Source organism: Quercus robur, chromosome 12 (assembly GCF_932294415.1).
Source record: "Quercus robur chromosome 12, dhQueRobu3.1, whole genome shotgun sequence".
In the NCBI taxonomy this organism is placed as follows: domain Eukaryota; kingdom Viridiplantae; phylum Streptophyta; class Magnoliopsida; order Fagales; family Fagaceae; genus Quercus; species Quercus robur.
In genome coordinates, this window is record NC_065545.1 from 38,779,665 (window position 1) to 38,851,753 (window position 72,089).

The 72,089-nt window shown below is 33.9% G+C and overlaps 2 protein-coding genes, 1 long non-coding RNA gene and 2 pseudogenes across 3 annotated transcripts; 1 reads left to right on the forward strand and 4 right to left on the reverse strand.

Moving 5' to 3' along the window:
* Positions 1–28,426: 28,426 nt before the first annotated feature.
* LOC126708910 (probable phosphopantothenoylcysteine decarboxylase) lies at positions 28,427–32,886 on the forward strand. The gene is made up of 3 exons (XM_050408908.1): positions 28,427–28,594; positions 30,520–30,867; positions 32,353–32,886. The coding sequence occupies exons 2-3, from the start codon at positions 30,523–30,525 to the stop codon at positions 32,644–32,646; spliced, it is 639 nt and encodes a 212-aa protein (XP_050264865.1). The 5' UTR covers positions 28,427–28,594; positions 30,520–30,522; the 3' UTR covers positions 32,647–32,886.
* A 2,355-nt stretch (positions 32,887–35,241) lies between these two features.
* On the reverse strand, positions 35,242–36,424 carry LOC126708912 (uncharacterized). Its single transcript, XR_007649287.1, has 3 exons — positions 36,362–36,424; positions 36,204–36,266; positions 35,242–35,315 (listed from the first exon to the last, which is right to left on the reverse strand). It is a non-coding gene; the product is annotated as an uncharacterized LOC126708912 (long non-coding RNA).
* Positions 36,425–46,956: 10,532 nt separating this feature from the next.
* On the reverse strand, positions 46,957–48,469 carry LOC126710145 (dehydration-responsive element-binding protein 2A-like). Its single transcript, XM_050410527.1, has 2 exons — positions 48,311–48,469; positions 46,957–47,867 (listed from the first exon to the last, which is right to left on the reverse strand). The coding sequence occupies exon 2, from the start codon at positions 47,832–47,834 to the stop codon at positions 47,166–47,168; it is 669 nt and encodes a 222-aa protein (XP_050266484.1). The 5' UTR covers positions 47,835–47,867; positions 48,311–48,469; the 3' UTR covers positions 46,957–47,165.
* Positions 48,470–65,120: 16,651 nt separating this feature from the next.
* On the reverse strand, positions 65,121–65,212 carry LOC126710671 (small nucleolar RNA snoR118; annotated as a pseudogene).
* A 3,419-nt stretch (positions 65,213–68,631) lies between these two features.
* LOC126710675 (small nucleolar RNA snoR118) lies at positions 68,632–68,709 on the reverse strand (annotated as a pseudogene).
* Positions 68,710–72,089: the final 3,380 nt, after the last annotated feature.

Sequence of the window (72,089 nt, forward strand, 5' to 3'; positions counted from 1 at the left end):
CTAAGCATTAAATTAGACAAATAAATAAAACTAACTATCATGGAAGAAAACCAAAGAGGTAGCCACAGCCGCAGCTCTCCATGCATTCAGCCCTCAGCCCTAGCACTAGCCTCTCTAAATTTTGCCCGAGAGAGCCTTTAAATAGGTCAAGGAATCCTATTACAAGTTGAATTCCTATTTGGAGAAAATCTCAGATTTTTAGGCTTCACTTAACCGACGATTTTGGCCCATTTAAATTCATAATTCTGACTTTTGGTAACTACAAAGTTGTAGCCCTTTAAGTTAAAGTTCCAGCCCAATTTGAATCATCTCAATTGGATATCTGAGCCAAAAGTTATGCCAAAAATACTAACTGATGTGCAGGCTGGAATCCTAATCCGAATTGGACTTGGATTTGGTGCAAATTTCCTTTGATTTCTTGCTCCAATTGGACTTAAATTTAATTAGGTTGGTCTTTTCTTGAATTCATGCCAGTTTGGATGTAAGTTGGCTTGATTCAATTGGCCTAGCCCCACTTTGCATGTAAAGCCCTTGTTGCCTGCAACACAAAGATATTATATAATTAGTCACAAAATAATATAAAAGTAAGGCTAAATATGTAGATATGTGAGTAATTTATTGTATATATTTCATGCAGGCTGGAATCCTAATCCGAATTGGACTTGGATTTGGTGCAAATTTTCTTTGATTTCTTACTCCAATTAGACTTAAATTTAATTGGGTTGGTCTTTTCTTGAATTCATGCCTATCTGGATGTAAGTTGGCTTGATTCAATTGGCCTAGCCCCACTTTGCATGTAATGTAAAGCCCTTGTTACCTGCAACACAAAGATATTGTATAATCAGTCACAAAATAACATAAAAGTAAGGCTAAATATGTAGATATGTGAGTACTTTATTGTATATATTTCATGCACATCAGAAATCAAGATTAGAAGAACAAAAAGGTTGACTTAATTATGTGCACTGCGTTGTCAACTAAAGGTTTGTTGCTTCTTGTCTGTGGCTAGGGACATAGTTAAAGAAGCAAAGAACTTGAACGAACAATGAACAATTTCATGTAATCACAGATCTATGAATGACCATACCCAAAAATCCCATGTTTGGAATCCAACCAAAACCATCATGTCCTAACAACCAAAATAAACCCAATCCCCAAATCCACATAAAATCAAACGAGGAGAGGAGAAAAGATAAATTAAAGGAAAACTAAAGAACAAACAAAGAAAAAGAAGAGGAGGAGGAGGACGATTGGCGGCCACCGCATCATCGGTGTGCTTCCGATGGTTGCAAAGCTTATGGGTTTTAGGCTTTTAGCCTTGGGTCCTAGGCTAGACTTCAGCGAGAAGGGCAAACCCAAAAGAGACTATGAGAGTGGCTAATAGTGGCCTGTTGTGGCCGCCCTTGACAGTAGCCATGGAGATTCAGTGGTGGAGAGATCTTCAAGTTTGAGATGAGAGTGAAATGATGGAGGTATATAGTTAATAGAATTAGAGAAAGAGAGGGTGTTAACACCATTAGCTAAGTTATTTTAATAAGACAGGTGGCTCAATTTTAAAAGGGATACTTAAGGTACTGTATCTAAGTTTTGCCCTTTTACAAAACACCCACATTAGTTTGTCTATTCTACACATTTATTCAATAAAATATTCATTCTTTTACAATTTTTTATTATTTCCTTCACTCTTCACACTTATCTCTTCTCTTGAAATCCACTCACACACAACCCAAGCCACCATCAACGATCAATCCACCATCATCAAGCATAGCCACTGCAGACTGTGCACCATCATCAGGCTCTCCCTTCACCCACTGATCAAACAAAGAATAAAAATCATCAAACCCCAAAAATCATCAAAATCATCAACACCATCAAAACCTTCAAAAATCATCAACAACCAAGATCAAGAACTTGAATTTTTAAGGTTTCTCTAACCGAGATCAACAACCGCGCATGACTTTTTAGTCTTTTACCCTGTGCTCCCTCTGAAGTTGTCAAGTAGGCTATGGTGTTTTTCTGGTTTGGTAAAGTGTACAATGTACCTATACTCACTCAAATTGTCTCTCTGGCTTTGTTATTGGTCATCAAGTCGTCGCTGAATACGTGGCCCACTTCAATGAAACACGATCTGTGATTGTTTATGCTGTCTGGGTTTTGATTTGGGAATTGGGGGATGGAATTGAAAGAAAAAAAATACCAAAGCCCAAGTCTTTAAAACCCTAGGTTGAGAAGGAAAGAGGGGGAGTCAGTGAAGTGAAAGTGTGAAAGAGAAAGACCCACCACAACTGATCTCTGCCACAGTTGATCTCGGTCAGATCTCTCCCTCTCTACGTCTCTATTGTGTGTCCGTGTATGGGTTATTTGATTTTCCTTTGAGTTTTTGGTTGGTTTATTATGTATTGCAATCTTGTAATGGTGATGGTGGTGGTAGGTTACTGGATTGGGTGGTGGTGGGTTGCTGAATTAGGTGGTCGGTGGTCGATCAGTTTTGTTCTGTTCAGAGGAAGAGGGAGAGGGAAAGAGAGAAGTCAAATGGAGAAAGAAGAGAGGTGAGAGAAAAAATATATAAAATAATGATATGCACAGCTACAATATATATGCACGGTTACTGTAGCAATTTTGCATAAATGCACAATTTTACACCCACTGATGTGGGTATTTTTTTTTGTTCAAAATGTGTAAAATGAGTAAATTTTTTCTATTTTGCGAGACTTTGCATCAATTGATGCAGTTGCACTAATAATATTGTACTTATTAGAGTGTCATTTTGGAGTACTTTTGCTAAAGTAGCCACTCATCCCCAAAAACCCATGAAATCCATACTAAAACTCTTATTTTACCATTCAAAAAACAGTCATTCACTGTCAAATCACCCTTCCATAGTCATCATAAACCCCTACCATTAGCAAATTATTACTCTTTGGCTCCATTTGGTGGGGCGTTTTCTAAATGAAAACTTGCGTTTTTGATTTAAAAAAACACTAGAAGCTATGCGTTTGGCATTACGTTTTTTGAAAAATTACGAGGGTGTTTGGTCATTGATTTCAAAACATATTGTTTAGTGTTTAAACACTAAACAATATTGTTCAAAAACAAAAAAAATATGTTTGGTCATTGATTTCAAAAAGTATTGTTTAAAAAATATTGCTCAAAACATATGTTTAAAACAATAGTTTTTGAAATAAGCTTGGGACTGATTTTGAACAACAAAAACCATTGCTGAGTGGCATTTTTGTAATTAAGTTGAACAGTACCGGTCAGCTTTTTCACCCACACAGACACAACCCGGCAGCATTTAAACAATATTTTATATTTTTTTTTGTACTTTGCCGATTTAAAAAATATTTATTTTGTACTTTGTTCAGCTTTTTTTTACCATCTAACACACACATACCAAACACATATTTTATGTTTTTGAACACTGAAACATGTTATTTAAACCATGATACCAAACACATTTTTTTGTTTTATAAACACTAAAAACATGTATTTCAATAACACTTTTTAAACTACAATTTTCACATCTTTTTAAACAATAATTTTTGAACTCTATAACCAAACGGGCCCTACGTTTTTTAAAACTCTGAAAATTCACGTTTGCAAAGCACAACGGTGGATAGCTTTTTAAAAAACCAAGTAAAAAACGCAACTATCATAGTTGGTTGAAGCTTGAAATTCCTAAAATAACCTCAAATAATAATGTCTTGCCTGCTACCTGTGGGCGCAACCTTGCTATCATCTATCTCCTCTAGGCCTTGTCACTATCTAATTTTGCTCGGCTTTGATGAAATTTCTTCTCTCTAGCTTTTTTCATTAACTGAATATTTTGGGCATGCAAAAATTGGAGCGCAAGCAAAAATTACTTTGGTATGGGATGAGGTTGTGGGTGACGCAAAGAAGATGACTCTGGAGAAACTTGGATGCAATTGAACGATTTTTTTAGAAATTACTAAGGTTAGATGCGGACCATGTGATTGGCAGTAGAGGATTTTTGTCCAGCTACCCAACAAGTGAAGGAGAAGAAGCTTGAGGTAGTAGGAGACAGACATTGGGAAAGATAAAAATTAGGTGTCCTTGTGTAATTTTTTATTATTATAATATGGTTCCATTTTATGGGACGTTTTCTTATTATTGAATTATTAAATAAAAAATATATATTACTACTCTTATTATTATCATTATAGCATAGCCTGTCGTGTCCTTTTTTGTAATTTTTTCAAAACAACAATTTTAGAGCAACATGTTTTACCAAATGCTCAAATGTAACTTTAAAAACTGAGTTTTCAAAATGCTCATTTTAAAAACGCTATTTTTTGAAAATGTACCTTTTAAAACAACTTATCCAAACAGGCCATTGAACACTCTTGTGTCATAGGCATAAGACCAAGTACATTTGTTCCTTTTATTTGTATTTTGCATACACCAACTTATTTGTATTTTGCATACACCAACTATTATTGACCACAATTCCCTCCAGGTCCCCCATATGTCATGGCAATTTTCAAATTTCCACCTTGATTTCCCCAAGGTACCAAGTCATATCCTACATTGCTAATGGTCTTATCCATAATAATGGGGTCTATATCCAATAAATTGTATGCTGGACTGACAGATTGCATTTGTACAAAATAACTTGATTCTTTCAAAACCCTGCTTGGAAAATGACCATTCCCCATCGGTGGACACGGCTTATTTATATTCCTATATGCCTCGCCCCCAAATTGAAAAAAGCGAGCCTCATTGGCTAAGAGAGTGAAAATATTTTTGGGCCAATATCCTATTTTTTGATTATCCAGTGTAAACCACCAATGACCGCTTGTTTTATCCTGCATGAAGTATAAGAAACGTCAACAAATGAGAATATTTTGATACTATAAGTCTTAGATGTTATCTTTAAAATTTAGAAGAAAAAATCATTGAAATGTGAAAAATTTAACTAAAATAAAATGAAAATGACTTTGATTAAAATGAAAAGCATTATTAGAAGCAGCAAACAAATTAGCAGTCTTTTTTGCAGCAGAGTGTAGGAAAGCAAATAATACAAATCTTTTGTACCACTTTTTGTGTTCCATTTTATGTTCTACCAATTAAAACTTGCCATGTAAGCTACTATTTAATACATCTACAATGCAACGAAACATGCATTTGATACTTATTTATTAGGTGTGTAACCAAATAATAGTATGTTATGCAAAATGGAAAAGACAATTACACAAAGCATAAAGATTTACAGGGTTCCAAACCCCAAATACACCCATAAAGCTCTCTCACTGAAAGCACTAAACACAAAGGCACTTCCACAAAATCTAAACTCCAAATACACCCAAAGAGTTCTCTCACCAAAATCACATGAAGAGAAATCTAAATTTCTCTAGAACAAAGTCACTGCTTAATCTCATATTATATGAGAGAGAGAGATTTTAGGACAAGGTCTACTAAATTGACCAAATCAAAAGCCAGTGACATAACAATGCGATTTTGTGGGTAGGGATGCAAAGTTGTACAAATAGTAATAGGACAAGGTTTTGTTGCATAAGTGTGCGATTGTGCATGTGAATTGATGTCATAAGCATCGCAAATTGGGTAGCTTCATATATGGATTTTTTTGTGGGTAGGGATGCAAAATTGTACAAATAGTAATAGGACAAGGTTTTGCTACATAAATGTGCAATTATGCATGCGAACTGGGATGTCATAAGCATCGCAGACTGGGTAGCTTCAGATATATATGTTAAGAATGAACAAAGTTTCTCTCCAAACTAGTTTGGAGAGAAACCCTTCAAACTTATCATATATTTTTATATTGAATGTGAATTTTGAAAATCTAACCGTTGGATTGCATGTTCTTATTATATCATTCATGCTTGCAAAATTTTAAGATCAAAAATCAATTGCTACGTCATCAATCAAATGTTAAAATTTCAAGTTTTTATTATCTAAAATTGTGAATAAAAAAATAAGTTTATTGATCGAATAATAAATAACAACTAATTTGAAAGAAATTTGATATGCATGTTAAGAACATAAGGAACACATAAACTGCAGCGGTTAAATTTTCAAAATTCACACCAAAAAAAGAGATATACGATAACCTTGAAGGGTTTCTCTCCAAACTTTGTTCTTTATAGTACTGGCCAAGGTGTGGGTGTATGCATGCTACCGGGCTATAAGTATAAAGTAAGACATGTGTATGCTTGGCCTGGGCAATTACTGTTACCAATCAATGCAAGCATATACATACTAGAGCCAAGATTTGTAACATGTGGGCAACATGGAATTGAACCCAAACTTTAGGGATGAGATTTGAGAGTGTTTAGATTTTACACCTTGAAATTTCAAAATTTAGATTTTACCCATAAAATTTGAGAGTGTTTGGATTTTACATTCTCAAGTTCAGAGTATAAAATCCAAATGCCCCTAAACTTTATGGAATAGAATCCAAACAGCCCTAAAATGTTGGGGGGTAAAATTCAAATTTTGAAACGTCAGGGTATAAAATCCAAATACCATCAAACTTCTGGGTGTAAAATTCAAACACTCTCAAACTTTAAGGGTGTAGTTTGCAATCTAGCCTTTATTTTATTTTTTGTACTTATTATGTGGTAAAGCAAAAAAAGGTTCCAGTGTTTTTTTTGTAACGTTTTGTTTGTTTCGATGGAAAACTTTGTGTAAAGATAATTTTCCGTGTTTTCCAGTATTTGGTCGCATAAAAAAAGATAAGTTAGAGGAAAATTATTTTTGGTCAATATAAAAAGTATGGCTTATTTTTAGAAATTTTTTTCCATTAAATTTTTTTGGAAAACAACTCTATCTCACGGTAAGCTAAATAAGGGAAGTTAGGAGGGTTATTTATTTATTTATTTTTTTTTAACTCATTTAAAGTTACCATCAAACATTGGAAAATGAGATAGTTTTATAGAAAATGCTTCTTGAAAAACGATTAATTTTCTAGAAAACATCATTACTGAAACAAACAGAGCATAAATTGATTCTATCATTTGCGCTTTCACTTTCTACCGTCAAACTCAAAGTCTATGTCTCTGTTTTGGTGAATCGGTTGTGACTATAGAGAGCACACTTAGTGTATCATAAGTAAAAATTTAAGGTAAAAAATAAATGCATCCAAGTTTTGAATCTTTCCTTTATCATACTTTCTTTTATTAAACAAATTCTCATTGAGTGCTACAAAACAAATTCTCATTGAGTGCTTCAATGTCAATCAAAAAGTACAAACATTTTCGCATTTAAGCAAAAAATCTTTGGTTTAGTATTTTTTTTTCAATAATTATAATATACATATAATTTTATGAGAAATTACTATCAATGTGATTGTTTCCACTTTTTTTTTTCTTGGTCCATAGGATTGTCTCTTAGGTATTTGGGCTATTTAATGAGACATAGTATTCTCTTTTCCCTTCAACCATTGTCTAATGATATAGGTGTGATTCGTTATGTTTTAAAAAAATATATTGGCTTTATTAGTAAAGTAAAATGACATCTATGAGTTTATGTTAGCTCAATTGGTAAAATATCTTGTTAGTAAATATAAATTCGGAGTTCAAACTCCGTCAACACCAAAAACAATTTGTTGTCTTGGCTTGATGATAAAAAACAATCATTATGAAGTAACCGTCATAAGTTGAAATTCTATCCTATATAGAAAAAAAATGACACTTACAATTTTGTTGAAGTTCTATTAGTAAATATTTTAAATGAAAAATAATATCATAAATGATTTATATAATAAAAGAATGATGTATCATAGCATGATTTCTCACTTTAATGGACAATGTATTACCTGAGCTATCAAAATATCAGTAACGAATTGTTGTCCTTGAAATACAGAAATATTGGCGAAAGGCGAACCAGGGTGAAGACGAGGATGCACTTGTACAAACCCAGGGCATTCAGAATTGAAACAACCAGTTTTCCCAAAGTTGTCTACCTGTAAACATATAAGCGAAAGTAGGGATATATTCATGAAAGTACTTATAAACACTATAGGTAAGAATGAAAATGATTTGGTTCTTACTGTCCAATATGTTGTTATTCGTGTACGACTATCACCGTATAACACTGGATCCACCTATGAATGTCAATACCATGATATAAAAATCCTTTCTAACAGTGTAATATGGAATATAAAGAAAGGTTATATTATTAATGACATCAATCTATGTATATATATTGAACTGATTATTCAAGAGACACAGAAATACATTTTGTCACTTACTGCCCAACCGGCTTGTATGCTTTCAAGTCCATTGAATTGTCCCTTTTGAACCTAAATTTGAGCCATACTGTATTGGCCCATTTCCACACTTGGATTTTCCAAAGAGATGATCGCCCGAGCACCATGATTAATTCTATTATTCGATTTTGTGTGATATGTAGCAAACTAGAAACCAAAAAAAGAAAAGAAAAAATAATTAGCTTATGAACTACATCTAGTTTAACATAATTGTGCCATCAATAGCCACCATTTAAATACTGTGAATTAGAAAATTATATTTTATTAATGTTAAAGTTCCCCTATAAAATTCAGTGTTTTTATCATTTTATGTCAATACATGACATACCAAAAAAATTCATTTAAAGATTTGACAATGTTAACTAGGAGGTGATACTGGTAGGTATAGATTGATATCCAGAGAGTGGAGGGTGGTTACAAAAATTTAAAGAAACAAATAAATAAGAGAACATTGCATTCGAATCGTAGAATGCATGTTAAATTTTGAAGATTATAATTATTGAGAAAAAAATATACCTACAAAAAATTTAATTATTTTTTATTTTAGACTAATGATGTTCTACATTATAAAGCATTTGTAATGCCAACTGTTAAGAGTTTTATAATTCCACTAACACCTTTTGGCCTTATAATATTAGCTAATGATATATATTATCTGTAAAATTTATTGTATGCTATAGAGTTTTAGCATACAATTTACCCAATTATTATATTCACAAACTCAAACGTTGTTGATTGTATAAGAAACAAATGATGCTTTTAGGACAGCCTCGTTTATTCATAGTCAAAATCCAAGTTTTGTCTTTAAATTGGATTTTTGCCATTATAGACAGGTGGTCATTCATATCATATGACAGGCAAGTGATATAGGTTAGGTGAAAAAAGTGCCACTAAACCACAAGGTCATTGAAATAGAAAAGAAAAAAATAAATAAAACATAAGAATTTGAGCACGTACGGAATATTCCATTTAAATATATTTGTGTTTTATAGTAATAAAAAGTGAATATAAATAGTTAACTTACTTGTTGGCTCGGGTTATCGTCTGTAAAATTTTTAGAATGATATTTTGAGTGAGAATACTCATTTCTTAGGTGATTGGATTTAATCTTCATAATAGGTACCGTTCCTGGTGGACAACCTTCATCTTGAAGGCCAATTTTGGAAAATTTACCAATTTTGGTGTCGTAATTATTCAGCACATTTCCAGAAAAACTTGGAGCCATCTGTAAAGTTAAACTAATTGCATGTTAGTTTAGTAAACAATAAAAGTTAAATCTAAATTGGTAAATACAAAATACACACCCAAAAAAAAATAAAAGTAAAGAGGGAAAATAAAAATGTTTACTTAGTACAAGTCACAGGTATCTAAGCAATATGTGCAGAACAACCTTAACTGTGGAGACAAAGACCATAGAAAACTAGAAATCACAATAAGATACTGTTCTCAAGCAAATAATTAACTTGAATCTTTTTGGCTATCTGAATATTTCCAACATTTGCTATTGGCATTTTGGGCTGTGAGAGCGAAGGCCGAACCAACACAACCCAAATTGGCAACTTTGTAAGCTGTCCATTTGAGGTTCAAAGTAATAACTCTTAAGTCTTTTTCTTTTTTTTTTTTTCTTTTTTTTATTTTTTTTTTATTTTTTAAATTTTCTGAGACAAAAAAAAGGGGACTCGCATGTAGCAGTCATTGTCCCACGCCCCACGGTACAGTTGGGTAAGCCCATGGGTAACTCTAAGTCTTCAATTGAATTATTTGTACATTAAAATAATAAGAAAATGGGAAAACTGGATCCAAATAATTTTATGAACTAAGTTGGAGGGAATTTTATTTTTGTGAAAGTTAATTTTAAATGAAGTTTGGTAAATTAATATGTTAATTTAAATGAACTAAAATTCTATATAATTAGAATAAAATAAAACTACTCAGCACGAATTAAAAATTAAATAAGAATAAAGTAATTGTAATTAAAAAATTATGAATAACGGAGAAGTAATATAGTTCTTTTGAGTGAGTAGAAGATCTAAATTTGATCGAGAGGACGCTAATGATATTAAATAATTAGATTCTAACAACTATAAAAAGTAATGACATTAATTTAAAAATTAATTGCTTTTATTAACAATTAATAAGATACTATTTTGTGGGTTTTAGTTAACTCAACTGGTAAAGTCTTTGATGGTTTTATAAGAGATCTGGGGTTCAATCTCCGCCTACATCAAAAACTGATTAGTGTTTTGGTCTGATGATAGATGGTAAAGAATGTTGTAGGGGTGTTTGCGGTGTGGTTTTGGGCCATTTTAGCATAGCCTTTTGCGATGCAGTTTAGCTAAAACTATAATTACATTGTATCTTATTTTTGTAGTCACATGTGTGGTGCGATGTATAAGATGCGGTATGAACGGTTTGAACTCGGCATATTTTTCAAATTTTGGGCTTTTCCTACCTAGCTCAAAACTAATTTTTCCCTTTATTTTGAACCAAATTTTAAACTATTGAGCTACTTTTTCTTCATTTTGGGCTGGCTTTCTTTAGTCAACACTTGCTAGAGTTATCAAACCTTTTTTTTTTGAAAGTTAAGGTTATTAAACTATTAATAATATATTTAATATTAAAAATAAATAAATATATTAATATATAGAGAGGGTGCGGTGCGGTTTGTGTGATTTTCTTATTATAAAATTGCAAACTGCACTGCATCATGCGATGCGGTGCATTGTTACTTGCAGTGTGGTGCGGTTATTTCATTTTATGAGTAGTTTTTGTGCGATTTTTGTGGTTTGTACGTTTTGGTGAACATCCCTATTTTAGAGTGTGATCGCTAATTGTTGAGACTTGATTGATAAAATGAATTTTAAATTTATTTTAATTATATGGTAATAGAATTTTATATTTGTAGTAGAATTTGGAGACACATAATTTTAAGAACATAAGTTGTATCATAAAGTATATGATTTGAAAAATGAAACATCAAATAAATTTATTGCCTTATACATACAAAAAATACATTAAAAAAATGACAAACTATGATTTTTTTTTCTATAAAATAAGGCACTCACGAATGATAAATTTGCATAGTCTACCAATAATCTATACAATTGCTACCATTAGGAAAATTATCACTCTTTGCTATCCACTATTTAGGTGTTCCAAATTATAAATTAATTAAAAACTTTAAGTAATACGGTCAAATACATAAAATTAATCATTTTTGAAATTCTAACTTAACCCTAAGGAGTCAATTTAGCGATTTCTAAGGTCTCATGATATCCAAAACTCCCTGTAATAACTTAGTGTGCGTGGGATGGGGGGACTGCATATTCTCAAAGAAATATATAGATACTTGAAGAGGTTTGAATACTCTCATTTGTCAAAAAAAAAAAAAAAAAATCCTAACTTTAGGGCTTTATTTGCAAGAAGTTTGTTAAGCAGATATTGTGGAATCCTAATTATTTAGAACATTATTTTAATTTTTAGAAAAATAAAAAAATAAAGGAAAACAAAATACGAGGGATCAAGTGGTGCCTGAATTTTGTGATTCTTAAGTAAAGGATGATCAAAAGCCGGTTGCTTGTATATATCCACACAATCAAATTCACGGTCATCTCTTTGCTGTACAAGTGAAAGAAAAAAAATCAGTCTTGGATCTTTGAAATAAAAATGGTTAATATAACAATAGATTTTAATATATCTGAAGCAAGTAGATGAGAAAAATAGAAAATTGACTTTAGTAATCTAATTTATTATATTTTCCTGCTAAATTTGTAAACAAATTCTTATCAAGAAATGCATGCCTGGGTTTTCCTAGTGTCAATTATAAATATGCTTATTACCATTAAAACTATATCTGTCATATATGCCATTGATGGTTTGACATCTCAAATTTTATTTCTATTTATATATCAAGGCAATCTTACATTTGGATAATTATTCACTCTCTTATCCAAATAGCTTGTGTTAATTGTTAGATCAATAAAAATAAATACTAATGATCCGTTTGAGTAAAATATTATTTGTATTTGACAGTATCTGTTTATTCCTATATACTTAAAACAAAAGACAAATTTCACTACCTTTTTCTACACACATATGATTTAGTAAAAAAATAAAATTTTAAAATTATAAATAAAAATATAAATGAATAATATTGTTTGTTATTTTTCTTGAAAAAAACCTTCATATATAAGAACTTCAATCAAAACAACATAATTATGAACTAAATTGAATTATTTATCGAAATTTGTAATTTACTTATACATACCACTATGTACTTTTTTTTCAATTATTCTTTATATCAACGCTTTTAGATATTTTAAAAAAAATCTTCAACGAAACGAAACATATACATATTTTAAGGAGAAAATGGGCTTTTGTCCTTTCTTTTTAAAATATCCAGCAAAATGCCCCATGTCTGAAACTAATTAGGGAAATGCCCTTAATTAGTTTCAAATATATAACTCAGTTTTTGGAACATCAAGTTATAGTGAACATGGACTTAGAAAAAAAAATTTGGAAATCGAGTTCCATGAACTCGAGTTCCATGTAAAGTACTCAAGTTCATGGAACTCGAGTTTCAGAAAAAAAAAATAATAATAATAATTTTTTTACTGGATATTTTTTAAAAAAAGGGCAAAAGCCCATTTTCTCCCATATTTTAAGCATGATTTTTTGCTTGTAAACATATAAAGGTCTCACCAGGAATAAAAACATTGTACAGTATTTGAAAACAATCTCTAAATACGATATTAGTTTTTAAAAACTTAAATGTAAGTACCTGAATTGGCTTCACATTGGTTATTCCTTCTCCAACAGCTTTGTAGCACAAACAAAGACTTAGAACTACTAAGAGATGTAAACCCATATTTACTCGTAAGCCAGCACTCAACATACAATATTACCGTCCTTTTGATTCATCTTCCCATGTTCCTAACCTATAAATACGTGTTGTAACCTACTAGACATAAACCGAGCCTTGTTTGGTAACTATTATAAGCAATATATTATTATTAGATTTAATGCTCATCCCTCTCCCCCCCCCCCCCCCCCCCCCCTCCAAAAATAAAAAATCATTAGGAGAAAATATTAGTTGTTTTAGTTATTATAGATTTAATGGTCATTACAAATATAAGGTCACTTCTTTTGTTATTACCCGTTTTAAATACATTATAATGGGTAATTATTGATTACTCCCGGATTACCATAAATGCGTACTCCCCCTCTTACATGAATTATGGGTTAGGAATACGGAAAATTATTGTGTAGTCCCGGAGTACAATGTCAGCATGCTGACCTTGTAGTCCCAGCCAATAAGAGCATGCCAGCACATTAAAACTTGTTTATTTCAGCAGGACTACCAGCTCTTGTTAACGTTTGGAAATTTTTAACAGGGGCACTCCTTCAATAAATTCACGCATGCCCTCATGAACTCTCAGTTAAAAGGTTTGGGCCCACATCAATAAAATAAATAGGGTTCTCAGTAGAAGACAAAGGCTTAAAAGCCATAAAGAATATTGACAGCAACATAAGCTCTCAATTGAAGACAATGGCGGACAAAAAGGAACAAGTTACGATTTTTTTTTTTAGTTTCAAGTAAAACCATGGTAGAAATACTGGACTTAGAAAGTTATAAAGGTATATTTTGTTTTGTCTTGTTTTGATTTAATTTATGTTTTGGAAGAATGTTTAATTATTTGTGGTGATATATTTGCTCTCAAATAAAACTCTATAAATCCTTGGAAACAAAGTTTTTAATAGGTATTTTCACAAACATCATCTGTGCATTTAAAAAACAACATTAAAATCAAATCAAATATAAATCAGCCACATTTGGGCTAGAGAGAGAGATGAGAAAGCTTTAAGATAGGAGGTCACATGGACAAGCATAGCTGGTGGTGGTGGTGTGGGACTTGGTGGCTGATGCAACCATGGAGATTCGGCCATGGGTGTCCCACAGAAAAGTATGGTAGAAACAGGGATTTTAAAGTTTGGTGAAGCTGAAGAAAAAATCAAGAAAATGAACAAAGAAAGTGAGCTAAAGAGAAGAGAAAAGGGAGAAAATGGAGAGAGATATGGATTCTGAAATTTGCAGCACATTAATTAAACCCAAATTTGAGCCCACCATTCACGTTCCCAAATTTTGAATTTGCTTTCACCGTTTCATGGTTAAACAGATGTTAGGATCATCAACACGGGCTAATGTGGCAATTCAACTGAGATAAGCAAGTTTTAATGTGCTGGCATGCTCCTATTGACTGGGACTACAAGGTCAGCATGCTGATCTTGTAGTCCGGGACTAGGCAATAATTTCCCCAGGAGTACGCATTAGTATTCTATAATTTTTCCAACCTACTATCCATTTTGGATTAACTTTTCAGCTGTTCCAAAATTCCCTTAAATACATTTTTTTTTTTTTTTGGCAAAAGGGAAGATATGTTAAGTAAACTACGTGGCTATGTGTGAGCACACCTTCTCGCGCCTGACTCACGCTGCGTGGTTTGTCCCCCTTTGGGAAGTATGCCTCATCTGAATGGATTGGTGGTGGAGGAATTGGGAGTCGCCACCTAGTTTAGGTCTAGGAACCAAATTGGGCCTTTTAGTATTTACATGCATAGATCTGTATATCAGATTTTTTGGTATGACTTGAGAAGGTGTTAGGCACCCAAGACTGTCCCGCTTGTAGGCCGGCCTCCATTATGTGTTGCTAGGAGCCTAGGACATGTTTAAATAAAGAGTTTATTAAGAGAACTCTAATCCTTAACCTAAACATACATCATTCACTTAAAAGAATAACACACACAACATGGTAAAGATTGCATCACAACATTATAGGAAACAAATAAAAACAGAAAAGGAAACACATTAGAACAGAATTAAAAAGATATATACTAAAAAAGAAAAAGATCACTATTAAATTACACACATAAGGAAAGACTACAAAATAAACCTAACATGGAAAAAAGACTAAAACAAACATGGAAAACAATTAAACATAAATAATCTATATATAATATAAAAGCGAAACTTTTGACTTTTTGTTGACTACTCTTCATTGTGTCACGTAGTTACATAAATTAATGTCATATATACATTTAAAAATAACGAACAGTTGTGCATTTTCATTTTTCAATAAGCACCTTTGCACCTAATAGGAATTTTTTCAGTCAATAGACACATTTTCAGTCAATAGATACATTTTCATTCAATAGGAATCTTTTCAGTCAATAGACATATTTTTATTCAATAGACACATTTTCATTCAATAGGCATTTTTTGGATCAATAGACACCTTTTGGTATAACCAATATTAAATGTTATGACCTTTCAATAGACACCTTTTGGTATATCAAATTTGAAGGTTTATGACCTTTCAATAGGCACATTTTGGTAAATATATTACAACATATTATATATATATATATATGGGTTAGGTTCAAGTTACACTTGGTGTAACTCTAAGCAATGTTACACCATCTAATAACTTGTTATTAAATTAATATTTTGAAAATCCATCCGTTAAATTACATGTTCTACATGTTCTTAACATGCATGCCAATTTTCATATCAATTGGATGCTATTTACCGTTTATTCTATAAAGTCATCTTTTATGCATTATTTTAAACTATAAAAAATTGAATCTTAACAATTGATTGATGACATGACTATTAATCTTTGATCACCTTGAAATTTTGCAAGCATGAAGAATATACGAAAATAATGTAATCTAACGGTGGATTTATCAATATTCGCATCCAATTAAAAAATATTGAGTGGTGTAACATTGTTTAGAGTTACACCAAGTGTAACTTGAACCTAACCCTATATATATATATATATATATATATATATATATAACACAAACTAAACTAGAGATGCAACATTTTGTCTCTTATTCCTTCATACAGAAATCCGAAAAATCACGTTTTTGCAAATTTAAACAAACAAAGGTATTAAAAAAAAAATGTATAACTCACTCCTCCCTCCCTTAAAAGTTATCATGGCTTTTGAGTGGAGTTGTGGTGTTCCTTTGTGTTAGAACCCCTTTCTCTCTCCCTTGTGTGTGTGTGTGTGTTTGTTTCTTAAAAAAAAAAAAAAAGTCTTAAAAAATAAGCATGTTAGAAACCCTAAGTACTAAACTAAGAACCACATAAAACTAACCTATAATCATGTTAACACAACAAACAAGAATCATAATCATTAAACAAAACAAATATTAATATTCAAGCTAACATCACTTAAATAACATGTTAATATAACATAAGAATAAAATAAAGACACAAGAACAAATAGAACCGATTATATCAACCCAAAATCATATTAATATATATATCAAAATAAATAAATAACATCAAGCATATCAAATATAGAAAAGACTATATTAATAAAGGCAAAAACACTATTTTGGTCCCTACATTCTAGGGTCACAATCAATTTGGTCCCTATATTTTTGTAGCAGTCAATTTGGTCCCTGTTATTTTTAACTTGTAGTCAATTTGGTCCATATCGTTAACTCACTAACAGAAATTCCTATGTGGCAAATGGTGTGCATATGTGGCTTCTAAAATAATATTAAAAATTTTAGTTAACATAAAAAATGCCAAATTAGCTTTAAAAAAGCAACAAAAAAAAAAATCCAAATCTTTCTCTCTCTAACCTCTCCCTCTCTTTCCTCTAATATCTCATTCTCTCTTCCCAACCGCCATCGCAACCCCACCAACACCACCAGTCTAGCCACCGCAATAGGAAAACACGGCACCACCTTCACCACTTGTAAAACCCTTCTATCCCTTGTTCAGAAATGGGTCCATGGTGGCCGACCCACCCACATCCACCCCTTTCAAACCCAGCAACTTATATGGGTTTTGATTGTTGTTGTTGTTTTGGCTGGATCTCTCTATTACTCACTCATTGACATGAGCTTAGATTTATGGTTTTAGCTGGATTTGTGTAAGAAAACTACATAGATCTATGGTGATGTTGGCTCCAAAAATAGGAGTTTCGAAAGCAATTTTTGAAAGTGATGCTTTAACTATGAATCAAGCCATAAACTCTGAAAAGAAGTGAGGTCAATTAATCATATTATTCAAGGCTTTCCAATTTGCCAATTTCCAACACCTAGCTAGAGAATAACAAGGTAGCTCATAAACTAGTATAAATGGCCTAATGAACACCAATACGCAAATTTGGAAGGGTACAAAACAAGGGAGTCAATCTCATATTGGAGGCTGTACTGGTTTGACTAGTGAAACTATATATTTCGGTACCTGTCAATACCGGTATACTATTTAGGTTTACTGCAATTTTATATATATATTATAATAAATATAAAAGTTTACCATAAAACATGACCTCAATTCAAAATAAATTATTCATGGTTTTAGACTTTAGCATCAACAAAAAAACAAAAAAAACAAAAAAAAAATACAAAAGACAGAAAACTTAATTGTTCATTGCATACTAAGAAAACAAATAATACTAATAAGTTAATGCAAGTAAGTTACCATTCTGCCCTTACAAAAACTCAAAAATTACAAAACTAAAAAAAAAAAGGTTTTTTTCTGTACCGAAAGACATTGGCGTTTCGATACCGGTACATGAACCGGTACGGTATCGACCACCTTGGTACAAAACCATTTGGGGGTATTGCATGTTCTACAATCTGTACCTTCTTTGTCTTTCTAATTAATGTACTTTCATCTTTGAATTGAATGAAATTTCAGTTTGGAATAAAAAAAAATTTTGATCTGATCTTTGATTTTTTGAAGAGAGAAATAATCGAAGAGAGATAGAGAGTCAGTTGTTCTTTTTGTTTTTTTTTTGTTTCAAATTTTTAGCTGACATGGCACTTTTTCATCTTTGATTTTTTAAGTCTATGATGTGTACTCTGAATATTCAAAATACACATCATAGACTTTATAGTCGATCCAGATTTAGGGAAAGAACATGTGCTACAGAAAAATTAGAAGGACAAAAAAATAAAAATGCCATAACTTTGTGACTAAGCTGAGGTTGATTTTTTTTTTTTTTTAGAATCAAGCTAAGGTTGATCTTAAAGACTTAAAAGGCAACAACAACAGCCCAAAAAAATAAAAAAGAAGTATACTTCTAAAATGGAGAAAATGGACAAATGCCCCTTTAAAAAAAAAAATCCAGCATTTTACCCCTTTTCCCAAACTAATTAAGAAAATGCCCCTCTTTTGAAACTTGATTTTCTCAAAATCGAGTTATGAAAAAAAAAAAATTTAGGAGCCCTATAGTGGCGTTTTAAGGAGCTTATAATGACGTTTTAAGGACCTATAGTGGCGTTTTTTAACTCGATCTCCATAAAGTCAAGTTACATGCAATTTTTTTTCTTTTTTTTACCTATAACTCGATTTCATGGAGATTAAGTTACAAAACACCACTATAGGTCCTTAAAAAGTCACTATAGGCTCCTTAAAAACGCCACTATAGGGTTTAACTCGATTTTGAGAAAATCGAGTTTCAAAAGAGGGGCATTTCCCTAATTAGTTTGGGAAAGATGACAAAATGCTGGATTGTTTTTTTAAAAAGGGCAAAGGCCAATTTTTTCCCTCCTAAAATTGCTCAGGAGGTACAACGGACAGAAGAGAAGAACAGCTAAAATAAAGAAGCAAGGCAATAACACAGATCAAAGCAAAGGGAAACGAAACAACAAGGTAGCACACACAACTTATTTATCCTTTACATACCTAGATTTTTATATCTGCACTCACCTACTCCCTGTGTTTACATTGACTTCACTTAAGTGCACTCCTTGATAAAAAAAAAAAAAAAAAAAAAAAAAATCACTTGCACTCAATAACTAATGCTCTAAAAAGAGAAAATTGACGTATATCAGTACTATCTTTCTTTTCTTGCGATTTTATTTCAAACGATATTCCAATTCCTTCCAAGCTTACTTTAGTTTTGAGCAGTGCAATTTGATTTTCAGGTAGAACCATGATCACCAATTCACCATGATCACCATAGTCCATTTCCACTACCACCTTTCCCTTAGCCATTTATAGGCCCTCGAATCCCTTCATCACCAACCCCATTGGTTATGATGATGCCGAAAAAATCACCAGTGAGCCACATGGTCCTCACGTGCTCTTGACAAGAACCTGTACAACACAAAAACTGAAGACCTTAAGAGGAGTACCGGTGTGGTACCGGCCAAATACCCTCCAACTGTCAAGTTAGAGAAATATCTTGTTTACAACTCTAGAGTACTAGAGCTGGGGTGAATTATGCGTACCTTGGTTGATGAGGGTATTAGGGCTTTTATACTAGTAGAGGGTTGACCTCTCTTCCTTGGACTAGAAGTCTTTTCCTTATAGGAGTCTTCTTTGGGCGTATTTGGCGGAATCCTTTCCTTATAGGAATCCTTTTAAGTAGCGCCAAACGTGGAGAGCAAGACATTTCCTTATATATGCAATCATGAGCAACAAGTAAACTTGCATCAGGGTTGTTAGCTTACCCTACATCCTTCAGCCTTACTGGTGTCTGCCCTCAAGTGTGTTTTGCGAACTCCCTACACTTTGTTTGTTGACACCTACTAATGGAAGCTGACGGTTTTACATGTAACCGTCAGCTTATGCCTTATATGAGTAAGCATTATTTTTATCCATATTCGCTTCATCCCTTTTCATTGGTGATTCTAATATTGTAAATTTATCCTTATCACTCATTAATACACATATCTCGTGGGATCCTTTCCTACCTTCAGCTTTCTCCCTGTCTAGGCGCAGATGCCAACAGGTCAGAAGATAAAGTCGTCAGCTTAATGGCTTCATCTTTTGTGAAGTCTTTAGCTTAGAGAGTGACGGCTTCAGCTTGCGTGAAGTCTTCAGCTTAGAGACTGACGGCTTCATCTTTTGTGAAGTCTTCAACTTAGAGATTGACGGCTTCATCTTGCGTAAAGTCTTCAGCATAGAGACTGACAGCTTCATCTTGCGTGAAGTCTTCAGTTTAGAGACTGACAACTTCATCTTTTGTGAAGTCTTCAGCTTAGAGACTAACGGCTTCATCTTGCATGAAGTCTTCAGCTTAGAGACTGACAACTTCATCTTTTATGAAGTCTTCAGCTAGAGATTGATGGCTTCATCTTGCATGAAGTCTTCAGCTTAGAGACTGACAACTTCATCTTTTGTGAAGTCTTCAGCTTAGAGATTGATGGCTTCATCTTGCGTGAAGTCGTCAGTATGCATAATAGAGCTAACGGGTCTTTGGAGATCAACAACAACTTTTATTTTCTCAAAAAATTCCCCTTATCAGGTTACATATAGTTTGCAAAAATGAGTCTTTGTCCCTTTAATTACAATCCATCAATCATAGCTTCTACCAAAATTAACAATGTCAAGTTTGCACCTTATACTACATAATCAACTTCCCCATTTTCTTTCTCCACCATTTCGTCAATTAAAACTATTTTCATCCACTCTCATCTCAGCTATCAACTTTAACACTTGCCACAAATCAGCTTTGACCATAGATAAATCTACTTCAACTATGCTTAGCACTATGCCATGCATTGGTTGGCTATTCATTTTCCCAATTGGGTTTTTGTGTGTGTGTGTGTGTGTGCACAAATTGTAACAAAACTTGGACCTAACTCTTCCCTAATGTTGCATAAATATTTCCAAATTACAGTAGAGAGGCACAATTTTTTGTTACCATATGGTCAAGTTGTTTTTCATTGACTTAGAAACAGAACGTGTCCAATTTGAAGTTATATGGAGTTAGCCTTCGATTCCCCAATGTGTCCACACTTTGAATGGATGAATTGATAAATAAATTAAATAAAAAAGATGAAGAAGACATTAGAGAGAAAGAGAGGAAGGGACCTGCTAGCCACTAGTGGTGGTGACACCAGTAATAAACACCACCAGTAATGGTGGTGTGGTGCACATGGTTTTGAAATGGTTTGACCGGGAAAATCTCAAACTATTAACTCTTGCGGTCTGTTTAACATCAAGAACTGTCTTATGCAAAAAAAAGTAAGGACCCGTACGAACCGTGGTCCGACCTAGCAGCTCTCACAAGTCCATTTTTTTAAGCCTTAAACGGCACCATTTTGGAGTTAAATCACTACGTCTTTTGTTTTTTTCCCTGTACGACATCATTTTGGTTCCTCAAAGGGTTAAAATAGAAACCAAACCCTCAGTCTTTCCTTAAGCTCACTCTCTCAAATTCACCTCACTACTTCAGTTGCCTCACTCTCACCTTTGCCCTTTTTAGGGGTGTGCATAGGTCGGGCCGGGTCGAGTTGAGGGGATTTTTTGACCCAACCCACTATGGTGGGTTAAAAAAAATTCAACCCATCACATAAGTCCAACCTAACCCAACCCACATAGGTCGGGTTGGGTTGGGTTGAACCCATGGGTTGGATAACTTTTTTTTATTACTATTATTATTAAATTGAGCAAAAAAAAAAAAATATATATATATATATATCACACATGCGACCTGAGTTGATAAACAAAATATACATTAATATATGAATTAATATTCCAACTCAATTATACATTAATATATGAACTAATATACATTATTATTGGCTTTTATATAGAATAGGAGGAAGAGCTGGTTATTTAAAAAAAATTATTAATTATATAATATATTTTAAATATATGGGTGGATCGAGTCCGGTTTGGAATTTTATGATCCAAACCCAACCTGACCTGCTATCAAAACAAATGTTATAACCCAACCCAACCCACCAAGCCCTAAAAACCGACCCATCCCGGTAGGTTAGGTTGGGACGAGTCGGTTTTGGCGGATCGGTGGGTTGGCTGCACACCCCTAGCCCTTCTCCATCGTTAACCACCGTAGTACTCAACTCAAATCGCAGCTCACCTCACTCTCATCTCTGCCTTTCTCCCTCGTCGGCCACCGCACTCCTCTGTTCTAGCTTGATTTCATTAATTAGGTAAAATAAATCTTTTACATGTGAAAGTTGTGATTTATTCTTGTTTGTTCTGGTTGAATCTTGAGAGTACATATATGTATGTGTTTGTGAATATATATAGCTATATGTGGACTTTCAAATGTGTATTTGGATATTTGGGGTCATGGTTGTCAAAATCACGATCTGAATCGTAAGATTGCACGATTTTATGATCCCACCTCACCAAAGCATTTAGGATCGCACTAGGATTGTAAAAATGGTAGAATCGTATGTAGGATCGTGTAGGATCATATAGGATCGTAGTAGGATCATATGGGATCCTACCGATCCTACCAAAAACAAAATATTTTGGTTTTTTTTTTTTTTTTTTTTTTTTTTTTTTTTTTTTATGGGATAAATTTTTTGTTTGGATGAAACTTTAAGGGTTTTTATATTTTCATGTTGTGATGGTATAACTTTTTTTTTTTTTTATAAAAATATGTAAAACCTAAACAAATGTTTTCTAGATTCTAGTTCACTTGTAATTAAAATGAATGAATGCTTCATCATTTCTAAATAAAGAATTTGATGTTGGCTTTGCTGCCTTTTAAGCTATAATGTTGTTAAATTTGTTTGATCAATATACTAATTTATGTTCTAATATTACTAAAATATATTTTTATATATAATTTTATTAGTTATGCTTGTATTTGTATATTGATTGATTGATTTTTTTGAGCATGTTCTTTAATTGTTACTGAGTGGTATAACTTGAATAGTTGAGTGTGAAATTGTATCTTGATGTCTTTTGCAACTCTAGTATACAAATATATAATGTCTACATAGATGATGAAATGGATGATGATGATTAGGAATTTAGGATGGTGGTTATAAGAATCTTAGAATGGGAATAATTAAATGTTCACTTCACCTTAATATTCATCTTGCTTTTGGATTTCATATTGTAATTAGCTAGTTTCCATTTGCTAACTTATTTTGGATTTCAAACTTGGAACTTAGAACTTGGAAAATATTTTCCATATGTTTTGATAAATATTTTGGTATTTGATTGCTAATTAAACATTTATTGAACTTTATAGATACATTGGGTCAAAACTTAATTATATTTGTTTCGTTAGTATAGACTTAGCAATGCATGATCTGCAAATTACGTCATATGATGCAAATCTTAGTTTTTTTATGGATGAATTTAAAATTTACGTGATTTTTCAACATACAAAGTCATTATTAATATGTTTTTTGCTTTAAATCTGAAAATATATAGGATCTTACGATTCGCAATTCGATCCTACGATCTACGATCTCACATACCTTCAACAATCTTACGTAGGATCCCAATTTTAACAACCTTGTTTGGGGTAATCGTTCTTTTGTAAAAAATTGGTGAATTTCAGAAATTGTATGAAGTTGTGATTCTTTTAAGTTTAAACAATTAAGCTTGATCAGTTTGTTCCTTGATGGGTCTGTGACTCTGTATATTAGTTTCTTTGGTGTCAATTGGTAGTTCAAGCATACGATCATATCATATAAACAAGTTTTAAAGAAATTTTAATATTCCTTTTGCAGATTTTGACATGGATGATGTCATTCCTTTTGAGTTTGAGCGCAGCGAACTCAGTGTCTGGCGTCATTATTGCAGTCCGCTTGTTGTCGCGGTCAGCTTTTTTGCCATCATTATGTTGATGGTCTACATGGTGTACAAGTTTCGAATCAAGAAGCTTCAACAACGAGGACCTGCGGATGCGAATGTCGAGACCACCAACACTGATTGGAGTTTACTCTTGCATTCGAGAGAGCATCTCTCTGATTGGATGCCACCTTGATAATTAGGAGGAAGAAGATGGTGATGTTCAGCATTCTATGACTTACAATCACAATACTTGTATTTATTTTCTTTGTTATCTTCACTAGACTAGATATTTTTGTTTTGGACTCTGTCATTTGGAACATAGCATTAAATATCACTAATTTGCCAATTGCAATCAAGAAGTAAATATTATAGCAGAGCATTTGAGGCATAAGCTTAAGCTTGGATTTTGAGTTTCTAGGTCCTTTGCTCATCCAAGATTTAGTTCCTCTCTCTCTCTTGAGTTTATTTATGCTCTTAGTCTTAGATATTTATCTTTGATTTCCGCCATTTTTATGCTTCTTTTACTTTTTTCTTATCTGTGGGGGCTTTTCTTGCCATCTTAGTAAATTAAACTATAAAATGCCAAGTATGAATTATTATCTTACACTAGGCATTTTATAGTCTTTCATGTATTTTGGCTTTCCAAATATTTGTCATCACAAGATTCACGACAGTGGAACTGCCAACATTTGAGGCTGTTAAATCCCAGTAGGCTGATTTTATTGATTGTTTTCCATTTGCAGCCTTTGTCCAAATCCACTATCCTAACCACTCCCCCTTCATGCTGGCAACTTCTTGATTGCATCTACTGTTTGGTAATCAAACAAAATATGAAGTTTTGCTTACTCCCATTCTGATCCATCCGCCTTTAATAATTGGGAAACCACTAAACACTTATCTCTATAATCTGGAGATTTTGGGACAGGTTTGAAAGTAGGTAAGTTTGGGATCCATGGATCGTCTCAAGTGAGAGTACTCTCTCCATTACTGATTAATCTGTAGGCTCCCTAGGTCAGTAAAGATTTGGCTTTCTCCGCACTCCTCCATGACCATGAGGCTTTTTTAGGTGGTTCTCTTTCTAGCCAGTTCCTTCCCACTTTGTATTTAGCAATTATATTCTGGATACACGGGCATTCTTTTCTTTCAACAATCCACTACGCTAGCTTTGTAAGTTAAGCTAAGTTGAAATTATAAAATTGTCTGAGCCCCACTCTTCTCTCTCTCTTTGCTTGGCGTAGTTGGTCCCAATGGTTGCCCTTCTTTTTTGGTTTCCACTAGAATTTTCTCACCATAGCATCCATCTCCTCACATAGGTTTTTTAGGACTAAGAAACTTGACATGGTATAGGTTGGAGTGGCAAGGCCTACCGATTTGATTAAAGTTGCTCTCCCCATCCATGACAAAAGTCTTGCTTTCAGCCTCCAATTCTGTTATCAAGATTTTCTTTAGATAATTGAAGTCTTATTTCTGCATCAAGTAAAAAACAGTGGAACCCCGAGGTATTTTGCATTCTGATTGAGTTTCTTTAGTCCCTATTGATTGCGCACATGTTTTAAGAATTGGACATGAACCCCTTTTGATGAAAACAACCCAGACTTATCCATACTGATGCTCTGCCCAAACCTGACACAATATTTACTCAAATTGCCCATTAAAGTTCTCACTTACTCTTGCTTGGCGCCCTGGTTTCTTTCTTCGTTAATCAATCTTGCCAAAACTTAACTTGCCAAAAATAAAGAGGTAGGGAGATAATGGATCTCACTACCTTAGCCCCCTAGCAGGTTCAAGCCCTTTCCCACCATTAATCAAGATTGTGTATTTCACTATAGACACACATTAATATATTAAGTTTATAAAGTAAATTGACTGAAACCAATCTTGATTCCTGTTGTATCTAGATTCATCTCACTTCCAAAATGTGTGTCTCACTTCCAAAAAGTGTGCACCACTTCTAGCCCAAGTGTGCACCACTTCTTGTGCACTCACAGGTTATCTAGATATATCAACCTGTGTCTTACTTCCAAAAACCATTTTTCTAGGCTTGTGTATTTCACAGTTTCAAGCCTAGATAACCATTTTTCCTTTTAGAAGATGAGAAAGTGTGCACCACTCTTCTTGGGCTAGAAGAATATTCTCTGCTATATTCCTGTTTGGAATGAAGGCCACTCGAGTTTCACTTTCATCTATCATTCTTGATATTGAGAAACGGAAGAAAGGCCGTGGATCCCTGATAGCCTAGTTGCTTCGAGCGCGAAAACGAACATAGGATCATATTCGTGGCCCTTTTCTTGTTTCTTTTGTTTGTGCCCGGTCCGTTGTGTGTGTGTGTTTTTAAGGCTTATCCGGGGGCTGCTGCTCTGGGGCATCCAATTCCTCTTCTTTCTTTTGCTGCTGATCTCACATCGAGAGCAGCTCCTTCTTGTTCAGGGTCATCAGATGAGAGATTTTCCTCTGATTTCCGAGAAGAGGGGAAACTGAAGGGCGAGCTCCGCAGTAGGCTTGGCGCAGTGACCAATCTTGTAGCACTTGTAACAACGCCTTTCCTTGCCACCCTTGCTTGGGCGACGGCTGCTATGCTTCTCGCTGCACTTTTTCTTCTCACTAGACCACTACTTCTCGTGTTGCTCTTTATACCGCTTCCGACGATACTTTGAACGTCGATAGCTCTTCGAAGGCTTCCATTCTTTCTAGTAGTGGTCTAATTCTAGCAACTACAATTCTAGATATGACCTTATAGCAGAAGTTACAAAGGCTTATTGGCCTGAACTGGCCAAACTTGCAAGCCCCCTGAACTTCAGGGATTAATGTAATAAATGTCTGGTTGTGCTCTTTGAGTAGCCACCCCTAAATTGCCTCCACCAATTGTTGTCCCACTATCTGCTAATATTTTCCAAAGAAAAGGCCAGGCATTCCATTTTTTTTTTTTTCGTAGTAGGAACCCAGATTAAGTCTTCATTCTCTTCCTCCAATATACAAGGCTCAATAAGGTTCTCAAGATTATCAGGAAAGGAAGGGTTAGATGAGTGTACAATCTCCCTCTTTTAACCACAATTCATGTGAATCTTGTTTCCATTTGAGCTCTTTCCTAATCTATCATTCTTCCTATTCCAAGGCCAGGCTTTCCTCTTTCTCTAGGCTCTCACAAGAGGTGATACTATTGTAATCACCCACCAATAACCCAGGTCGGTCAAAGGCTGAGATGATCTCTATCATTAAGCTCAAAAATCAGTCTCTATTGGCAACTTGAGTAATAACATCCAAACTTCAGTCGAAGGTTCCGAGTACACAAGACATACTATAACATTTTTATTGTTGAAAATCACTTCAAGTTCAAGTTCTACCCAATGTTTCCAAAATAAAGCAAGATCCCCAGAATCTTCCTATAGCTTCTACACAGAAACTACCCTATAATTTTAGTTTATTTTTTAGTTTCTCCATCTTCAGCATAATGACTTTTGTTTCAAAGATAAACTCTTTGTGCACAACTAAAAATGCACAAAGTGGCCGCATTATCTGGTTAGCCACATAACCAATAGGTATAACCAAACGAAGTGAATTTGGTCTTTCACTTCTTGCCGCCCTAAGCTGCAACTGTTGCTTCACAGTTAGTAGTTGCTGCTTTAGCAATTTTTTCTAGGGTGGTCACTAAAAAACCTAAAATGAAGAGATAACTTAAATTAAATATATCAACATCACAAAAAAAAAAAAAAAAAAAAAACACAAGAGAAAAAAAAAATATTGATTGATAAGATATAAAATAGGAACTGAAAATGCTGAAATGAGAGTAATAAAGTGAGAGTCTAAAATGATAATAGAGAGAGAGTGAGAGAAAGAAAAATATGATACTTGCTACAACTGCAAGCTAAGTCTCTGAAAAGAGCAAAATTGTTACGATTACAAAGCCAAAAAAAGCATGGGTTAATAACTGTTGTTGTTTAAGTTTATTTTTTATTTTTTATTTTTTTTATTTAAGGGGTTAATGATTATATTTGGAGGGTCATAATTATTTTTGGGGTAATTCTACATTCACAACATTTTTACAACAAGTTTTATGGAACATGCTAAATGCCTTGTAGCTGAATTGGCACCTCCTCATGCATAGAGTGTTTGGGGAACTGGGGGGAAAATGTTTGAGCTGTGGGTTAGCAGCATATTGTAATAATCTCTCCAAAAAAAAAAAAAAAAAATCTTATATAAGCCCGATTCAGTAACATCTTACCATATATGATTTATTATAAAATTATTGTAAGAATGTTGCGAACGTTACATTAGTCTTTTTTTTCTTTCTTTTTCTTTTTAACCCAAATTCTTGTAATTATCAAATTAGAATGTTAAACATTTTTTTCGAATATTCAAAATATGTTAATTTAGTGTATAATTATTGCTTTAACATATGTCCGTCTTAATGCTTAAGTGGTTAACGTAGAAAAATGGCAAAATTTGGTTGCGGTGGCATCAATTTTGAAATTAAAAAATTAAAACTTGTTGTTGGCTCATTAGGAAAAAAAAAAAATGGATATAGGATCTTCAACAGTATAAATCAATAGTAATTTTGAGTTTGATTTGGGAATACTTTTTTTTTTTCCTAATGAATCAGTTTATCTTTGATAAAATAATAAAACTATAAAAATAATAACCTCAGGGGATTCAAATGTTGAATAGACGGTAGCTTTTGGAGAAACAGAGCAGCAGAGTGAGGAGACAAATGGAAAGCATTCCTCGTTGAGCGAAACTCAATCGCGTCTGCCTCGTTTCAGTTTCGGACCAAAAACCTTAAAATATACTCGCTTTACTATTAAGGTAAGTCATTATTATTGTCTTCTTCAACTATAATCACACTCTTTTTTTCTTTCTTTTTTTTACACTTCAAATTCCAATCCATGTTCTTCTTTAGAAAAGGTTCACTACGTTTTCCGGGATTATTGTTTGTGTTTGCCAATGAGCTCAGGCTCAAATGAGTCTTCTTTATGACCAACAATACAAAATTCATTCCTTTCTTTTTGGTAAATAGTGGGGGAACCCCAATCGTGAAGGTCTCTGTGGAAACGCAAATACTTGTCACGGTCTTATTTTCCTCAAAGCTGGTCCCAAGAAAGTGGCTTTGTATCATGTAGATGACAGTACTGTCTATGATTAGCTTCAACTTGAATCCATTATTTTGCAACTTGTGATGAGGTGTTCTCATTAGTAGTTCCTCAATAATATGGAGATGGAAAAAGGAATCCATCTGTCAGTTGCAAGTAGCTGCCTTTCTTGAGTATAAGAGTTTTTTCTTTTGGTGGGGTGGGGTGTTTTTATTTTTTGGGTCCGGTGTCCAATTGCGCTCAATTGAGATAATGACACATGTTCACTTTAGGACATGTGTCCCCATTTTAACGGGTCCAGTGCATTACATGCACTAGACCTAAGCCTTACCCTTTCTTTTTTGGCTTGGGATGGGAGGGGGGTGTTGTTGCATGAGCTGTGATAATGCACTTAAAATTGTACTCTTGCAGGTGCAAGTATGTGTAGCTTGAAAAGGTGCATATGTGATCAATTCAATTTCAAATATATAGGGTTATAATGAGCCGAGCTATTTATAAATAAGTGAGGCTCAGTTTGACGACAATCTTATTTTTGTCCGTTCATTTAGTGATCAACCTAAGCTTAGGCTCACTTTTGTGCTTGATTCTTAAACAAGTCAACCTCATACATTATTATATTATTCGTGAACTAGCCTATAAGCATGAAGTTTGTCTATGTATGTATGAACATGCTTATGTAGAATTCATACTGCATTGTCTAAATTTGTAGATAATATCATAAGATATAAAATCTTTTAATTCATTGATAATGTATATAGTTGATTTCATCGTTAAACGTAGGTTAGTTGAAATTTATAAGATCATAAATGAAAATTAGTCTATCTAATTAATTCAAACAATAAAATCATAACTTTAATCTAGTAACTAATAATTAAAACAGATTTCTGAAAGGATAAAAAAGAAAATACAGCCTTGATATTTTTATGAAGAAAGAATAATGTGATTAAGAATCTCATGAATAAGTTTGAGCTTGTTTTACAAAAAAAGGAAAAAAAAAAAAAAATCAAGATTGAACATGTGCTTGAACTTGGTCATGAGCCTGAGATTGGCACACATACAAAATACGAACATGAACTGTTTATCCTTGGCTTGGCTTGACTCACTTACAGCTCTACTTATACATTTAAAATCTTAAGCTATCCCAAACTATTTATATGGACAAATAGCTTTTTGAGCTTATACATCCATATAACTTTGCACCTATGGCTCCTCCTAGAGCAACTATGTTTCAGTTTCATATATTTTGGTTAGAGATGCTTTCAGCATACTGACTCTACAACATTTGGTTTCCTCTTACTTTTTATTGTTGTTGTGAAGAGTGTTTATTCTCCATGGAGCAATGAAATGGAACAATCAATAATTGCTTTCATGCATTATTAATGAACCTTTAATTCACACATGTACCCCTGAGCACACACACACATGCACAAGTGTTGTTGCTCTTTATTTTCAATTGATTTGTGCATGTATCTCTTGATAAAGTGTAAACCTTTTCAGATTTTGGCTCTACTTTCTTAAGAATCTTTGTAAAGCATTTCTTGTTAATTACTTTTGCAAAGGTATTATGAATTCTAGTCAAAGGTTTGTTACAAGTTGATTTGCTTGTGGGCTCTATGTTGCTTGTTGGCACCCCTTGAATAGGTTATGTCATCCTCAGAACCTGTAAGTGAAGAAACGGAGCCAATGCACGTCAATGCTGCTCCCAGGAAGCCACAGATTCTACTTGCTGCTAGTGGAAGTGTTGCTGGGATAAAGTTTGGAAATCTCTGCCATTGTTTTTCAGAATGGGCAGAGGTAAGAGCAGTTGCCACAACAGCGTCTTTACATTTCATAGATAGGGCATCTCTTCCTAAAGATGTAGTTCTTTATACGGATGATGATGAATGGTCTAGTTGGAAGAAAATTGGTGATAATGTGCTTCACATTGAGCTACGCCGATGGGCTGATATTATGGTCATTGCTCCATTGTCAGCCAACACACTTGGCAAGGTAATACGCTTGAGAAATTTCAGAAAAATTGTCCCTCTTGCTGTTAACTTTTAGAAACTGGAAATGGTATGATATAGGTGAGTGCATGTTACTGGCAACAGCACACACTCATTAAAACTGTTGATTACTGCGACAACTTGGAAATTTAGTGCCTCTAGTCCCCAAATTGGTTCTTGAAAATGATGAGTTAAAAGGAAAAGAGAATGCATAAAAGTGGTTTCTTAGTTTAAGGACGTATTATTTGTGGGAGCCAATTGTACTAGCAATATGTCTGGTTCATTATGCAACTAGGTCAAGTTATTTGTCTGGTTCATCATTGAAAATTAGTTATTTCATTGATTTGATACACACATGCATTATTTTGTAGATCTCTCACAATACTAAATAGGAAAAAAAAATTGTAAAGGTATGCATTGAAGATCTGAAATTCATTCTGAATAAGCTTATTAAAAGATATTTCATGCTATATACAAAAGAATACTACTTCATTTCCTTGTTCTTGCTCCCATTCTTTAGGGAATACATTTGTTTGTGACCTTTCCTTGCTGTTTTGGGTGTAAAGGATCCATTTTTTGCATTGTGAACTACCAAGCCACCTTGCTCCTGTTGTGCCTTTTCTTGTAGACTTGCGAAGGTACTATTGTTAAATAATGCTCATTTCAGTCTTTGCTTATTTTTTTTGGTCTAAGAACCCTGTGAATGACACAGACAGACTCATGGTTATTGGGAGTAAGTTATTTTCCATGTTCATCTAAGCAATGATTGGGACCATGTATTTATGTTGTGAATTTGTTTCGGCTCCTGTTTTTAAGGTTATAAATAGGGGGAACCATACTTGTACGGTGTTGGAGCCATAATTTGTTTTTAGGGGGACCAAACTAAAATGTCATAAATATGGTACAATTTGCTAAAATCTGGGGGTTGGGGGAGGGGGGCATTGGTAAAATTATATGTATACATATGTGTGTGTGTACATATAGAGAGAGAGAGAGAGAGCGAGCGACACACACACACACACACAAATTATAAGAGGGAGGAGGGACTTTTTAGAATCCAGGGGGCCATAGCCCCTCCCTCTGCCAGTGCTTGTATTCGGTTAGTGTATGTTTCATATAAAGGATTAGAAATCTTTAAAAAAAAAAAAGGTGAAAGCATGGATTTATTGGTTGCATTTAAACAAATGTCAAGGTGGGGATTGTCCTTTTGTTTATAGTTTGGGGGAGTGTCATTTCGTGAAATCTCAAGGTTGGTGTAATTTACCTTTTTATTTTGTGCATCAAACAAACTTATGTCTATGTGTGCATGTTAATTGAAGTGGTAGAGACTGTGAGTCTAAGGTACATCCACTGTCTAGAATGACATCATCTGGCTCCTATGGGCTTTTTCTCTACACCTATTTCTGAATTTTGTTTTTCAAGAGTTTTGCAATAATCACATGTTTAATCCCTGCTTATTTCTTAAATATTTGCTGTGATGTAATTGTAGATCGCGGGGGGATTGTGTGACAATTTACTGACATGCATTGTGCGAGCATGGGATTACAGCAAGCCACTTTTTGTTGCACCTGCTATGAACACATTCATGTGGAACAATCCTTTCACAGAACGACATCTCATGCTAATTGATGAGCTTGGTATTTCTCTCATCCCTCCTGTCACAAAGAGGCTGGCTTGTGGGGATTATGGCAATGGTGCAATGGCTGAACCTTCTGTAATATACTCAACAGTAAGGCTTTTCTTAGAGTCAAAGATTCAACAAGGTGGCAGTAATATTCAGTAACTAGTATTGCAAAGCTGGCATTTACTGATTAAAGAAAAAAGAGAAAGGAATAAAGAAAAGAAAAGAGTTTCTATTTTTAGGGGTAATGGAAGAGCTGGTTTGCATTTTATGCATAACATGCTAGATTTGTTGTCGTCCTTTAAATCTTGTATAGCAATGGAATAGAATAGAATAGATATAGAAGAAATGAATGGAAAGGAATGATAATGAATTAAATAAGCATGGTTTTTCTATCTGGCATATTTCATGTTTTCAGTTATGCTTGGTTTGTTGTTCTCACAAAAACCAAATACCACACCACCACCTAGCCAAAGTCCAAACAGCAAATCAACTACCACCCCAAATGAACCAACCCGTAACTCAAAATCACCCCTACTAAGCTGGAGTTAATTGCCTTTGATTTATAAACAAAAAAAACTTTTGAATGGCAATTCTGCAGTGATCGTGGTTCCCCATCAATATTTGTGAAACTAAAGCTAGTAGATCAGTAGGGGATTTATGGATGTGGTTTGTGAGCTTGAAATAAATCTGTCAGCCAAATCAGTGCAACAAAATCTAATAGACTGAACGGTTCTTTCACAGCTACCAAAATGGTTACAAGACTAAAAATTGAAGTTAACCAGCTCTTCTGTTATTATGCTAATATTCACAACTGAGGGAGCCTCGCAAAGAGGTGACTTAAAAGGTTGGTGAGTGACCAAACTGGTTGGTCGACCAATCCCATCCCCCAACTGTGAGGCCAACCTAACCTATGGGTTGCCTAAGAATTCTCTCCACGGTGAATGATGAAGGATAGCTTGCTAGTAGTAGTTGAAGGAGAGTTGAGTATCAGCTTGGGTCAGGGTTACTAAAGTTGTGCTTATGAAGATAGTAATTTTTAAATGGAATATTGGAGAATTGAACAACCCTCGCAAAAGATCAATGGAAAAGAACATGTTTAGGTAATGAAAATGTGATTTTTTTTTTTTTTTTTTTGTTTATGAAAGTCAAAGATTGATCTTATGGAGTATAAGATCAATCTTGTACTATTACAGACTTGGTGTTGTTAGAAGTTGTGCAAATAGCATGAGGAATATTGCTATTGGGATATGGTGTCAGAAAAATGGAGGCTTTAAGTGGACTAGTTCTTTGTCTTGCGTCTTGAATAATGTAGAGGATAAGAGGACAATTTCCAATGGGCATATAGTGAGCGAATGGGCCTAATGAGGATAATCTTAGAGATGGTTTATGGACAAATCCAAAGAAGAGATGTCAAAGTGGCAGGAGCCATGGTGTTTGGCAAGGAATTTTAATGTCATTCGATATCCAAGTGAAGGTTGTGACTCATAAGTTTAATTCATCTATGCATGAGTTTTTAAATGTGATTATAGAGTTTAATTTGGTTGATTTACAATCAGAGAGAGAAGTAGGTACACTGGTCAAATAGTTTAGATACACCATCTATGTCTCGAATACATCGAGTATTGGTCTCGATAGATTGGGAAGAACACTTTACGTATGCCATACAAAAAAAATGCTTCCATAACCTATATCAAACCATCGTCCAATGTTGGTAGAATTGAGAGATTTGTTACAGGGTAGAGGTGCCTTTAAACATTTGTCTCAAAACAGAGGATTTTGTGGACAAGTTACAATCGTGATGGAGTGAGTACAATTTTGTTGGTCTTCCTAACTTTGTCTTATCAAAAAAGTTGAAAGCTCTTGAAGAAGTGGAATAAGTAGGAATTTGGAGATATGGGAATGAAGAAGGAAGGATAATTGTTTGAGCAACAAATGTTGGATGAGAAGGTAACCATTGCTTATCATAAGAAGAAAGAAATAGGAGTTCAGAATTGCAGTGGAAGAAATTTCTTGGAGACAGATTTAGAGCTGTATGACATAGAAACAATAACACCAAGGTTTATTTTATTGGGTTGTGTTATAGGTGCCCGTTAACAACTTTTTTGAAAATTTTTTAACAATTGTTTTGTCTTATTTACAACTTTATCTTATTTTTTCAATTTTATAAGTACCGTTTGGTGTCTTTTTTGACTTTTTCTGATTTTTTTTTTTTGGGTCTTTTTTGCACCTTAACAAGCACGGTCGGTGCTTGTTAACATTTTCCTTATATTTTATTTCTTATATATAAATGTGTTAATTTAAATTTAAAATATGTATTATAACTAAGTCCAACGCAATGCATAGTTTATTTTGAACTACCATAGTATCAATGACAAGCAAGTGAATTTGTCAATTGTTAGAACCAAGTCCAACCCGATGCGTAGTTATTTTGTACTACCGTAGTACCAATGGGAGTATGCTAGCCACTCCTTCATCCACAACCGTAAGATTGACCACTCAAGAAACTCCTTGACCTTCTCGATGGCCAAGAGGTCATCTGGTATCAACCTGAGCTTCTTTGGACACATTTCTTCACATAAATAATTGTCACCATACCAGCTAACTATCACCAAATTGGCTCTTCCTAAATATTGTATGGAGGGAGATGGAATATGAGGAGAGGAAATGGAAACAATTTAAAACAATTTAGTTTTAAGGAATAAAATGAATATTTCATTATTACTACTAATGACAGCAAGGAACGTGACTAGGGCACATACCAGAGATGCCATTCCTCGAGCATCAGTTACTAGATCAGTGCCCCTTAGAAATATATCAGCCAACGCTCCCTACAAAGTTGGAGAAAAAGGAAACATATATTAGTAATGATGAAACAAAGCATAATAGAAATAAAACGATAATAGTTTAAATATTTCTGGCATAAAAGTGATTGATTAACAGTACAACTCTCATGGTTTCTGAGATACAGGCAATATAAGAGGGCAAGTACTTCAACAAAATTATGAAAAAAGAAACGTAGTTTAAAATTTTTCTTAGTATGAATGTGATTAAATAATAAGAATATATTGAACTCTGCTAAATATAGCAAAGCAGTATCCAAAATCTTGGAATTTTAAAAAGCAAGTGGATGGACTAGATTCTAAAGCTTCTACATTGCTCAAAAAGTAACAAGTTCGGCTGAAACCACACAAATTAATATTTAATTTGGGGCCTTCATAAAGTTCAAAACAGATTGACTCAGTATGCTTTTTTTTTTTGTTTTCTACCGTATTTCCTTAAGGCTTTCAATCAGAGACTAATCACTGTTTGTGCCGGATGGGCCCATGAAAAGGTAAAGCGCTGGTCCAGGGAATTCTTTTCAAAATGTAGGTAGCAGGACTCGAACTAGGGAGCACACCCAGTCAAGCCCAGTATAAGCACTTTAAGACCGAGAGTCCAACCAACTCGGCGAACCCCCTGGGTTACTCAGTATGCTTTTATCATAGACATGATGACCGCGCTTCATTTGTTCCTAAGTTACAATGTTATTCCCGGACTTTAATAAAATTATATCTGAAGGATTACAACTCCTCAGTGTGAAATAGACTGACAGGAAACTCAGATCGGCTAGTTTTGAAGGCTAAGATTTAGGAATAAGTTGACAACAATTCCCAAGACTAATTCATAGTATCTTTTACTCTATAAAGGGTAGAATAAACATCTTTATAAGAACAGACCTGAAGGGCAGCTCGGTAAAATAGCTCCTCTCCCACTGAGCTTGCAGCAACAATTAGTATAAACTACGAAGAGGAATGATAATTAAGCCATTTCCTTTACACTGTATCCATTGAAGTTCAAAACATATGTCAAAACCACACAGCTTTTAGATATATACCTGCCAAGGAGACATTCCATAAAAGAAGCTCCATAGCTCCTCATCCTTCACATCTCTGAATAGTAGCAAAAATAAGTTAAATAGTAAAATAAGTTGGCAAAAATAATTTTTGACAAACTCACACTATATAACTCACATTTCTTACTTTTCTCTTTTGTATCTATTATTCAAAACCAACGTCAAGAATTTAAATTCTCTTCTTCTTTTTTTTCGATGTATTGAATTGTCCACACCTCCTGACCTGTGCTTGAGAGGAGAGATGAAACTCCTATAAGAATGAATAAATAAGAGAATTAGCTCAACTAATAAAATCTCTAATTATTGAATAAAAAATTTGAGATTCAATCCCCACCTATACAACCATAAGTTAAAACTCTCTTGAAAAAAAAGAAAAAAAGTGAAGAGAATTAAACTATTGAATTGTCTGCATCTCTCTATTTCTTTTATTTTTATAATTCAAATCCTAGTTAGTTAATATACATGCATTACATATACAATACTTTTCGTACGAATGTAATAAATTAAAAATTGTGCATACTTACACGTTTAATACCAATGATACAAAATCAAAGGCATTTATTTCGGCTGTGTTTGTTTCAGTGTAAAATATTTTCCAAGTGTAAAATATTTTCAGGTGAAAATATTATCGGGAAATGAAAATATTTTCAAGTGTTTGGTTGCATTTCAAAAAATACTTTGAAAAATATTTCCTGGTGTTTGGTTGTATTCTTGAAAATACTATAAAATACACATTTTCTACTTGTTGCTTACATTTTCTCAGCTTCCAAACAAATATATAATATCATTTCTCAGTAGATAAACACAAAAGAAACAAAACCCAACAACAACAAAAATTTATCAAATCCGGTCAAATTGAGAGAAGAAGGAAGAAAGAGAGAGGCGATTGGGTTCAATCTAGAGGTGGCAGAGGCAAGATCGCACGGTGGAGGAGACTGGGTCACAGTGGGTCGCTCATCTTGTGGTGGTTTGCTCGACATGGGTAGAGAGACAAAGGGTAGATCGGTGACATGGGTGGCAGAGGGAGGAAGAGAGAAACAGGGCAAATCGGTAGTGAGAGGCATGACCTAGATGACAGTGGAGTCGATCTCAAGTTCAGGTGACTGGCCTCTCTCTCTCTGACGATGGGCGGCTCTCTCTCACTCTCTGACAGTGACCAGCCTCTCTCTCTCTCTCTCTCTCTCTCTCTCGGTTTAGTTCTTTTTTTTTTTTTTTTTTTTGGAAATGGTTTGAAGGCAAGCTTGGAGATGGGTTTTGGACCATAGGACAGCACGATCTGGGCTAGCCGGAGCTTGGCTGGGCTAGTTGGAGCTTGGCTGAGGTGAGCTTAGAGATGGGTTTTGGACCGTGTGAGGAGTGTGCTCGAGCTCTCTCTCTTCAAGTGTGGTTTCCGGAAATTGTTTGAAGGTAAAATCAAAGCGTAAATGATTTTACGCTCAAAGTGGCTTATTTTCCAGTCAAAGCGTAAATGATTTTCCGTTGATCATATTTTCCATAGCTGCCAAACACACACAAGGGTGTAAAATAATTTCCTAAAAGTTTTTTCAAGCGAAACAAACGCAACCTTCAATTTATAAATTCAATTTCTGATATAAATTGTACTTGAAACAATCTCTTACGAAAAATGGGATAGAGAAGATGGTAAAAATCTAAAGCAAAGCCAATTTGAAGCTAACCTATTTGCCAGTTATAATTTTAGTTTTAAGCAATTCTTAAATCTATTTTATCTATTTTAAAACACTACTTTATAACTCAACCTACATTTCATTTCTTATTTTTCACATCATACCAAACACTATTAATTAATTTATTCATTTCTTTGTTATTGTTGAATTTTTAAATATTATTGAATTAATTTTCTTTTTTAAGTAATTAGATTATTTCAAATAAGAATGTTGAGAAGCTTCTATTAAACATAATACAAAGAGATTATTGTATTTATCTAATAAAAAAAGTATATGAAAAATGTTTCAATATTTTTTATGGCAAATTTTTCAATAATAAACGTACTGTTATTAAATACATATATGTACTGTTATTTCTCTATTTCTGTATTTTTATGCTGAATTTTTTATATGTACTTTTGTTGAAAGATGTCAAATTTATACACGTCCATATATTTATTGCATTTTACAAGTGTCATATATTACTAACTATGTTTCAAATTAAAATTTACAAATTTAAAGGTATACAAACTTTCAAAGGCGAGTACACCAATAAGAAAGAATGAATAAGTACAAGTTGGGGAAATGAAACAACTTAGACGAAAATTCAAAATTACATTGGTAGAATTAAGAAAAAAAAAACTTATCAATTAGATAAGTAAAAGAAAATATAGTTGCAAATAAAATAAAATGGAAGAAAATAATATATATGACCGACCCTAATTTTTTTTGACGAAGAACTTCACCAAGGCAGGGCTCTTTGAACTCTCCCCTAAGGAGCAAACATAAATACACAACCTCACCCACCAGAACCATATATTGGGAGTTCAAGGGAACTCTTTATTGGGATTGAACTCACAATATTTGGGTCTACAACTCATCCAAACACTTCCAACCACTAGGTTGCACCCTTACTAGTGATTGACTTCAACTAATTTGTTGAGAATCCATAATCGACCCCAAAGAGTTGGGAATTAAATTCTTCTTGTTATTTTTGTTGAAAGGTGTATAGATTGACACATCAATTAAACAACGTGATAATCTATAAAGTATTAGATAAAATAAATAAATTAATATGAATCTTGAAATAAACAATATTGACAATATTTAAAATAGAGAGATCATGTTCCCATGTTTTCACTTTTCTTTCTTTGTTTATTACTTTATTTAGGGTTGTCCAAATAAACCGCCCACCCGCCTAGACTCGACCTGGAATCACCCAATCCGATGGCTCCGGTGGTCAGACTCGGGTCCCGACTCCAAAAACCCGATGCTAGCAGGTCGGGTGTCGGATCTCTTCCTCTAAAACCGTGAAACCCGACCTGTCCGACGTCCATTAAAATCCGGCCATTTTTTCCAGATTCCGACTTTTTTTCCCAGATTTCAACCACTTTTTCCAGATTTCGGCAACTTTTTCACTTAAATCTGTTGATTTCTGGTACAATAAACAACGGATCTGGCCGAACCAGTGATTTCTCATCACAATTTGGCAAAAATCTCACCGAATCTGATGGGATCTCACCAAATCTTGGATGGATCTGGCAAGATCTCGCACGATCTGGTGAGATCTCGCCGTGTTTTGAAGGATTCCAATGATAATTGGGTTCACCTGAAACCGACAACCACCCATCGACAATCCAAACCGACAAATCCGTTACTGTTATGGGTCGGTTTCTGGTTGAAAAACGACCACCCGATCTTGTATGGGTCGGTTGCGGGTTGGGCAAAAACCCAACCTGCCCGACCCATGGACAGCCCTAAATTTAAATAATTTTTTGTTAATTAGTATCTGAATGAGATTTTTCTTTTGATAGGTAATATAATTGGTTAAGTAAAATGGAATATATCTAAATGAGAATATTTCTTTACATCATTTGAAAAATATGAGTGTACCAAGGTACATGCCAAAACAGAATACAGACTAATCTATTCAAATCAAACGGTTCCACTTTCGTGTGACTATGGTGAGACTCCAGAGTCTGGAGACAAAGAATCCAGGTGTGTGATAATTTATACCATTCAGATTTTATCTGCCCAACTTTGGACTCAGCTACAAGCCTACAAGTCAGAGACCCAAAAATTGTCCTTAGATGGAACGCACTGGCACGTAGAGCTATTTTATGTCCCAACCTATTAGTTTGGATGGAAGATATTTTCTTCCCTAAGATGTTAATTCTGTACTACAAGTTGATTTACAAAGAAAAATAAGATGAACTGATTTTTTTCTGTACTACAGCCTCCTTTAATAAGATGAACTGATTTTTTCTTTTTAAAAATAAATGCTCACAAAGCAAAATATATAGAACTAGTATTTACTTATTTGGGGGAATGACTTTGATGTCCAAATTCTAAATTACTAGGGAAATAAAAGTGATGTCTTGGCCTTATATATATATATATATATAGGGCCAGAGAACTTGTGACCCCGGCCCACTTTGCGTTAGGGCCCAAGGCTCGAGCCGAGGAGGGACATTGCCGAGGACATACAGTGAAAGTCCAAATGGCCTAGAGATATAGCCGATGATGATTCTGTCATCGGCATCCCAAAGCGCTCCTGAAAGAAATGGCAAATACGGTATAGGAACAGTTTAAGGAAAAGCTGAACACCTCCACATTGATGGAGAAAAAGGACCCCTAGACAATATGGCGACAAAGGACAAAGGAAAGGCTGTCATTACTGCAATTAAATACTCTGTGTCTGATAGAGCAATACTTTTCAACTTTTACAACCACCCCCAACCACTTTGGGTATGGGCTGATGGGACAAGTATCAGTCCTGAAAAGTTGAACCTACATGTGGACGTTGGAGGAAGGGTAAAGGCTAGTATAAAAAGGAAAGAGAAGCAATTCAGAAGTCAGGGGGGGGGGGGAACATATCGTCTCCCAAGCCATTGAATCCTAAAAAAGCGGAGAATAATAAGAACATGGAGCTCCTCGGACGAGGTCTAAGGATCGGAGCCGCTCAGGCCATGCCGGGGGAAAAGTCTTATTAGATACGCTAAGTTCACCTCTGTGCGTCCATCATGAACGCCATGGCCAACCACTATCCGGTGACTAAGGCCTTGCCTTTTAGCCCACGCTCTACAAATTTTATTGTTTGGGCCTTAAACGTGTGAACCCAATACCAGTTTGGGGTCGTTACAAATTAAGTCCTTACAATATATATATATATATATTTATATGTATATTAGAAGAGATTAAATTTATAAAAATGTGGTGTAAAATTCAAGTTTTATACCCTTCAATCTCAATATGCCACAATATCAAATCACATATTAAAAAATAGGCCCAACTACACCTAATCATTTCTAATACCCATCGTTTCTATTAAAAAAAAAATCTAATACCCATTATTTTAGAATAATAGGCACTACAATTTTTATTATATATGCTTTACAAACTGAAGTATCACATTTTAAACACATGTAACAAAAAATTAGGAAACCTATTTATAATATTATTGACATGACAGTAATTGCATTTGGTATCTAGTTATTTTATAATGGTTTCTCAAAAAAAAAGAAGGAAGAAGAAGTCATTTTATAATAAATTTTGTTATATTTCTTTTCTAATCATATTATTTAATATACATTGAAATTTAATTCATTTGTAATTGCATTGTGTCAAAGAAGATCAAGTATGTAAGATGACAGTGTATAAAGTGCTATAGTAAGATTTTCACTTGAGCGACAATCTCATGTTAGGCAAGTTCAACAGATTTCGGAAAATAATTACCCAAATATATTTGCTTGAAAGGGGTCTGAATTTGGTTCTAGTGAATTTTCACTAGAGAAAAACTTTGGTTATTTCTTTATTGTATTTATAGCCAATCAAGCCTCAATTGTGACTAATATATCCATGATTAACCCTAAAAATGTAGAGAGAAGGCTGAGACTATCATGTCCCCTTCAGAGAAAAATCTTTGTAGCCTCCGTACCTTCACCCTTTCCAAATTAATTTACCCTTTGAGAGGAGAACCCGACCAAACATCTTGATTCCTTTGTGTGTATTGGATTGGTGTTGGAAACCACAAAGGCAATTCCGAACCTTCAAGTGGCTTTAAAGAATACAAAAGATTGGATTTATAGTCAACATCTAGACTTGAAAACCGAAAGCTATTGAAGAGAAGAAATTGGTGCAACTTGTTGCTACTAGGTGGGAGGAGCTCGGATACAAGAAAATATACATAGACCTAAAGGGTTTTGTATCACAACTATCTTCATAGTTGATTAGTTTGATAGGTTTCACAAGAGCTGTATGGCATGGTTCTCATCTCTCAATCTATACCTTAAGTTTAAACCAAGCCCTTGCCATTCAATGGCTTTCTACCTGCATCATAAGAAAAGATTTAGTTAATCAAGAGAAGACCTCGTATCTCCAATCCCTTTTCACCATTATATAGTCTCTTTGGAACCATAGAAATCCAATGGTTCATGATGGGAAGACTCCAAATCCGATAGATATTATTCTGACTGCCTAATCTCTTGTCTGTAGGTAACAGGAGGCCTATAAAAATGAATAATCATAACCTCAAGATCTCAGCAAGCCGACTCAAACTCATATCTCAAATAGGAATTCGCAACTCATCATCAAAGTGGTTGGGCGTAGAAAAAGGAAATTCAGATGATAAAAAAAACTGAAATAGAATAATCATCGTGGAAGAGACTCTAGCTTTATGTCACAACCCAGTTAATCATGCTAAGTGAGTGAGCAGGTTGACATTACCATTCAAGTGATTAGCTTAATATTCTTTTAGGAAAAGTACTAACAATATTTGTTTCTTAACTTCTATGGGTTCCAACTATTTTTACGATTAAAGGTTGGTTGTCATGACCATTTTTGGTCATGAAAGATAATGCCTGATTATCTATTTCTCTCTGATTATGTGCACTTTTGTGCTGTTTTTTGAATCTCATTGTAAATTACATGATTTGTATTGGGATGTTGTGCTCCTGGTGGTTGCTTAGGATCGTTTATTTGAAAATCAATAGCAATTCAGGTAGTGGCAGCTCAGTGAGTATCAGAACTGCAAAGTACTCCATAGCTTTGCAGTATCTGATTTTGGAGGGGATAACTGAAGACAGTGAACAGTAACATTGTTTGTAGATTCAGTCTACGAAAATATAGTTGTTAAATTACTCTCTTCTGATTGAACTAATTAAGTGTCTGAGTTCTACCATGTCACCATCAGTATTGGAGCTCTTCTGTCACAAAGCAACTTCTAATTCTGTAGAAATGCTTAAAACTTCATAGTATTTATATCTTTTGGTATATGATTTGAATCTCACTACTTCAAATTTTTTAATAAGCAGGGGTTTTATAAATTCAGCTCCAATTTTTTGTCTTAATCTTGGATCACATATTGATTATGCAGACGAATTGGTTACCCTAAGAAAGAAATAGTAGGAATCAGGTTATTACTACTTTGATGCTGCTCTCCTTTGGTTTGAATTTGTACATTTTTTCTAAGGTAAATAGGTAATGGACAATTCAGATATCATTCAAAATTTCAATGTGCATCATATTCTGGATCTTGGAAGCTTTAATTTCTAAGGTATGGTGCCTTCGCAAGCAAACGAAATTGCATCATAGGACTAGAACTTCTTGGCAGTCTCTAATATCTAAAACTTAAAACTGAAAATTCATGTTTATCAAAATAGGCAAGCATAGGCAATTCTTTTCAATGCATAATAACAATCTATAACTAGATTTCCCATTACTACTAACTCACCATAATGTTTGTTTGACTCATCCATGATATTATTCTGCCGAAAGAAAGTTACATAATTAGCTTCTAAGACGAGTGCATCATTATTCATAGTTACAATCACTGCCAAGTTATAGTTTTTCACAACATAAACAAAAGAAAAACATCAACAGCAAAACCAAGAAGGGAAAATAGAAGATGACCCTTAGATATTAGCATCACAAACTTCCCTTTGTGAATCGGATTTTTAGTAAACTCCTTTCTGATAATCGGGTTCATGAAATTCTCCTCCAAGATCATCACAAGCCTCTGCTGGGAACACCCTGTAGAGCAATCATTCACATCTATAAGATAGTATTTTAATTACCCATTTTTTTTCAAATATGTCATTGCAAATTAAAATTCTTAAATTCCTAAGGTCTTATGTCTTCGGCTCATTGTACTCGAAATACTCTCATCACCCTCTGCAGAAAACAAATCAGCAGTAGAAACATCCATGGACTCTTCCCCTTTTCTTAAGAAAGCTTCTGCTACAACATTTTCCTTACCCTTCTTATACTCAACCAAAAAATTGTAACCAAAATTAGTAATCCACCTTTGTTGAGCTCTAGTACCCACTCTTTGATCCATCAAGTATATAAGACTCTGCTGATCTGTTTTTATAACAAAAGGTTTACCCACCAAGTAGTGCCTCCACTTTTGAACAGCTACCACCACAGCAAGGAACTCCTTTTCATAAGTGGAAAGAACCAAACTTCTACCTTTTAAGACTTGGCTGTAAAATGCAATAGGCTTTTGATCTTGCATTAGAACAGCACCAAGACCAAACCCATTCCACAGTGAAAGTCTTGGAAAATTCTGGAAGGGCTAACACTGGAGGATTAGAAATAGCAAGCTTGAGCTGTTGGAAAGCCTGAGCAGGAAGGTCGGACCAGACAAAAGAGTTTTTCTTCAAAACAGCAGTCAAGGGAGCTATCTGACCATAACTTTTAACAAATTTCCTGTAGTAACCAGTGAGACCCAGAAATCCCCTCAAGGCTTGACATCGTTAAGGACAGGCCACTGTTGAGATGAGATGCCCCAAATACTCCACTTCCTCACAAGCAAACATACATTTGGATTTCTTGGCATATAAATGGTGTTTAGCTAATAACCCCAAGACAGTTCTAAGATGCTCCACATGGTCAGGCAAAGATCTACTGTAAACTAGAATATCATCAAAGAAAACCAAAACAAACTTTCTAAGAAATGGTTTAAACACCTCATTCATTAAAGATTGAAATGTTGAGGTGGCATTTGTTAACCCAAATGGCATCACTAAAAATTCATAGTGGCCTTCATGAGTTCGAAAATCTGTTTTAGGGATGTCTTACTCCCTCATTCTAATTTGATGATATCCTGACCTCAAGTCTAATTTAGAAAAGGGACAAGCCCCGTGAAGTTCATCCAACAATTCATCAATAACAGAGATAGGGTACTTGTCTTTAATGGTAGCTTGGTTTAAAGCTCTATAATCGATGTACATTCTCCAAGATCCATCTGCCTTCCTCACCAATAGGACAGGAGAAGCAAATGGACTCTGACTATTTCTAACAGAACCTATTTCTGACAATGATGTCATTTCATGGTCAAGAGCTTAAAATCCCAATTGATTACTCCTAATGTACTGGGCCAATAAGTTCCTTAAACCACTTCACAAACTCCTAAGGGCAACACATGTAATTGCACCATAAAAGTATAACCTTGCACCTGTATCGCCACATCTCTACATACCCCTTGTGTTTTGATAATTTAAGCAACAAAGCAGCATCAATGAAGTTATGAGTACTACCAGAATCTAAGATAATGATCAACCCTTCTCCCATAATCATGTCATTAACCTTTATTGTGCCTGGAGTGGGACTACCAACAAGTGCATACAGAGTAATCTCAGCCTCTTCTATTCCCTCATCCTGAGACTTAATGACACCCTCCATACCATCTTCTTCCATTTCAGTAATCTGCACCCCTGAAGATGGAACTATCTCTACACCTTCTAACAAAAATAGCTTAGCACTCTTACACTTATGACCCGGTGCCCATTTATCATCAAAGTTATAACAGAGTCCCTTTTTCTTCCTCTCTTCCATTTGTGCTGGTGAAATTCTCTTAATAGGTATTCTAGTCTTAGCTTCTATAGGAGAATTAACTTAGGCAAGCCAATTATTGAAGACTTACCTTGTTCTTGCAGAAGCTTTGATGCTGGTAAAGAACGTTTATTTTACAAGGAAAGCTAGCATAATTACAATGTTATTTGCGCAGTTAACTACAGAATTCAAAACATCAATCCTAGATTGGAGGAATAAGCACGTCAGAAATGAATTCAACATATGATCACAAAGTTACTTAAAAACTTATGCTCCTGGCTTAGAAAGCAACTTTAGCATGGCAGGTAAACAATACCACATTAAACTATGGGTTATAGAATTTGTGGGTATGTGATCTGACTCAGAAGAAATGAATTCATGCCTAAAAGAAACACACGCACACATGCACACACACATATAAGAAAATTCCTGTCTGACTGTATTCATAGAAAACAAATAAATACACCAAATAAAGTACTTTCACTAATTTTACCAACCAGCAGCTCATATTTTTCTATTAGCTCATCAATCAAGCAACAAACATACTAAACAGTGATTTGTTTATTTTGCCAAAAAGAAGAAAATTGAGGCCAAAGTATGGCTCCTCCCAATCTTAAACGATAATATACAAGCAATACAAAGCTCTTAGCATCTTTTGAGCCATACCACGAAGCATCCACAATGAACCTTCAATCTCATTTACTTGACAGTGGCCCCTCAATTGACACATTTTCAATACTAATCTCCTAGTTCAAGGCCGTCCCAGTTCAGTTCCTCCGTTTATCCTCTCACTTAGCTTTTGATTCAAATGCAGATAATGAATATTCCAGATGTGAGGAACATCTTGAACCAAAACACTAACAATCAAAATTCAAGAATGTACCATTTGTAAAAAGCAAAAAACTTATAAAAAATAACTGATCTTGACAGCATCACCAACCATAGGAATGTGTATTCAGAGTTAACACTACCTCTACCATATAGCAATTATAGAAACACATTAACAGGCAGTTATAGAAACACAGAGCAACCTATCAGTTGAGGAAAAAAACAAAGAACGTTGAGGTAAAAAGAAAAGAATGAGGAGACTGTAAAATGAACAATTATATTGAACCAGAATCGTTAAGAAAATACAAATACCCTACCAAAACTTTTCAATAAGTAATACAAATAATGATCAAAACTTTGTTTTCATTTACATGAAGTCAACAAACTAAATTCCCTATCCCAAGTCATCCCACATCAAAATATTCATATACAGAAAAGTCCATTATCCACAGAGTAGTTTGTCACATAGGCTCATCCCTTCCTTCAGTGTCCACCAAACTTGGCAAGTCAGCTTCAGTGTCAGGGAATCTAAGTTGATTCACATCAAAACCAAAATCCAGTACTGAATCTGTGAAGTCAAGATTATCTTCTAATAGTGCTATAAGTTCTGCCGCATCAAATAACTCATTTTCAGAAAAAGCCAGCAATTCCTCCTGTCCATTATCAGTAGATTCATCCTTTACCAAACTACTTGTACTTTCATCAGCAGAAGCCTCAAATCCCGCAGGAGTAGGACCTGACATAGTGGAAACAGACTCTGGAAAGTTGAGTCTAGCCGAGGCAGCATACATTGCTCTTGCTGCTTCATCATTAGCAGAGGCGGCATCGTCAGCAGTATCAAATGTCCCAAGCCAGAGCTTCTTCCCCCTATTTGGTTCACAAATCTCCGCAACCCATTTGCCCCAGGTCCTTTGCCTAACCCCCCTGTAATTACACTGTAAATTCTCAGCCCCTCCTTTTCCTTTCATGCACCCATTCTTTGGCCCTTTGGAGGAAAATTTACGAGCACGTTTCGCATCATCACCATAAGACTCAAGCTTGGCCAATGTCTCAGCCACAGACAATCCATTGCCTCTAGTCTTCCTCTTCTTTGAAGATTCCATGGGCACACCTTGATCAAGATAACCCATGTGAGACTTTTCCAGAAAACTCCAATGATTGCTCTGTTCAACGAAAAACAGAGAGATTCAGATAACAATGTTGGATTTCCCAAAGAGAAAAATCACATTAACCCTTTTGCAACAAACCCCCAGGAAAAAAATCAAGAAAACCCAAAACAGAAAAAGGAAATTTAAAAAATCAGAAATTGTTTAAAAATAACCCAACCTCTCAGAGATTCAACAAAACCCCTGAAACCCTTAACAAAAAAGGAAATTTAAAAAATCAGAAATTGTTTAAAAATAACCCAACCTCTCAGAGATTCAACAAAACCCCTGAAACCCTTAACAATATTTGAATTTCCCAAACTGGAAAAATCACAAAACCTTTTTGCAACAAACCCCAGAAAAATTCAAACAAGAAATATAAAGAAAACCCAAAAATAAAATATAGAACAGAAGAAATTCAAAAAAAAAAAAAGTAGAATTTTTCCAAAAAATTAACGAACCTCTCTTAGTCGTAGAAGAGTGAAACCCCAACGGCAATGATTGTAAACTTGTGGTCTTTCTTTCCTGCGTTAAGTGAGGTTTGATTTATGAGTCAGAGAGAGAGAGAGCTTTTGTTTTGGATTCTTGGAGAGAAAGCTTGAGCCTAGAGAGAGAGAGAGAGAGTGAGGAGTGAGGCGTATTTATAGTCTTCCCTAGTTGTCAGTTCGTGTGGGTTAAGGAGAGAGATATTAGAGTTTTCTTTATGGCGTGGCGCTTTTGGACCGTTCGATTTTACTAAGTAAATTTCAAAACCTAAACGGTCAAGGAAAACCTTTTAGTTAGAGAGAAATCTTAGGGTTTTCGTTTCTTTTCCAGTTTCTTTTATGTAATGTCCAGTCCGCCTATAGTGTACTTTTTACAACTAAAACCAAAACGTAAACAAAAACTTCCCCTTTTTTTTTTTTTTTTTTTTTTTTTTTTTTTCTCTCAAAAAAGAAAGCTTATTCTATATTTATTTGGCCATATGTTCAAACAAAAGCAATTAATGTACCCATAAAAATGAATGAATTGATCTAGGTTGAGGGAACAAAAAAAGATAGTGTAAATATATATATATATATAATTAGTAAAATTATTATTAAAAAGGACACATCAGTGAGAAAAGTAACATAAAGTACAACTTCTAATATAATAGAATGGAAGAAAAGAATACACGTAATCAAACCTAACTAATCTATTAAGGATCCATAGTTGGACTAAAAATTTGGCCGAGACTAAAGGTTTTATTGTTGAAAAAACCTTGTGAGATATCATTTTAGTAGAGTGTCTAGTTTTTCATTTTTGACTACACTATTTTATGAAGTAAAAACAAAGAGAAGTTAGTTTGTTAATCTATTTATGTACTTAAAATGTAATTTTTGTTTTTGTGATGGAATGCTATTTAATTTTTAGATTTTTCAAATAATTTATTAAAAATTAGTTACCGTGGAAAAACTATTGAAAAGGAATAGCCTTTTTGAACATGATAAAATTTTCATTGAAGTTCATACTTTAATTAATAAATAATTTTTGGTAATAAAAATTGAATCAGTTTCAAATGGGTTAGAAAGTTGTGTAGAATGAGCTTGAAGTATAATGGTTAAGGAGTAATTTTAAATTGGATGAACACTTACAACAAATTTAGAGCATGTATAATTTAAATAAAAAATGACACTTGGTATAAAATAAATTAGAATGTAATCCACCACCACTCAAAATCAATCAAAATCGTAACCATAACCCAAAATCAACTCAACCACCACCACAACGACCCACAAATAATCATCCCAAATTTTACGACACAACCACAATCCAAAATTGACCATTAATGGCAAGTCACATCCACAACCCATCAGCTGCGAGCCTTAGCCAGAAACCCTAAGTTGAACCAAATAGCGAGATTGATGACCACCAAACCCACAACCACAAACAGTATAGAGAGAGAGAGAGAGTAGCAATATAATGCAAAAAAAAATTAGCATGTGACACATTTAATGCATGTCATTTTTTTACTTTTAGGTGTGCTAAAATAGCATTTTGAATGTTTTAAAATACAATATTCTAGTGTTATTAGCCACTCCTTAACAAAGTCTCATAAGTATAGATCAAATTATTGTTTGCCACCTAGCGCTCTCGATTCTTTAATCATTACACATATATAATGACTTGATCAAAGCCACCACCTTGAAAACCGAACATATTGAGACCCTCACTCCATAACATTAAATTTATTAATGCCTCGGAAAAACCTATTGCAAATACTACCTCAAATTTCCCTCATTTAGAATGTCATGATATTCCAAAAACCCTCACACTACAAGTGCTAGAAAAGCAGCCACGTTTTAATTAGTTAAGTGGAAGTTAATAACCACATTTGATTCTAATAAATCTAGGAAAAAAAAAACTAGAGGTTTGTTACACACACTTCCATAACACTATTTTGTGAGAGTGATAACACAACAAAGAGTAGTGCTCAAGTCACTATAGTTTCATAATAATTTTAAAATAATAAAACTTAGATCATAAGTTGTTATTGCTATTTGTTTAGGCCACTTTTTTTTATCTACGAACAACTTAATACCAATACTTTATTATGCAAATATTGTAAAAATAGATGAAGTCTAAAGATACAACAAACTGTTATAACATTTTTTACAATACCATTGTTTTTAGTTGTGGTGGGTTCCAAAGTCTAATATTTTATTATTTTATTTTATTTTCTTTTTTGACCTAACAGAGATTGACATAAGTTAGAACACAACTTGTGAAAATATTTTTTCCGTAGCTTTATTCATAAAAGAGAAAATGTATGTCTACAATATTTTCATAACAAATTCAAAGTACCAGATTGTTACTAGGGGGAAAAAAAGTGCTACATCCACAACATTTTTATAACACTTTCACAACAAATCATAGGTGATGGTTGTTACTACTTACAAGTTTTAATTTGAATTCACAATTGAAATTATTTTTTTACCCACAAGCCAATAAGAATTTTTTATTTAGGATTTAGTGTGTTATGAGAATATTGTGAATATAACATTTTTAAAAAATAATTTTATTTTGGTTCAAATTAAAACTAGTAACAATTTACATCTAGGATTTATTAAAAATGAAAAACAAGAATCTTATGAAACATTCCATACGTGTACTACCACTGCCCTTGCTCGCCATGTATACAAAGATGAAACAGTCCATGACACATCACACACACACACACACCAGGCCTTTACAATTTATGAATCAGTTATAGCAGCTACATAGTATTAGCTTACACACGTCATAAACGTGTCATATTTTGAATGGTCTCTAATATCTTTCTAACACGCCCTCAATATTTTTAAAATAATAAATTGCTTTGATGATTTCCTAGTACTATTCTCCTTCATTCATTTTCTTCCACCTGGCAAATATTTCAATTGTCCATATAGGTCTATTACGTGGTGCTATTTTATTTGCTATTTTCCTTACATGCAAAGCACCAAATCATATACAACACACACACACACACAAATATAAATAAAAAGAAAAAACCAACCCCTCTAAAAGAAAGCAACCCAGTAAAGAAAAAAATATATATAATAAAAAAATGCTTGCCATTTTTAAGCAATATGGTATATATGGCAAGAACAACATACACACACATCTTTCATTTCAGGACTCATAATTTTGTGTGCGTTGTTGGATTTTGAGGAAGTCTATAAATAGTGGGTTCTTGTTCTTAAAGTGTGTGTACATAAGTACCGGTGGTCATGTTGATGAATCATTGTTGGAAGGTATAAGGAAAGTCAAGTTTAGGACTATGAAAGAGATGTATGGTGGTACTGAGGAGTTTGAGCAACCAACAAAGGCATGTACTTTTGCTGCTTCTCTCTGTGTTTCTTTCTGAATTCTTATTGTTTCTGTGGTTTATTTTTTGTCTAGTTCCTGTTTGGATTCAACTGGTCATGGTTTTGGATTCCAAGTTGTGATTTTGATGAAATTTATAGTTTGATTGTGACCATTTGGTGTAGGTTTTATGTATTTGGTTTGTTATTTTTGTTGGGTTTTATAAGTTTCTTTCATATTAAGGGAAAATGTATTCTCTTTACTTTACTTTTTGTTTTTGGTGAGTGCAGAAATTGTATTTTTATAGTTTGCAATTGATTTGAGTGGGTTTAAGATTGTGATTGAGATCAATTTACAGTTCTATGATGATTTTGTGGGATGATATGAATGTTTACAGTCTAGTTCAATAATGCATGTTGATCAATTCATTTAGTTGTTCTTTGCTTGTTGGGAATATCAAGCAAAAGTTATGACAACATCAATATGTCAACATAATGTTGTACCATTTAGGTGTTTGATCTTGCTTGAAGTAATTCAGGGTCATATCAATTCTAAATGAATAGTTTGTACGAACATTTTTATTTATTTTCCCCCCCTTACATTTTATTGGTAATGATAACCAAATACAAGAAATAACAACCAAGTTACTTTTGATTACTTTCTAGTCTCTATTTGAAAGGTTTATTGACAAAACTTTCTAAATCAAAAGGATTGCTTAAATGCCGTTGTAAATTTGTAGGCGTTTGCAGTAGTCACTTTATTGCTATAGTAATAGTATCAATAATTATAGGGACACAATATTATTAATAGCTTCTTCTTTTTTCATAATTGTTGATTTGGTTTGTTATAATTGTTGTATAATAAAAGTGGTGTTAGTGGTGGAGCCATGTGAAAGTAATGTTCCAATCACAACTGGTCATATCAACAATTGCAAATAAAAAAATAAAAAATTATGGAAAATGTTGCGATTCTAGTACTACTCTAATAGCATTGGTACTTCTTCTTTTTTTTCTTTTCTTTTTTTAAGTAAAAGCTAATAGCATTGGTATTGAGACACAATCAATAATGAATATTGACATTTGACTTACATTTTAGATCACACCAATTTTGAAAGAGGATTTCATATAGGAGGGAGGGCCTTTGGGTGAAGTGGATCCTATTGTTTGCTTAAACATGATGAACCATATTATTTTGGCATAGTTATTTATTATGAAGTTTTTTATGGTATTCTTGTGGTGTTACTTATTACATTTTTGAAGATATTTCTCTTGCAATGATAGTATATCTAGGTGAATGTTTGTTTGGACATACCAGTAGACCTTTTCTTTTTTATGATAAGTAATAGAAATATTATTGATAAAGACAATGATGAGCACATAGTACTTGAAACAATTACAAGCTAATCAAATAGAAATTCTAACAAAGTGTTGGAAATCAAAAATAGAAGTACATTGCATAAACCTCCAAACCCGAGACCAATCAAATCAACTGATCTATGGTGTCGTAACATCTTCAAAAGTGTGGCTATTATGTTGCCCCCAATCTATCCACATCAAACACACTAGTACCAAATTCCAAATATCTGAAGAATGTTTCCACCACCAATGCCTCCACCCAAACAAAAGAGATGCTACCTTCTCTGGCATCACCCATTGAATCCCAAAGATCAAGAAAACTTCACTACACAGCGCATGAGCAAGCTCATAGTGAAGTGAAAGATAAACCATAGTTTCCCTATAACATCGACATATGCAACACCAATTAACTAGGGGGAGTACACTCTTAACAAAGTTATGAATGGTAAGAATCTAACCCTAAGCTACTACCTATGAAAAAAAAACAACACCTTGTTATGGGTCTTTACACAACAGATGCTCTTCCATGGGAAACAAATAGTGAGGAAACTAGAAATAGAGTTATAACAGGAACATACGTCAAAAGCTCAGCCGCCAACTCAATCTATCATCTCCCTCCTCACTAGGCAATTTGGAATAAAGAAACTTAAAGAAAAAATACACATCCTGCAACTCCCAATCCTGAAAAGCTCGTAAATTCCAGCTCCTACTCTCCCATCTTGAGAAGAAACCAACACATACCATAGCTTCTTTAGAAACAAAACAAGCATATAGATCAAGGTAAAGTTCCCTTAGAGGAAGGTGTCCACTCCAAGGATCATACCAAAACCAATTACGATTTCCCTCTCCCACCTCATATGCATTATCCTAGTATACTTTTAATCAATGTGACATCAATTTTGTCAAAGATTTGTAACAAAGTCAAAGGCATTAGTTTGGGAAAAGACAACTTGAAATCAAGGGAATTGAGCCTAATTTTTGCATATTTTCAATAGTTTTTTAGACTGTCCTCTTGTAAGGATGGAAATGGGGCAAGAGGGGGCCAGGGCATGGGTGCCCTAATCTTGCCCCAATGCACAAATTGGGTATAATTCCCCATGCCAACCCTGTCCCTATCAAACTCCGCTTGTCAACCTACACCCAAGAGTCCATGATACCATTAGTCACCTACATTAACCACCCAACCGAGCCTTATCATGCTGCCAATGGCTGCTCCAAACCCACCTGAAGTTTCACCCATCAACTACTGCTGACCATCACTGGCCATTAAAGCCACCAAACCCCCATCACCACGCATGATAAGAGAGATGAATTGGGTGGAGTGAGTCCATTAGTACACTTCTTTTGTTGAGTGATTGAGTTCATCACTTTAAACCTGTTTAAGGTTTCAAGGAAATAACATTACATAATTAAGCTTACAAAGATATTTTCCTGAGTAGATGACCTGATTAATTAACAATACATGGTTAAGATATACCTTATATAGTCTACTAAATTATTTAATTTTCAAATGTTTTCTTTGATTACACTGTATCTTTCCTTTCTCTTTATTAAAATACTGCATTGTTCTCCTGCCTTATATATGTGTCCAAAATTGCAAAATATGGCACCATGCATTCATATCAGATAACCCTTATGCTCATATAAATATAACATTAGGCATCGGCCATAAGTAAACAATTTTGTATATATATACAGATTTTCCTTTTGTGGTTTTAATTTTCTGTAGCATTCATATCAGGGATCATCCGTCAATGAAAAACAATTTGATAGACATTTCTCAAGCTATACATTTCAAATGGGAGAAGAATCTAGGACATGCAACTACCCAAAAAGAGATTTCAAAAGAGGGAAGGATGCAGTAAATGCACGTGTCCGCTGCCCCATGCTCATCTTGTATGCATCTTGAACAAGTGGCATCACTAATGGACACAAAGGCCAATGAGTTTTCAGATGAAACCACATGTAAGGAAAAGGCAACACTTGGGAGCTATATTAGTGATGTTGAACTGTTATCTCCTTCATCAAGTTGTGGATGCAACGGTGGACAGCACGCAAGCAGTGAGATGAGTAACGTTTTTAGAGCATGTTCGAGTCGTGATTCATTCTCTGAAAACATAGAAAGTAAAGCTGCTTTAAGGTCTATGGACGTTTCAAAAAACATTGAGATGCTTGTAAACCACAAATATGGTTTTCCTAAACCACAAATAGTTTATCCTCATACATACTCAAATCATCTACAGAAGCAAAAAGAATTAGAGGGCCTTGGGGATAACATATCGTGCATCAGTAGATCAGACGACACAAAAACTAGTGCTAGTGACATGCAGAATTTATCATGTACTTCAGCTGTAATTGATGGTTCTCCTACAGATAGAAAGGCTATAAATGATCAATTTTCTTTTTATTATCGGGGTAGTAGTCATTTTGACAAAGTGACCACTAATCATCCTTGGAGGCCAAACAGAGAATCTTCACAGGCAGTAGCGGATTTTTCAATCAGAAATTTCTTCCATAAGAGATTTCTTTGGCGGTGCCAGCTCGCTAAAGGTGTGTCTTTTAGATTCTTCATTAGTTGGCAAATCAATTTTTTCATGATAATAGATTTGAAATTTATGTGTTTATTTTCAGGGAGAGCCTTCTAATTGCTCTGAGGAACAGGCGGAATCATCATTAACAAAATTGACAACATTCAGGGTTGGTGGTCAATTGCAGGATGTGAATATCCATGCTGGATCTGTGAAAGATGATACTGAAATAAATTGTGGAAACCTAGTAATTAAAGCTGGATCATGTTCAGATCAAAAGGTCGAGGTTGGGAATTCTAGCGAGTTGGTTAGGGAACCCCATAAATGGAAGCATCCTTCGCAATCCCAGCTTGCTGGCTATAATGATAAATCAATTACATTGGAGTATGAAGTATGTAATTTTTCCTTCTTGGTATATTTTACAGCTATATACTATTATGGCATTGAGTGGACTGCTTATCTACCTAATTGAGATATCATGAAATCTAATTCGAATTGTTTATTAAGTTTCTATTTGGCTGTTAAAAACTCAAACGATTAAAAAGAAGTTTCAATGAACCTGAAACTGTATCTTTATTCAACTATATATTGTTGCTTTCTGGAAACTGTATCTTTATTCAATTATATTTGCTACTGACAAATATATTGTTCAACATGTTAACTTTGTTATCATTATGCTCTTTTTGATATCACTTTATTTATTTATTTTTTGAGATCACTTTATGATTGATGGTAATAGATGGAAAGCAGAATCACAAAGGTATGCATTTTTTAGGAGTTAGACTTGGCAATGAGGAAGTCATCTAAGACAGCCTTTTCATAGGTAATGAAAATCAAGTAATGCACTAGTAAGTAAGAGTAAAATTTGAGGTAGGAGGATAGACCTTATTACCAATGATTTAGTAGAAAATATTTCCCTATATAGAGTTAATTTGCAAAGGTGAATTTGTGGCTGATATAATGAGCATGGCCATAAGGTTATATTGAGTTAATTGGAGTTAATCATATAAGCAGTTGTAGAATATGATTGGTTTTAATTTCTTTTTTGGTATTATAAAATAAATTATTACTATTGTATTTTCTATATCACCAAATAGGACAAAAATTACATACAGTATCTTAGTATCTTAGGCTCAATGGTACATTGACTTAGGTGCACTACATTACGTTCCCCAATTATATTCAAAAACCTTATTGCATTGCCCAATAAAACATAAATAGTATTATTATTTACAAGGACAATCAAATTCAATGCAACTCTCTCAAAAAAAAAAAAATTATTGTAATGCAATTATATGTTGGAATATAATTGGGGAACCTAATGTAATAAACCTAGGGTACAAATTTTACCTCACCTAAAAATTCATTGATTGTTTTTTAATGTTTGAAGGAGGTTATACAGTCTAGTATTATGTTTCAATAATCGAATTTCTAGGTGCTGTTTGGAATGAATAGCTTAAGTTAGCAATGTATTTAAGATCATTTTCATACCACTTCACAAATTCGAAAGACTTGTCCATTTATCAAATTTAGGTTATTTAGCTCTTTCAATGCTTTCACCGAGGCCATAGATCTAGAACAGGCCATCTTCCATGAGCATTTTTCCCATTAAATTCCATCTAGAGCGACAACCTCCAGTCCATTCTCCGCAATTATAACCCTTCCAACCACTGTGATGAACATGCCTTTTGTTCTTCCTCCTATTTTGAAATACTTTAACTAATTTTAAATAGGTTATACAGTCATCACTGTTTCCACCACTGCTATCAACTGCTATGCTGGCTAGATGAAATTAGGTTACATGAAGCTCTCAATACACAAGGCTATAGATTACTTTTTCTGGTCAAGGAGATTTGATTGATAAGCAACTTTACCTGCAAATAGGAGATTTGATTGGTAAGCAACTTTACCTACAAATTTTGGAAAGGTTGATTCCTAAACTCGCCTGCAACACATCACGTTGGAGGAGAGAACTTGCTATAGATTTGACACAAATAAAATTAGTGTATATATATTAGACTTAAATTGATACATGTGAACTTATTGGACATATCCAACATGTTGGTATCTCACCAAATTTGATAGTGAAAGTTGGATATTCTTTGTTACTTACAGAATTTGATAAAACCATCATTAACAAAATTATGACTTCTAGTACTGCACCATTAAATATATTCAAAACTTTTACACATATTTGCATGAATAAAGTTAAAACTTTAAAATATTATATTTTGACTTGCTTTTGGATGAAGCCAAGCTATAGTTTTGACTTAAGTCATACGTGCGCCTTTGCATGTAAATCTATATGTCTGTCTGCTTACTTGTCCATCATCATTTTTCTTCTTCATGGATCATGGATGTAGGATCTCTGTAGTTCTTTTATATATTGTCTATAAGAAAAACATTGACAGACTAATTTCCTTTTGCAATTGAACAGATGAGAGTTTGTGATATCTGTGGAGATGCAGGACGTGAGGAGTTGCTTGCTATTTGTAGCAAATGCAGTGATGTGGCAGAGCACATGTAAATGACTAATCTTCTGAATCTTTGACTCTCTCTCTCTCTCTCTCTCACACACACATATTTTTAATAAATTTTAAAAGAAAACTTCCTGCATGAGTGTTCCATCATTGTCTGCCCTTGGGAAGGTGACAAAATTGACCTTTTGTGGTTTTCTGGTTTCTATCAAACAGCTATTGCATGTGTGTTGTGCTGGATAAAGTTCCTGAAGGCAATTGGTTGTGCGAAGAGTGCATGCTTGAGGAGAGAATTGAAAAAGGAGATCAACATAAAGATCAAAAAGCAGCTAGAACATCAAAAGCATCATTCATGCATAAAAGTATGGAAAGCTCTGGAAATTCTAGCACTTTAAGATGTAAGGATGGTTTAAAATTGAATGTAGAAAAATCAGGTGTCAAGGAAAACCAAACAGAGAAAGTAAATTCTTCTTCTCTCTTCTCTGCTAAGAAACCTGCAAGCAATATAGAAGCTGTAACGGCGACAAAAAGGACTCTTGAAACAAATGTGAAATTATCTGGGGCATCAAGAACCTTCAGACGAGGTCCACTTCGTGGTGACTCTTCATTTAAGAACTCGGGTAAGTCGAAAATGAAGCCAGACCATCAAGTTAATTCTTTAGATAACCAATCTTCAAATTATATTCCTGAAAATAACAAAGTTGGTTGCAGTGGGATAAGTTAATCATGTGTTGACTTGTTCATTATAATGTTTGTTTGAGATTTAGTTCACTTAATTTAAAAATATTGACCTCACAGGTTCTCTTTTTTAAGTCAAAATCGTTCGACATTATGGACTCAAAAAGTGAAAGGTCAACTTTCAAAAGACATTGTTGTCCAAAAGAAAAAATTTTCCAGCAATAGTACTGCTGCTGAGGATAAGAGAATAGAATGTTTCAGAATGATGAGAAAATCTATGTCATTTAGCTCAAATGCTACTGATGCGAAGGTTAAACCACTAGCTTCCCATTTTTCTCTTGTTGAGGATTTGAAGAACTTAAACCATGCAAAATGGAACTCAACTCAAGGGAAGTATACATCTGTGTTACAATCTAAAGTTAGTTCACCAGTTGCTAATTCTGGTGTTTCTGCATCAATGAGTGGAAATGAAATTGTATCGCGTGGTGAAACCTTTTCATCAGGATCCAAATATCATTATATTGAGGTAGTTGAGGGTCATGAACAATCAAACAATTCATTGAATGCATTTAGTCATCTTGCTAAAAAAGGCTTAAAAAACGAATTTGATGATGTGAGCCGGCATATTGAGCATTCCACAGAAGCAGCATGTTCAATAAAAACGAATAATTCAAATACCACATTTCCTTCCAATGAAAGGCCTTATTTGAGAAACTTTACCTCATTTACAACAGTCATTCCTTCTCAAGTTTCTGCTGTTCCCCAGAGTCATTGCATCTGGCAGTATGGTCTTTTGCTCTTTTCTGAAAGTTCATTGCTGTGTGTGTGTGTGTGTTTTTTTTTTTTTTTTTTTTTTTTTTTTAATAAAACTCGAAGTCACTTCTGTGCCTCGATAAAAATGTCTCATGCAAAAACTTCTAACATTTCATGCAGAGGGGAATTTGAAATGTAGAGAAGTGAAAAACTTCCAAGTTCTTGTTATGGGCTGCAAGCACACTTATCAACTAATGCTTCACCTAAAGTTCTTGAAGTAGTTCTCAAGCTTCCTCAAAAAATTATATTGGAGGAAGTACCTCGCTTAAGTGCTTGGCCAACTCAGTTCTCTCAAAATCATGCCACAGAAGATAATATTGCACTCTACTTTTTTGCAAAAGACTTAGAAAGGTTTGTTTTGGCATTTGCTTTTGTGAATTAAAGTGCTCCCCTCATGCTGACATTCAATACATATTTCCAAATTCTTTTATGCAGCTATGGAAGAAACTACAAGAGATTGCTTAAATGCATGATTAAGAATGACATGGCTCTCAAAGGAAATTTGGACGGAGTTGATCTATTAATTTTCTCATCTAATTATCTTCCTGAAAATTCTTAGCGTAAGTTGTACTTAGCTTAATTTTCTTCCATATAAATGACAAATGTTATATAGGGATCCACTTACACATTTTCATTCACGTCTTTAAATTACCCTGTTTGTCCTTGGCAAGTTGGAATAAACTGTTGTTTTTATGGGGTGTATTTCGTGGAAGAAGGCTTAGTTGTTTACAAGACATACAGAGTTCCCAAATGGTAATCATACACACACACGCACATATATATACTACATTCAGTAAATACCCAATGTTTAAATGAAATTTTTTAAATTTCTTCTTCTGTTTAGTGACTTGGTTTATAGAAGTACTACTCCACTCTATATTTTATATTTTTAGAATGCACTTGGTTGTTTTTGTTTAAAAAGAAAGGATTAATTACTGAATTTGAGGAATTCATTGTATGTAGTGTAGCATATAATTAACTTGTACATAATGCCAAGTAAAGATTTGATGCTTGATTGATTGGAATATATATGCTTCTTCAATTATCGATTTATCTATTTCTCATCTTGATTTGGTTTTAACTTAAGTACCTCCAATTTGTTTTTACCAAAATGTCAGTTAACTTTTATTCGAAGGCCAATATGTTATGTTCCTTACCGTAAAATCATGGCAAATGTGCAATTTAATTTGTTCTTCCGGTTTTAAATAATAGATAAACGTGCTGATTACCTTAGAATATCAGTATAGTACTGATGAAGCTTTTTCTTCTAGCAGAGACAAGAAAGAGATACTAGGAAGCAGGATATGAATCTCAAACCATGTTTTCAAGAAAGTAGTGAACATATTGTGGACCAAGAACGTGAATTCAAGAGGATGAAGAGTAGTTCTAGAGGCACAAAGAATTCTACAGATAGATTTCCATTTGGTAGAAATGGTGTCAGTCCAACTACCTTTTCCGGGGATAATTTCAGAAAATGTGGGGAATATGATATGTCTAAATCTTCCACAGAGGGGCAAGTACCCGAAAACAAATTAAAGAAACAGGGAGTCATGCCTTAATTTCTTTGTAAAATGGACAATAAAATTAACCAGGAGAAGCATTCTGAGCCACAGACAAACAAAAACAATAAAGATGGTGATGAAGACCCTGTGTCACTTTCTCTCTCGCTTGCGTTTCCTTTCTCCAATCAAGTCTAGTTGCCATGAACACATTGCTGTCCCTTTTTCCGTGGCCTTCCGAACTCTTAGATTTTTAGTATGCTGCATTGTAAATGGTTAGTGGATCTTTTGAGGTATACCAGGATCATAATTACGATCCTAATGCTGCTTTACTAAAAACCAATTTTCCGTCAGTTTAAAAATTCAGGAGAAGATTCAGGAGAAGTTGTGTACGATCGATCTCTAGTTTCTTTTGTTGTTTTCCATTTATCAGTATATCTTCAAACTTTTATTCATATGTTGGAAGGTGAGAGTCGAGGGGAGGAAAAAATTGTCATCGATGACATTAATAAAATGATACATAGCCATTACTAAAACTCAGTTATCTCATTACGTTCCACACATACACAATTCAAATAATCAACATTTTAATCCAGGAGGTATATGTCAAATCAATGAGGAAAGCATAACACTTTTTTACAACTAATAATTTCATTTATTGAGAAAAGAAGCCTTGGAGCCCAAACCATTTAGGATGACCCAGATAAGGCCCCTTCATGTACAATTGTGCCCAACAGGCTAACAAGTGACGAGCCATATCGGCTTCCATGTGCACAAAAGAGAGGAGAAATCCAAAAAATTTAAAGAGGCATCAGCTAGGCCTAGATATTATTAGTCCAGTTGGGGGTACATAAGTCTCTCAAACAAGTGATTAGATTCCGGGAATGCCCCGCAAAAATGACATCATATCCAAGGATTCTTCTCTTCAAAGATTGCAAACGACACAACTTTTACTTCAGCCCACAAGAGCTTCCCCAAGAGTTTCTTACTTTGACCGCACACCAAGAATAGAAATACAATCAATACAAACTGCAGCACCAAAAATTAACTTCAACCAACCCTGTTGGGTAAAGGTTCAATGAACAGGTTTACGATAACTTGGAACCAAGGAAGACCAAGCATGTTTGTGGAGCAGGAAAAACCCTGTTGATGGAGAGGACCAGCTTACAAGGATTCATTCATTGTCAAAAACTAGATTGTAGCACCCATGTTTGGTCACGTAGAATAGCCACAAATAAAAGTAAATCTCTGAGTAACCACTAAATTATTAGGTACAAGTACAACAGGTATTTAACCTAATCACCGATGGAGCCTGAACCAGGCATGAAGAAATTAAGCAGGCGGAAGAGGGTTTTGTCCACACAAGAAAAATACATGCTCCACTGATTCTGGACTAAAAGAACAGACATGACAAGAGACCACCTCAGCAAACTATAAACTCGCTATTCAACATCATCCTTTGTGTATTTAACAAGACCATGCTTTAGTAAAGTCAATACAAAATCAAAAAATGAAAACAAACTAGAGAATGAAAATCAATAAACAAAAAACAACACTGGAATCCCCATAAATTCAAATCACAGGGTAAATAACCCAGAGAGAGACAGAGAGAAAAAAAAAAACCGTAAAGTTAAACTAAATATTTCTCACCAATCCTTGTTTCATTTTCCAAAGCAAATCACTATGTGAAACACACCCAACACACATAAAATAACATTTAGAAAATAAATACAATTAAAAAAGAAAAGACCATAGATCTCTATCTCAAAACACATCATCCAAGGTTTACAGATTACAGAGAAATGACTCGAAACCACCCAAAAGGAAAATGCTAAAAGCAAGGTCCTCAGATCTCATAGCTTAAAACAGATCATCTCTGATTAATGCCACTGGCTTCACCATAGGCCTTTTCACACCACCAAATAGTAAACACAAATACAAGCACACGTGCGCACGCGCGCGCGCACACACACAAACACACAGTCCATTTGGTGGTGCAAAAAGTGCAACCATGGATGAAAACAATGCAATCGTTCAATACTTCTGAGTTGTACATCATTGGGCAAAATGGATGGTGGGTGATATCATATTTAATGATAAACCTACAGCACCATATCCAAGGCTACTTCACAAACCTAAGATCAACTGAAAGTACTCAAGGAGTAGCAGCTATGCAAACATACAAATTGTAGCCATAACTTTTACTACATATTTAGCAATCAAAATCTGAAAGTTTATATAAAACAAGTGTAAGAGAATAAAGTAAAGTAAGACTGAAAGATATCTGGATAATATATAACACTTCTGGAACCAAAACTTGTAAAAGAAAATGCTTCAAGGGAAAAAAATTAACTAAGCTTCAACCCTCAGATCTCATAGCTATAATGATTCACCGACAGTGAAACTTATGATTCTCTTTAAAAGCCATTCAACATCTTCTAGGGCAATAAGAATACCAACCACTACCACATCTACCAAAACCAATAAAAAAAAAAAATAATAATAATAATAATAATAAAGAAGAAGAAGAAGAAGAAGAAGAAGGAGAAGAAGATGCAGCAACAGCAACAGCAGCGTATGATGATGGTGAGTGTGGCAGTAGAGATGGAGGCTAAAAAGGAGAAAACAAAAGCACCGCTCAACAGGACTATTTTTCATCATTGGGCAGATGTAAATACTGTGAAGCTCAAAGACTTCAATCATACAGAAGGCATAACTTAGACAAAGCAACATCATTTAAAAATAATAATAAAAAATCTCTCCACAATTTAAGTATGTTAGTCAAAAGACAGAAGATCATCTATATCCCGTATACCAACAATCAAAACATGATACAGCAATTGTTTCAGGTAGATCCAGATATAGAGCTTTCTAGATCTAACTCCATCTAAAGAAGCAATGTAACTCTCACAGCCCAGTGCATAAACCATTCAGCCAAAATATTCAGTCACATATGTGATAAATAAAAGCTATATAATGTGTGTGTTTGGCAAAAATGATTTTTGCCAACTTATTTTATTATTCGGCTTATTTTTACTATTATTCATAGGCCCCACTATACTTTTTGGTACTATTCATGGATCTCACTATACTATTTTAGCTAACTTTTACCTTTATCAACATTATTTTCAGCAAAAAGATTTCAGTTTCAACAAAATAAACAGATCCCAAACAGACCTAATATACAGTAAAAGAGGTAATTGAGACCATAACCTTGCCAAAGACCCTAATCAGTGCTTTTGGATCTGAAACATCCAACCAACTGCACATGCATGAGTCAAATTGAGTAATCAAGACAACTGCTTCCATTTGGAACAACAATTTATGCAACAACAAATTTAAAAAGACAAAAATACACCAATTTAAAGGAGGAAAAGGGTTGGTTACGGGGAAGAAGCTGCTGCAGCCCTCAGATCGTGTATTCAAGAACAGTGAAGCTTATGATTTTCATTAAGAGCCTTCCCACATTTTGAAACAAGAAAAATAAAAACAACAATAACAACAACAAAAACAACAACCATCATCATCACCACCACCAACACCACCACCACAACCACCACCACAACCAGCAGCCAACAGCCAGCAGCAACTAGTAGTCTAGAACACAAGCTGGTGGGCTCACTGGATGAGCCAATGGGGGTTCAAAATGAAAATCAAAATAACTGTCACAATGCAATTTAAATTCATCATTGGGCACATGAAAAGGTCTTCAACTCTCTTTCAATGCAATTTAGGGTTAAAGAAATCAAATAAGTGAAGAAAAAAAATAGTCTAAAAATATCTAGCAAACTAGTAGAAATAGAAAAGGAATCAGGAATTACCAACTATAACCATAGCCAAGCAAGGGCCACATGCATTTTAGAAAAGGAACCAAAATGCAAAAAATTAATGTCGATCTTAAGGCAGGTGTGGCCAAAATTTATAGTCAATTATTTGTTTACTATTATAACATTCCACAGTTTAAAAGAAACAACAATAAGCAAGCAAATATGAAAGAATTTCACTATTTTAAAAAATATATTATGACCCAACATTACATAGAATAATTCAAAGAACAAGAAATCTTGCAAATTTTACAATGTGCTCAACTATATATACATATAAAAAATTCTGAGTATCAGAAACAGCTTTCTAGGCTGCATTTCCATCAATAATGCAGTGATAAATTAAAACTGCTCAGAGCCCAGTGCATTTATCATCATTCACAACAACAACAACAAAAACCCAAATCAAAACACATAATATAATATAATAAATGCATGTAAAGGAAAATAAAGAAAAGCCCTCAGATCTCATAGCTTTGAAATGATCATCCACAGTTTTTTAAGGCAATGGGCATTCATCAAAAGCCTTTACAAACCACCACCAAAGAAAAACAAAATTGTGTGTGTGTATATATATATATATATATATGTATGTATGTATGTTAAATGAAGAGTAGATGGTGGTTGTGGTGGTAATGAAAGTGGTGGTGAGTAAAGGGCTGATAATGAATAAAAACCATGCCAAACTGCTCAATTAATTTGATTTGTACATCATTGGGCAAAATGAAGGACTATTTGACCAAACAATAATTAAAACAAAGACACAGAGGAAAGCAAGGTGAAAACTGAAGAGAGAAGCTAAAATTAGGGTTCCATGTGTGGACAGTCAAGATGGTCCGGTTTATTTATAGTGGACAATTTTACCCAAAAAGAAACCTACCTTTCTGAAAATGGGTTTTGCTTGAAGATTTAGGTTTTCCTTGGTCTCTTACAAAATAAGAAAGACCACTAAAATTGAGTTCACATGGACCTTCCTAATTTCCAAAATAGGTTGCTAAGGCCCACACAAGTTTTTTTTTTGCATAGGCAAAAACTAAACAAAAACACACAGCCCAATCTATAATACGAGCCAAAACAAATAACCTATTCAACAATTTCACTGTATTTAGTACAAATTACAATCATGGAAATGAAAAAAAAAAATATCACAACTTTACAACAAAACAAGGCCCAGATAAAAAAAATCCTATAAATCCCACAAAAGGGATAATTTTCCTTCGTTTTCCTAGCAACCAAACATAAATTATTAAAAAAAACGAGAGAGAACTAAAAATCTCAAGAGGCAAACGAGAGAGGAATGGGCGTGGATTTAGGATATTCGTCACCAAAGACAGAAGATCATCTATATCCCAAATTCCAACAATCAAAACATGATACAGCAATTGTTTCAGGTAGGTTCAGATATAGAGTTTTCTAGGTCTAACTCCATCTAAAGAAGCAATATATCTCTCAGAGCCCAGTGCATAAACCATTTAATTAAATCTTAACATCTAATGAAAACTACAGTGATATACAATATTTTCACCTTCAGCCGAAATATTCAGTCACATAAGTAATAAATAAAAGCAATATAATATACAGTAAAAGAGGTAATTGATACCATAAGTCCATAACCTTACCAAAGGCCCTAATCAGTGCTTTTGGATCTGAAACATTCCACCAACTGCAGATGCATGGGTCAAATTGAGTAATCAAGACAATTACTTCCTTTTGGAACAAGAATTTATGCAACAAAAAAGGATACAACTTAACAGTGTCTGACATTAGACCAGGTCTAGATACAGTTGACCCTCATAAACATGTATGCTCTCTATGAAAGAGCTCAGATCTCATAGCTCTGACAAAATCATCTACGGAATGCAAATGCCAATCATCAAAAGACTCCGCACACCACCAAGGATATACAAATACATACCCTCATACACACACAACTACATAACGGACAAAACAGGGTGGTGGTGCGCAAAGGCTATCAATAAATTGAAACCATGCAACCGATGAATATAGTTCAGAAGTCTATCATAGGGCAGTATGGAAATGTAGCATGCCAAAAATTGACGAAAATAAAAAGGATAGTATAGTCAAACCATCCAAATAACTAGTTTAGGAAATCAAAATTATTAATTTGCCAATTAAAAAAAACAAACTGACAAGAATCAAGCATTAAAGGGAAAAAATAAAAATATATATACTTGTTTAACTCAACACATTAAGATAATTTGGTAACAATACAATGAAAAGAACACATAATTCAAACATTTTGTTAATGAAAAATCCAAGGCTACTACAAATCTGCAATCAAGTAAATATGGTCTAAAAAATTAAACTCAGATAGCCAAATGTAAATTAATATTTAACCTGTACATGAAAGAATCAGGAAATGGAGAAGCATAATCACATGGTCCAATTAAAGTCTGACAAATAATATTTCGCAAGTTTATAGAATACATAATGATATGAGAGCCAGAGACAAAATTCACATGGAGACTTATTTAAGAATCTTGACTAAAACTTTTGAGTTAGAAAACCCACTGAACAAAGATACACTTAACATAGAACCTTGTCAAAATAAAAACCCATTGAACAAAGATAAAATGACCATGCCTAAGACTCCAATTAACCATCACCATCAAAGACCTCAATGCGAAACACAAGTTTAAATTTTTAATGCTAAATGGAGTAAATAAAAAATTTAAAAAGACAAAAATATATCAATTTTAAGGAGGAAAAAAGTTGGTTACGGGGAAAGAAGCTGCTGCAGCCCTCAGACCATGTATTCGTGAACAGTGAAGCTTATGATTTTCATTAAGAGCCTTCCCACATTTTAAAACAAAAACAAAAACAAAAACAACAACAACAACAACAACAACCACCACCACCACCACCACCACCACAACCACAACCAGCAGCCAACAGCGACTAGTAGCCTAGAACACATGCTGGTGGGCTCACTGGATGCGTCGATGGGGGTTCAAAATGAAAATCAAAATAACTGTCACAGTGCAATTTGAAGTCATCATTGGGCAGATGAAACGGCTTCAATGCTCTTTCAATGTAATTAAGGGTTAAAGAAATCAAATAAGTGACCTCATCAATTGAGGAATACTAGGAGAAAAAAATAGGTAGTCTAAAACATCTAGAGAAATGGTAGAAATTGGAAAGGAATCAGAAATTACCTACTATAACCATAGCCAAGCAAGAGCCACATGCATTTTAGAAAAGGAACCAAAATGCCTAAAATTAATGTCAATCTTAAGACAGGTGTGTGACTGACCAAAGTTTATTGTCAAAATTCATTTTTTTACTATTATAACATGCCACAGTTTAAAAGAAATAACAATAAGCAAGCAAGTATGAAATAATTTCACCATTTGAAAAAAAAAAAAAAATCTAATTGGAACATGAATAGTAACCAAAAGCACCACTTACAACCAAAAGGAATTAAAGAACAAGGGAGCAATAAAGGTTTTACAAACTAATAAGTTAGAATTGACTGAGTCAAATAGTGTACTTCTAATCACCATCTAGCAGTTCAAGAATTCAAACATTAGATTTCTAATAAAATAGGAGAAGGGTACTACTGAGATAAATCCCCCATATCTCATAGTCATAGCTATAGCCATATCTCATAATAATGATGATGACAACAGAGAAAACATAGTAAAGGCTGATGAAGAAAATCAATTGAGTTTTTAATCATTGAACAAACGCAGATAGAGATAAATTACTTGGGTGCATATGGGTATTTTCAATGCACTAAATTTTGACCCAACAATATATATAATAAAAAAAATTTATGGAGTATCAGAAACAGCTTTCTAGTCTGCATTTCCATCAATAAATAAAAACTTCTCAGAGCCCAGTGCATTTATCATCTTTCACAACAAAAACAAAAACCCAGATATAAGAAATGCAGGTAAATGAAAGAAAAAAAAAAAAAAAAAGGCCCTCAGATCTCATAGCTTTGAATGATCATCCACGGTTGTTTTTTTTAAGGCAATGGGCATTCATCAAAAGCCTTTACAAACCACCACCATAGAAAATAAATTTTGTGTGTGTATATATATATATATATGATAAAAGAAGAGTAGAAGGTGGTCGTGGTTGTGGTGGTAGTGAAAGGTGGTGTTGAGTAAAGATCTGATAATGAATTGAAAAACCATGCCTAACCGCTCAATAAAATTTTGGTGTACATCATTGGGCAAAAAATTAAGGACTATTCTACCAAACAATAATTATAACACAGAGACAGAGGAAATGAAAGCAAGGTGATGACTGAAGAGAGAAGATAAAATTAGGTTTCCATTCCTGGATTTTATAGTGGATAATTTTACCCAAAAAAAACCTTGCTTTCCCGAATAGGCTTTGTTTGAAGATTTGGGCCTTCCTTGGTCTGTTACAAAATAAGAAAGCCCACTGATATTGTGTTCACATGGACTGGCTCTAGCATTGTGGGCTTGTGGCACTAGCATTTATAATATCACTTCTAAATCAAAGGTTAAGTTTGTCTTTATATTTTTGTAGTAGTTAATTTGTTCTATGTTATTTTCATATTACAGTCAATTTGGTCTCTAGATTTTGAGTTCACAATCAATTTTTAACTTACAGTCAATTTGGTCTCTATATTTTTATTATTATTATATTAGACACATAAATCTTAAGTATGCCAACTGTATAAATCGTTTGTCATATATGTATTTTCCGTTAGTAAGTTGACGATTAGATTGGTTGCAATTTAAAAATAACATTGACCAAAATGAATGATCTAAATTAACTATGACCCTAAAATGTAGAGACTAAAGTAATATTTTTACCTAGATCAAAATCATCTTTAACATCATATATTCATATCTATTATAATTTAATTACAAGTCACCACTTCAACCATTGTGAAATTTGTTATGGCTTTAGACAGACTCAAAATGAAACTACAAATTTATTTATTTAGTTAGTTATTTGTGTTTTTAGTAATATTATTTCAACTCTAGTAAAAAGAACCATACTCAAATCCTCTTCCCCAATTTAAAAAAAAAAAAAATTAAACAAAAGTATTAAATTCATTCATATCATGTAACAGACAAGGCAAAAGGAAGTTAGGACAATCTTCTACACAAATCTAGGAGTTACAATTAACACCTCCTTTGCCAAAGTATATAAGCAACATGACTCTGCTATTTCCTACTACAATAATAACTGAAATCTCTAAATCTTTTAGCAAACCGCCTAATATTATATACTCCAAGTAGCATGAAGAACCCACCAAATATCATATGCCATAACTTTAAGAGGAACATTGTCACTCTCAAGTCTCATTGATGATAAATTGGTTGAGGCCCAAATCAGTAGAAGGACATCCTTTGTAGGTTATGAGGCAACTTGATGATCTTGTGAAGGAGGAGTTTCGTATAAGGCTTGTATAAGAATTCACTCTCTCCATAGTCATTAGTTACATTTTTCTTTATACAGGAAGTGGATTGTTAACAAATTAAAAAAGCTGCCTTTTAGCATGACATTTTTTAAAATATTTTTTGGTGCCCTTCGAACCATCTTAATAAGCTCTTAAATATAAAGGTTTGTTATTGAAATGTAACATATATGGCTACCTCACCTATGAGTCTTGCATTGCGCTGAGAACTTCTTTAGGAATTCATACCCTAGAGAAGGGATTTGGGCCTAGTCTAGATCACCTCTATTTCTGTGGTCCGTTCTATATTATTGCTCAATTCTTCATCCCAAATATTGAAATTTTAGATGTTTAACTCATTAAAATGCTTAAATATAAAAGTCTAAGAATATAGATTTTATTACCATAAAAGAGCTCATTGATGTAATAATATTTTGATTTAGATTCTCTTTTAAGATTTTGCCATGTAACGACTAAACTAAAAAATATACTTTTATCCCATGAGAAAAAAGACACATGGCAGAATCTTAAAATGTGAACTTAAGGAACAACACCTAAATACTATACCTAAGTCTTGCCCTTTGTACATGAACAAAACTTATATACAGTAACTTAGGTACTATTCCCTTAAATTCACTTCTTAAAATTTTGCCATGTGGTGACTTAACTAAAAAATATATTTTCATTCCATAAGAAAAAAGACACATGGCAAAATTTTAAGATTTGAACCTAAGAAATAGCATCTAGATATTGTACCTAAGTCTTGCCTTTTGTATATTTAGGTCCCCCCCCCCCCCCCCCCCAGAAGAAATTCCTAGTTCTGCCATTGAAAGATTAGGTCTAATTAATGGGTGCGCATTTGTTAATGGATCATTTTATGAAATTTTTAATACCATTTTCATGATAAATATAAAAAATTGTAACAAAAAACAATTGTTTTTGCAAACCAATACTTTTAGAACATCTGTTAACTTTTCCTTATAAATAAAGTGTTATTGTTTTATTAGAATAATTGCAGTAACAATCGGCCCTCCATCAATGTCGACAATATGATTGATCTTTGCAAACCAACATCAAGCCCCTTTGAATTAAAATAAATTTTGATTTTGATTTTTTTATTTATAAATTGTATACAATGACAACTTTTCTCAATAAATAATTATAATGCCAAAAGGAGTAATATAATTTAGTCAAAATTTAAGCATTTTGTCATAAAAATTAATATGGATTACATGTTGTATATCTTTAATAATTATAAGGAAAAATTATAAATACCATCCTACTTGATGAGACATGTATTCTAAAATTAATGGAATTTGGTAATATAGTAAGTACCAACAATACTAAAATACTAGAGAAGGACCATCGCATACCCTTCACAAGTATAAGTACTTATGGGATGTAGGGAGTAAGAGTAGGGATGACAATTTTTCCCCGCCTCTTCCTGCTTCGCCCCACAAACGTGGTGAGGTGGGGATGGGGCAAAACTTTAGCCCTGCACCACGGGGCGGGGCAGGGATGGGTTTAGACTTTTTAAACCCACCCCGCCCCGCATAATTAAGGGTTATAATTGTAAATTGTAAAATTTTCATACCTTAAAACCCTACTATTTAAATAAAGATATCAATATTAGTTTATTTTATTCTTCCCAATGTGGTTCTTTGCCTTTATTTTGTCATATGTTATACTATGAGATTTTTTTATTTTTTATGATTGCCTTGTTAAACACTTTGATATATTATTCAATTATTTCTAAAAATTGATTTAATTTGATGGGATAAATTCATTTGTAATTCCAAGTATATTTTTATTAATGAAATAGGTTTCATTAAAAAAAATGTACCAATTGTAGGAC

Coding starts and splice junctions, on each gene's coding strand:
- LOC126708910 (XM_050408908.1), top strand. CDS start 30,523: ATGTCATCCTCAGAACCTGTAAGTGAAGAAACGGAGCCAATGCACGTC. Junction 30,868..32,352: donor CAGCCAACACACTTGGCAAG/GTAATACGCTTG, acceptor ATGTAATTGTAG/ATCGCGGGGGGATTGTGTGA.
- LOC126710145 (XM_050410527.1), bottom strand. CDS start 47,834: ATGGGTTATCTTGATCAAGGTGTGCCCATGGAATCTTCAAAGAAGAGG.